The 60,948-nt window shown below is 39.6% G+C and overlaps 3 protein-coding genes across 4 annotated transcripts in view; 1 reads left to right on the top strand and 2 right to left on the bottom strand.

The window, feature by feature from the left end:
* The first annotated feature begins 306 nt into the window (after positions 1-306).
* Positions 307-9,870, top strand: lysmd2 (LysM, putative peptidoglycan-binding, domain containing 2). The gene is made up of 3 exons (XM_042492245.1): positions 307-781; positions 3,697-4,037; positions 9,091-9,870. The coding sequence occupies exons 1-3, from the start codon at positions 536-538 to the stop codon at positions 9,140-9,142; spliced, it is 639 nt and encodes a 212-aa protein (XP_042348179.1). The 5' UTR covers positions 307-535; the 3' UTR covers positions 9,143-9,870.
* Positions 9,871-11,034: 1,164 nt separating this feature from the next.
* On the bottom strand, positions 11,035-29,524 carry scg3 (secretogranin III). Of its 2 annotated transcripts, none has more exons than XM_042492228.1 (12): positions 29,077-29,524; positions 28,143-28,195; positions 27,930-27,972; positions 27,510-27,737; positions 25,650-25,792; positions 25,150-25,308; positions 24,525-24,753; positions 24,027-24,143; positions 18,225-18,308; positions 17,181-17,291; positions 15,993-16,082; positions 11,035-11,927 (listed from the first exon to the last, which is right to left on the bottom strand). In XM_042492228.1, the coding sequence occupies exons 1-12, from the start codon at positions 29,177-29,179 to the stop codon at positions 11,809-11,811; spliced, it is 1,479 nt and encodes a 492-aa protein (XP_042348162.1). In that variant the 5' UTR covers positions 29,180-29,524; the 3' UTR covers positions 11,035-11,808. The 2 variants fall into 2 exon arrangements, with proteins under 2 accessions (XP_042348162.1, XP_042348169.1); XM_042492235.1 differs by having other exon boundaries at positions 27,522-27,737.
* Positions 29,525-38,201: 8,677 nt separating this feature from the next.
* The window catches only part of tnfaip8l3 (tumor necrosis factor, alpha-induced protein 8-like 3), a 30,997-nt gene continuing 8,250 nt past the window's right edge, over positions 38,202-60,948 (bottom strand). The window contains exon 2 of the mRNA XM_042492216.1: positions 38,202-39,311. Coding sequence (XP_042348150.1) covers positions 38,749-39,311 — 563 coding nt within the window. The 3' untranslated portion in view covers positions 38,202-38,748. The remainder of the gene's footprint in view (positions 39,312-60,948) is intronic.

The raw sequence follows: 60,948 nt of genomic DNA, 5'->3' as shown, positions 1-60,948 counted from the left end.
TAAAATTAAAACCAAGGGACAAATAATGCAGCACAATGCATAATGTCAATATACAACAACGACAACAACAGAAACTATAAGAGCAATCAAACCAGAAATAAAATAAAATAAAATTGATAAAACATAAATTAAAAAGGTAAAATAAAAAATAAATCAAAGAAATAAAAAGACATCACAGAAAAGCCTATGAAAAGTCTATGAAATGTTTGTACATATACTTTAATAATTTGTGATTGTGGTTTGTGATTATCGTATTGGTGAAATTATTTTGAAAGTGTAACCGGAAGCGGTATTATTGTTGTTCCTCCTGGACGTTCTGGACGTTTTTACGTCAACGTAACGGATCTATGACAAAGCTACCCGTGAGGTAGTGGTCTCCGAAACATGTCTCTTGTCCCCAGGGCTGACACGGTGAACATGACCGGGGATGGGAACCTCCCTGCCGCCTAAACCAGCGATTTACTTCCCCGCAGCGACTCAACCGGCGCGTTAAAACAGACGGAGGTGACCGGGCTCTTTATTTATTCAAGAGAAGATGGCGGAGTTTTCGCCCGTCCTGCCGATGCGGGATGGAGGAGGACGCTTCGGTCAGCCCATCTTCCCTCGGTCCAGGTCCGGCTCCGAGTCCGAGAGCGAACTGTCCCAGAGCCTGGCCCGGACCAAGATCCGCTCGTACGGAAGCACAGCCAGCGTCACGGCCTCTCTGGGGGAGAAATACATAGAGCATCGGGTTACTGACAGTGATACCCTGCAAGGGATTGCTCTGAAATACGGTGTTACGGTAAGATTACCACACAACCACTGCGACGTTAGTCTGAGCTCCGATGTTCACCTCGACAAGAGGATCTGATGAAATATGAAATCAGTTGTGATGCATCAGATCAGTTTTCACTGTCAGATGAGAGGACCCAAACACAGCATCACGTATTTTCTCTATCATGTGGACTCCAGTGGCGGACGAAGTATTCAGCTCCTCCACTGAAGTAAAAGTACTGATACCACCCTGTGAAACTACTCTGGTAAAAGTAAAAGTCTTGTATTGATCATTATACTTAGTTAGAAGTATGGAAGTATAGTCAAGAAAATACTTATAAAAGGTAAATGTGCCCAATGTCAAAAAAAAAAACCCCAAAAAAGAACCTCAAAATATATATATGTATAAAAAGACAAAACCTACCAAAACCCCCCAAATTATTAAAAACGAAAAAAAATACAAAATTTGAAAAAAGGAAACTACACCCAAAACTCAGAATTGAATAAAAACAGAACACCCCCTGAAAAAAAACCCCAAAACTTAAAAAAAAAGTAGAAAAACATAAAAAACATGAAAAAAAATAAATGGAAAAAAACACTTGAAACATATCACTTATCAAAATACAATGGCAATTAATTTTCTTTGAATCAAAGCAGCAGTACTTGTGTAAATTTTATCATATTTTATAAACAGTTCTTATGTTATTTTTATTTATTCATTTTTCAAAAATCTTAATGTGTAAAGTAACTAAAGCTGTCAAATACATGTAAATTTAAAAGTATAATATTTCCCTCTGAAATGTAACGAGTAAAATTATAAAGGAGCATGAAAATAAAATACTCATATAACGTACAAGTAAATTTATACTTGAATAAATGTACTTAGTCACATTCCACCACTGTGTGGACATCACTGATCTGTCAGGACGCTGTAGTTTGATTTTCCTTTAACGTCAGTTTATGGTGCAAAATAAACTGGACCCAGAAAAATCACATGAAATTCTTTCAACACTCGGTTTCGTACTGACAGTCAGAGCTCTTTAGAAATGTTGCTGCAGCGTCCTTTAAGTCCATTAAACGGGGATGTGAGCCAACACATTAAAACTTTCTCTATTTCACTTCATCTTTTTGGGAAAAGGACTTACTTCTTTATTCTACTTCCATTTTCACAACTATAGCAACACCACTGAGGTGAAACGAGGTTCAGATAGGGCGCAGGTAATGCAATATGATTATTTCACATTAAAAAAGTAAGGAAATAAAGAATTGGGGCGGACCGTGTTCATTTACACCTAATTGAAAGTGAAAGTTTAATCAAGTTTGCATTGACACTCCAGCCACCGTCACATTATTAACCAGGCAGAGTGGAAATCGCCCCGGAGCCCCGACTACCCGGACTTAAAGGCCCCAGAACACCCAAGATTCACAGGGTGTCAATAGTTGTCTGAAATTTGATGTAAGGAAAAGTGTGTAAGATTTAGTGGCATGTAGCAGCGAGGAATGCAAAGCGCAACCAGCTGAAACTTCCTCCAGTTAGAATTCCTTTGTAGCTTCTGGGCTACTGTGGAAACGTGGCGGCGCAAATGGCGAGCTCCGTAAACGAGGACCCACTTCACATGTAGGTGTAAACGGCTCATGCTAAGGTAATGAAAACATAACAATTTTTATCTTCAAGTAATTATACACTAAAGAAAGCATGCTTATTATATTCCATTTCTACTAATATATCTCCCCAAATCCAACACACTGAACCTTTAAATGCAAACTTTTTGCAACAGTGTCTATAATGGGTTCTGTGTTGTCACCTAAACATTAGGGGTCCAGCAATAAAATAATTAGGAACCCCTAACATTTAAGTCTAGCCAATCCTCCAGATACTTTCTGGGTGTCAATTTTAAGAAAATATTCAACCTTCTCCTTTATTGTAATATTTAAGGAAGTCTTGCATATTGTGCGACTATGATTCATGCAATGCTGATTTAACGGGAGAGTCCACCCTGAGCACAGCTGGCTGCATCATCTATGAAATGATGAAATGAGTTTCTGTGCACACTTCACGCTGTACAACGTTATATAAATATTTCATAGAAGCCTACATCTAAATTTCCTATAGCATAGCATTATAATTGATAGTTTGGGTCCAAAGATTGTTTCAGTGCTGTTCAGACGATTTCTCTCCAGTTAAGAATGCACATATAATGTTGTACTTTAGGCTCACGTGCAAGCAATCAAAAGGATTTAAAGACTGACTTTGTAATATACTAACTTTTTTTCTTTCTTTAAACACATAAACAAAATGCCGAAAGATCAAAACGTAAACATGAACACATGCATAGGGTGCATACAAACAAATATATGTAAGTATTTGTCACAGTTGTCTGTAAGTCAGTCTACATGTTATTGTAAGTTGTGTGAGAGAGGCGTCCTGCTTTCACTTCATACGTAAAATGTGTCAAATAATTAAGGAAATAAAGGCATTCATATCTGGAAAGAAGCATGCCCTCTTGCACTACTTCAAAAATTACAATCAAAGAGGAAGGAGTTCATTCAACTGCAAAAGCCACTGAAGATCTATTGAAAATAGATGTCCGACAAAATGAAGTTTTGGACAAGTACGTAAAAAAACGCATGAACGAGGAATCCTGTTGCAGTCCTACTTTTTTTGCAAAGGGGTTTTCCTGTGGATAAATCTTAGCCTGCTTTTGCTTGGATAGATAAAAGCAGAGTAAGAGCTCATGTCCAACACAAATTCAAGAAGAGTGTTCTCTTTGAGGAGCAGCTCCATATATTTATATCACTGACACTACATGTTTATATCGGCTGCTATGAGGTGATTTGGTCCTCAGACGTAAGCTCAATGCAAACGATCAAAACAAGGGACTTTAGTCACGGATATGATACTATTTTCACACTGTCATTTTTGCTGTCACCCTGTTTCACCAGATGGAGCAAATCAAGAGAGCCAACAAGCTGTTCAGCAACGACTGCATTTTTCTGAAGAACAGCCTCAACATCCCCGTGGTGTCGGAGAAGCGCTCCATATTTAACGGACTGTCTCTGGAGTCTCCCGATGGGGACGGCGAAGCAGCGTGCCAGGAGGCAGATACACCTTGTGTTATGTTGCAGGATATCGAGGGACCCTCGCCACCCCCTTCCCCGCCCCCTGAGGACTCCAAACCCCCCCAGCCAGAGGAGCTGTCAGCCAAAGACTTCTTACACAGACTGGACTTGCAAATTAAACAATCAAAGCAGGCGGCACGCAGGCTGAAAGAAGAGGAAGTGAGGTGAGGTGCTGAGCAATCCTATTGACGAGTACACACTTTCAGAGCAGACCGAGAACGCCCGTTGAGTGCGCTTACATGGACATGAATACCCCGTTTACGAGGCTCATCCCAGTTATGATCATATTTGGGATACGGTCTTTACATAAGCACGGAGAAGTCGGGTTATTTATTTCCCCGTATACACCCCGGTTTGTTTTAGACAGGGTTTCCATGGTCATGGAAAACATGAAAAACTCCTGGAATTTCACAATCACATTTTCCAGGCCTGGAGAAGTCATGGAATTAGTGAAAAATATAGAAAGTTTTGGAAAAGTCATGGAATTTTGTTGTGTGTAATGAGGTTTTTTTTTCAGTAATTTTTTTGTACATAACGTAGCTCTAAAATGCGTCATGTGCGACATTTGTTTACCGTCATGTTACCATCATTTCTTCATTCTCTCCTCACGTTTTGTCTTTCCCATCATGCATGCCAGCTCGCTGAAATTATCTTTGAATAGAGTTTGAATCTTAAAGACTCAGTGGGAAAAGAATAAAAACATCTGTACATGAAAAGTCATGAAAGCTTTTTGAATTTTTTCCATGAAAAGTGTGGGAACCTTGTTCATGGAGCATATTTGGTTTCTCATAAATGGAATTTGGCATTTACATGCTCAAACACATAAACGAGGTACTCAGGTTATTCATGTCCATGTAACAGACTCTGAATTTGAATAAGGCTACATCTGCAGTGATATGTTTTTGTTTTAAACGCATAACTTTTGCTATCTTTACGCCGAGCGTCAATATTACTCTGGCGTCCTTGAAACCCCTAAAACAGAATCCTCTGAAAATGTTGCAGACCCTGTTTTAGTTTGAAAACTCCAGGATTGTGTTTTCTGGACTTACAGACACGATGAGGCCCGCTATAGCGACTACCGTCAATGAAACAGCCGCTAAGAGGCTAAGCAGACTCGTTACTGTGACTAGGCTGGCAACTGGAATAACTAAAGCAAACAAAATGAGGTGTGATACTAACCTGACAGTCAACAGAAAATATCAGAGCCAAACTCCCCCTCTTTGTTTAAGTGCCGTCATGCCGTTAAATAAACGGGTAAAAAATGTGAAATCACACACCTCTAAGTGCCAGTTACAACTACAGGAAGTGAAAGTGACAAAAACAACTGTGTCCGGCCTAAACAAATAATAAACAACAGAGGCTTTATACACATTCTGGCTCCAAACACCCACATTCTTATCCTGATTGTTAGTCACAACATGTCGAGCCAAAACATTATACAACCGAAAATTAGACAGATCTGCTTCCACGCATGTCCAGTGTACTTGAATGGTCATGTGATATGCGTTTTTTCGGGTATGTTAGCAAGGATGGAAATGATTTGTGACGCGATGCTAAAACACCAGTGTGTGCAGAGAATGTTTTCATTTTAAATCCCTGTTTTCATGTGTGTGGATTTAGGCTAAATTGAAAGACGTTACCTGGACCAGTTCTTCCTTACTGGTCCAGTCAGGTGAGATGTTTGTGGAGCATGTCAACCAATGAGATGATGTTTGTTGTAGGTGAGAGAGCTGCCTGTTGACTCATGCAAATGATGGACTCCTGTCAACAGCAAGAGGAGCTTCTTTTTCGTCTTAGTTAGGATAATTGCCGCTAAATGAGCATAAAAATGGATTCATGTTTTCTGCCTGCAGAACTGGTAAAGTTGCACATTTATAGGGGATAGTAGATGGGATATTATTGTAAGTTTGCTATGATAAAGTCTAACATGTCGCTGTGAGTCTAAAAAAAGCATGGGTGTTTTGTCACTTTCGTTACTTTTCACAGCCTCTATTCTTTGCAATGGGACTAAATATCATCGTAGATTTGAAATGCTTGTAGGAAATGAGGTCCAGACTCTCATCTCTGACCTTAGCAGGTTACTGTCAGACATCCCAGTCAGCAGGGACAGAGACAGGGAAGTGCAAATGTTCTCAGGATCGAAGGTAGAAATCAGGAATTTGCCGACCTGCTGTGCAAGTCAGATGCCACGTTATGCAACAATCAGGTATTTAGCAGAAGATTTGGCTCACTGACTCAGGCCCGAGCATGTCTTCCTGACACTGCATGTTGAGACAGTGAACACTCTCACGTCTGCTCAGTAGTGAGGTAGTAACGGATGCCTGGCATGTCCCAATTCATAGACAAACAGCCGTTGTTGGTGCTATCAGTTTTGTCAGGACTGAGTCACACTGCAGCAGTTTCCTCTACACACAGAGAGTATAAATTATTTTTCCATTTCAGGCTCTCTAAAAGTGTTTTGCTCATGCTACACTGGATTTAGGCGCTCCTGTAGCAGCTGTTATGTTAATCTACTTCCCGTTGGCCTCAGGTGACATTACGCGACCAACTCTGGCATCAACCGTCGCTTGTGTCGGATTTCTGTCATCACTGGTGGTCTGAAGAGATCACTTATTTCTCCTAAAAGAACAAGGAGATTTTTATAACATCAATCTACTAAATGGTTTATACCTTATCAGATGATAAGTCAACCACAGAATCATTAAAAATATAATAACATTTTGAATTTTCAGTGTTTTCCTGCATCCTGTTGATTTGATTTGGTGTTATATTATAATCTGATATTCAACCTCTTCTTTTTTTTTATGTAAAAGACCCAAAAATCGCCATAAAAATCCACATTGTAATATATTTTTCAGTCTTATTAATAAGTAAAAAATGTCATGGCTGAATTTAACTTTTAACTAGGACTATCTTTATTAATATCACGTGATAAACAGTCATTACTTTCTCCATGTTTGAAATGCTAGTAAATACTATTCATCAGATAATATTGTAGCACATAATTCATTATAAAATGACCTCTGACTGCACAACATTTCCTATAAACTTTGTCGTGATGTGCCAGTAACTTTAAACCTGTGTTTTGTTTTCACATGGCACGAGCCTTGAGTAAATGTACAAGACACGGTTTTTAATTTCTCTTGAAATGTTTACCTACCAGCTGAGGGAAAGCCGAGCTTTGTGTTAGGCTCTGACTCCAGCCACGTCAAAGGGCGGCCGGTGGAGCGGCTATGTGCTCAGACAAACAGAGGCTCGCTCCGTTGTTTCCACACAGTCTCAGAGCAAACACGGGCCGCATGCCTGTTTGGCTTCCTCCCTCTGATGGAACAAACCAAAAAACCTCACAAGCCAAACTGTCGGGCAGAGCTGACTGATAGATACATTTCCTTTAACAGACCATACGATATATCTCCACATATGTCAGTGTGATGTCAGTAACTATGATATCAGGACATGGACTGATATTAAGATTTGAGAAGAAGATAAATTTGCCACATCATTTAAAAAACTTAATCAACACTGCACAATCATGCTCTCACACTCTCTTATTGGAGTTGATGAAAATGAAATGATACAGGAGGATAAAAAGAAAGAGGAAAATTACATGGATAATAGGGTAAAAAACACCTTGTCATTTTTAATGAGTTCAAATTTAATGTATAAGACCGACAACCAAAAAAGCGTAAATGTAACAGAGGATTATGGGAAATCCTTCTGTTTTCAGAGGTGATCTAAATCAAGACTTTGAGTTTGCCAGCTTCACATCATCAAGCAGGTGTTTCCAAAATTCGGAGGCCCTCATACCAAACACCCGTATATAGATTCAAATCACCACCAAAACTCAACTAGTTCCTCCTTGGACCAAATGACGCCTACATTTCGATATAGACAGATGCAGAGATCTTATGTAAGTAAAAAAAGTAAGTAAAAAAACTAAAGGGAGGAGAAAAATGCATACTTAGATCACTATACAATAAGGAGTAAATTTGGAATCTATTGGAACAATTCCCTGTTTGCACAAAAGGTCTCCTTAAGAGCAAACAGCACTGAGCACCTAATATCAGGTTCTTCTTAGTTTGAAAGATTGATCCTGTCATCCTTCAGGATTTTTTCTAGTAAAGAAAATCTATAGCAACATGAGTTTAGCCTCCTAACCTTGCTGTTCTCTCTTCCTCTTCATTTTTTTCTGCAAAGTCATGGTGTAAAACATCCTCTCCCGTCCACCATTGATTTAATCTTTTTGATTTCTTTCCATAAATAACTGTAATCCTTTGCAGCTGCAGGTGTTTTCTACATCTTGTGAATAGTTTGAACATAAACAGTAACTCTAAAGAAGAAAAACAATTTCCTCTGTAGTCCGTAACTTTTTTTTTTTTTATATTTGCTGAAACTGTCACTACATCCAAACAGTGGTACATGACACAGACTGTCTGTGAAAAAAAGAAAATCATGAGTTTTTCTGCGAATCACACTGTCTAACTTGCAAAATAAATAATTGTATAGTGATGTTTCGGTAACTAGACCTTCATCAGGCAAACAGTGTCTTTATCTCTGCTCAGATGTTTGCAGAAACATATTTCAGTGTAACAGTTCAGTAAAATATGTCTCTGAAAACATTTGAAGTGAGAAATCGGCAGAACAGAATCTTGATTCATATTTGATCAGCGCTGCTTAGATAGCAGTGATTGACATGATTGACAGCTGAGTGAGAGACTCCTCGGCTCTAATTGGTAGTTTTCATTCAGCTGCAAATCTCATTAGAAGCACTATGAAGAGGCAACAATTAAGATGAGTTGGGTTTTTTTTTACACATTGTCTGTATCATGTACTACTGTCTGGATATAGTAACAGTTCCATCAAATACAACAAAAACTTAGTCTTTATAAAAGTGACAAAATAAAGATTTAATTAAGGAATTTGTGGCAGCTTGCATTTCTGAAGTAACTTCTTCTAAATTTGCCAGTAAACAGCAAAAATTCAACTTTACTGAGCTCAAGACATCAGTGTACTGTACTGCGAACCTTCAGCTGTGACGGAGAACAATACGGCTGTTTGGTTTGCCTCATCCATTATTCACACACAGTCCACTCACTTAGACGCTGCGGTGACCAGTTAAGCTGGAGAAAAAGAGGAAAGGAGTTAAGGAGACTGTGTTTTCACTGTTGAAAAACTTCCCAAAAAACTGAAGGATGTTTATCTTTCTCTCATCCGCAGGAACAATGAGGAGGACTACACAGCCCCCACAACGTCATATCAGGAGATATAAAGCGCCAGTCTGTTTACTGCACACACACATCCGTGCTCACACACTACCACAACGCTGTCGCTTTTATTTTTTTCTCTTTACCCTTTTGCTTTTACCAAACCCCGTTAAACAAAAGTGTCATGTTTGCCTTTTATTTATTGATATGCAATTACTCCGATGTATATGATTGTCATTGTTTGTAGAGTTTGACTTGGAGACTTCACGGCAGGGGGGAGCATCTGATGTAAATAGCATCCGAGCACACGTGCCCATCCACTCATCATATGCTTCTGAAGCTGCTGTACAGAACCCACCTGCTGCATATGTTCATATACACACACACACACACACACACACACACACACACACACACACACACACACACACACACACACACACATACACAGCGCTCAGCAATTCCAGAAGGATTAGCTTGTTAGACTTGCTAACTGCTTCTGATGTGCTAAATCCCCTCCTAGAATAGTATCATTGGAGAGTATATTCAGGCCTTCCTCATCAGTGTTTACCCTGAATGAGCACACCCCACACACACGCGGTGGATGGACCCAAGCCTTTGAACATTTGCCTCATAGAAGCTTTTTTTCTTTGGGAAAAAGAAGGGACTGCTTTATTTTTGAAGTGTGAATGCATTATTTATGTGTGTGGAGAACTGTTTGTAACTGCTGTTTATTGTGCTTTTAAATTCTGTTGGTTTTATTTGGGGAGAATAAATGTGTAATTAAGCCAGACGTGAGGATTTCATGTTTTCATGACAATGAAGGTTCTGGTGAGCATGTGGCAGATGCGGGACCAAAATCTTTGTTTTGCAAGTCACAAGTAAGTCAAGGCTTTACACTACAGTCCCGAGTCAAATCCCAAATCTGAAAGGGCAAGTCCAGAGTCAAGTTCCGAGTTAAATCCCAAATGTGGACAGGCAAAAGGAGTCAAATCTCAAATCAGCAGGCATGTCTGGAGTCAAGTTCTTAATCAGGACTGGCAAGTCTCAAATCCTAAACTCTGAGTTTCACTTTAGTCATAATGCACTCTTCACCAAATATAACGGCACTTTAACAACAGAGCAATAATGTATTGAATTTACAAAAACCATTAACAGTTTTAAAAAATGTGTACTTATTTGTTAAAGAAATTTGTTTGAAGTTGCTGAGTCGCTAATGTTCAACCTGCAAGTTTTGTATACTGCAGTTCTTTTTGTTGGACCACTGCAGTTTATTTTTTCTTTTCAATGAAATTGGGTGTGCATGCAAATTATTTTTGGTCTCATTTTTTTCAGCTGGCGCTCAGTAACGTGACAGTATTTTTTCATTGTTCTCTGTCAGTGTGACCGGATGCTGTCAGTGGGGTCAGCGGACACACACAAGCTCCTCTCTGTCTTGAGCTATATTTGTCTCAGGCACCTTTTGATTTTTTTTACTTAATTATGTCACTAATTACTTAAAAATGAGAAATGACAATCCCAGGCTTTTTGAGGCCCCTCTTCCCATTTGGGCCCTAGGTAATCCATTTTTCTCCCACTGCGACACCCCTGGCAGTCAGATTGGTTCAAGCAAAGTGAAGTGGGGGAATTAAGTGTGGACTTAAGGGGAATTAATAATGTTTATATCAATTGATTAGTGAAATTAAGAAAAATGAATTCATTTGTGACACACATACATTAATGTTTTGGCTTGGGCAAAGGTATAAAATATAATCAAGTTAAAAGACTAAAATTAATATAAAGTCATGAATCATTGGTGTTAAAGTCCAAGTGAAGTTACTAGTCTTCTTTTTTTTAATTATTATTATTATTTTGTCCAGTTGAGTTGATTTCACGTCACGTGACTCTAGTCCTCACCTCTGGTATGTGGATGTCTGTTATTGGTGCTGCTTCGTGGTCACATTTAAGTACACAGATAAAGAAAAGGCAATGTTTTAATTGCTTTTAAACTTTAGGAAAAAATCACAAATATTTACATTTAAAAATACTTATCTTGAGTCTCTACAGAGATGGAAATGTTGAACTCACAGAGACATGCAGAGAGAATTGATGATACAAACGTGGCCCCCTAGTGGGCCCCCAAAGAATTACAGCAGAACATAGCAGGAGTACAGAGGGCACTGACATGATGCACAACAAATATATTTTTGGTAAAATAAAAAGCAAGAATACATTAAGATCTCACATATACACTGGAAAAAAAGGAATATAATAGGCTAAGACAGGTTACACAGAATGGGTACAGTTTGATATATGTGCATTTTGTTGCAAAAAAAAAAGGAAACAATTGATGACAAAGCTACAGCATCATACTCTCATAACATTCATTTCCCACAGGAGTCAGGTTGGAGTAAATGCTAGCATTTAGTTGGACGTGTGAGTTGGTTACATAAAATACTTTGATTTCTCTCTCTAGTGATTATTACTCTGCGATCCTGGCGTGCAAATGCAATCAGTTAGGTAGCTGTAAAGAATCACTTGACTGTTTTGTTGATAGTATTATGAAATCCCTTATCTTGATACATTTTGGGAATGTCTGGGAGGGTATACAAGTTCCCCTAAGCAGGTAGTTTTGAATACACAGTATATACTTTACCATGCCATGGGAAATAACTTTAAGTCGTCAGGGTTTTGTTTATGTCAGACTCAGTTCTGTTTAGGCCAGAGGTCGGTAGGAGGATGGGCGAGGATGTTACAGGCTGCTGTAGATCCTCTTGATGGTGTCACCCTCGTCTTTGGCAATGATGCCCTTCTCAATGTAGGAGTCCACCTGCTGGTCCATGAAGTCCTTCAGTTTGGACAGGTCGTAATCTGGAAACAGAGATTAAAACAAAGGATTGATTTATGATCTGAGAGGTCGAAGAGGAAACTCTTGAGGCTGAGATGGTCGGCTGAATAGATCAGACATTAAACTTCTTAAGACGGCACACCCAAACAAGACATAAGCTGGTGCGGTGGTTCATTATCAAGGAGGATTAAGGTCAGAGTTAGCATGTTTGTCTGGGTTAAGAAGAAACCACATACATAATAAGAAGGCCAAAAGATCACAGAGAGATACATTAAGTTCTTACAATGAAATGAGTCCTAATTTTCAATTCAATATCAAAGTAATAAAGTCCATGCGTTAATAAAAGATTTTATTGACAATCAAAGTGCCATGGATACTTTTTGGACTGCAAACCCCATGGACTTCAACATTAAGTAAGTATGACAGTCATTGTTTTCTATCCTAATGTGACTACTTGACCTATCCTTGAAGAGCACCTGATTTTTTACTATCACTAGCACCTAGTATCTTGACTCAGTGCAGCACTCCCTATTTTTTTCTTCAGTTTCAAAATATTTTTTTGGGCCCTGACACACCAAGTTGGCAGTTGACCTTTGATCTTGTTTTTGCAGCATGTCCCGCACCATACAGCAGATTCAGTATGTTGAATCAGCATTAGAGGTGGTGAAGCACATCGTTGACTGTTATCTCTCAGATTAGTGGTTCACCTCAGCACACAAAGAGAGAAACTGAAGTGGTGTTGGCAAACAACTAAAGTCAAGAGGGTGTAAGACATAAGATTTTTTTTTTGGTAAACTGAATCTGTTCTTTCAGTATCGGGTTGTGTTGTTAAGCTGCTAACCAAGTCCCCGGGAAAAACAGCTCAGCCTTGCTTCCAGTTTTTCCCAGTGGCCACTCGCAGTATTGCAGCAAAAAATCCATCACAAAAGAGACGTCTCTTGACACATCAAACTGCAAACATGGTCAGTTATGACTCTCTTTATTAAACATTTTATTGATGGAAGTTTTATATTTATATAACTTTCTTTGAGCCGCAAAAGAGGATTTTAAAATCCATGACATCATCTCAAAGTAAAGTTTATGAGATGAGTTGCAACTCGTTGGCGGGGACAGCGGGACAAACACTACTGGGCATATTCAGTGAGCGGCATACCGCGGAAGAAAAACCCGACAGTAAGAAACATTTTTTTAGCGTATGCGCCAGGTGAGCACTTCCACTGGACTCATTAGTCGCCATTTTGGGGTCTAGTATCAAGTTATTATTATACATCTGTGGTGCTAACTGGCTAACTAGCATCTTGAATCCATCCTGTCTGTCTTCTGGTTTCACTTTATTGAATGATGGATACAGACTACCGCTGCTGTCAGTTTGGTGTGTCTGGGCCTTCTCAGGAAATATTTTCCAACAAACCACGTTCCCTCAGATACTAAAAGCGCTTGATGCACCTTTAAAAAATACCTTTTTTGAAGCATCATTTGTATTCACCTTGTTTTTGACAGCTCATTGTCACTTCACAAAGCACCATAAGGCTGCAGCATGATGTGGCTATATTTAGAGATGACCACAACCTGACTCTGTATTATCCATCATGGTAACAAATGACTTTCAGAGAGCAGGCAAACAGCTGCTGCTGCTGCACCTCTTCTCCCTGTTCTGACTGGATAAAGGGAAAAACAGAAGGACAGAGGCAGCAGCCAAGAAGTCATGCAACAACTTCCTAATGACATTTCTAACAGCAGCAATTTGCCTCAGGACACAGTTGCTTTGCAAGATGACACACATGACGTGTGTGAGGGATTAACTGAATGTGATTAGAGACACAGCAAAACTGCTTCCCTCAATCTTGCCTGCAAGGAGCCGAGAGGCGAAACCAGGATGTTGCTTCTACGTCCATCTGCTCCCCCGGCTAATCTGTGTAGTGTGTGGGCGTACACACAAACACACACGTACGCACACATTTAAACACACACAGAGAGTCTGCTGAGATTGTCCTAATGTGTGCTTCTGGTAAACACAATAAATGGCCCGTCGCCCACTCCGTTACTATGACACTGCTTTTTCGTTGAAAAGGCTTTTGTTCTCCTCCAGCTGTACTTTTTTCCGAAGAGAGAAGAAAATAGAGAGCAGTGATGAGGTTTAATGTGGTACAAAGTGCGTGAGAAAAGTATTGTGTCATTTTAGCTTCTGAGAGTGCCACTACGGGAAAATTGGTTGATTTTGGGGGGCGAATTTTGACTCTGTTCAGTCTGAGCTTGTCTATTCTGATACCATTATCTGTCTCTCTCCTCTACCCAGATCACTGACAGGCAGGCGGGGAGGCCTCTGTTGTCCCAGACAACCACTCCACGCACCAGAATGCTAATGAGGTGTCCTATATAGAGCCAGGTCGGAGATGAGCACCGAACAAAACTTCCCTGCTGCTTCACAGCCCCTCAGCTCCTTCTCTGCAGCACTTCAAGCTCCATGTGTCAGCCCTTTTTTTTTCTCCCATGTTTAAGATGCACACAGGAATCTAGGTCAAACTTTGTTTTTTAGTGTCATTTCTGTTGTCTTTTAAGTGTTTCTCTCACTCACCAGTGACTGAGTCACCCATTGATGGGTGGCTCAGATTAGACCAGGCCACTGAACACAAGCAGGAAATATAAATCTCACTGTGCTAGAAGTTTTTTTGTCTGACGTGTCCTGCTGTGATGATCAACAGCTGACGCAGACGGATGGCCTGAATAGTGAGAACTCATTAACATTTCATTCTCTGCTGTTTAATGAAGCACCACTGGGCATTGATTTTACACTGTGGAGAGCCCAACAGCAGGCCTCTCCTGTTCGACGGGTGCACTGTTTTCACAGCTCTGCATGCTGGTGAAGTTTCTGGGTCACATGCTGCTTCTTTATGAATGCTGACAATTACAGTATCACTAAGGCTGTAAATATAAGTGCACACTCTCCGATCTGAGCACTGACAACTAAAATGTGATGGTCTTTTCACAGCTTCTTTTGTTTTTTTTGTGATAGAAGTGCTAATTATGAACCAGGCTCTGTCTCTACGTCTACATCTCCTTTTCACACGATTGCACACAGCCATCCTAAATGCTGAGGAACAGGTAGGAGGGAATACATGAATGGATCTTTGTCTCTGAACAAGGAAGCTGTATCAGGAATAATTAGGACAGACTCGTCAAGAATTATCCATATTCATGAGATGTGGAGTGAAGCATCTATCCCGGTATCCCAGATTCATTTTAATTGCAAATTGATGTTAACAAAAGATGCTTCAAATTTTCTGTTTTTTCAGAGCGTTGCCTCGGACCTGTCTGTGGATCTGGCACATTTGGTGCTAAAAACAAGTTCCCCTGCTGCCCATTCCCCTTAAAAATGATTCTTTTTTTCATAATTATGATTATAATGATCTTTTTAAATATATTGTATTTATTACTAACAAGAACAGGAGCGGCTGTGGTTCAGGAGATCGAGTGGGGTGTCCACTGATCAGAAGGTTGGTGTTTTGATGAGTATCTTTGAGCAAGAAGCTAAACCCCAAACAGCTCCTGATTGCTGTGCCATTGGTGTGTGATCGTGTATGAATGATTAAGAACTGAGTAGCAGGTGTAATATAGCCTCACCCACCACTTTATGGATGTGTGTGTGAATGTGTGAATGTGACTCGTAGTGTGAAAACGCTTTGAGTGGTCAAAAATGACTAGAAAAGCACCATACAAGTGCATATCCATTTACCATCAAAAAGATCTAATGAGAAATGAACAAATACACAACTTAGCTCACAAGCAATAATAAAAAAATAAAAGAACAATAAGAGAATACAGCATATGCAAATTTTCTAATTTCATCCTCTTGTTTTTGTTGTGTGACCCAGAATATATTTGCGTTTTCTTTTTCTCTCTCTCTAATACACTTCTTTTTTTGTTTTTATTTTATTGTTTCTGTTACAGTTTTGGTGCCTGTTTTTCTGCCTATGTCCCCGAAAAGAATATCCTCCACTGCTCTTAAAAGTCAGCAAAGACTGGAGAAAGCAGAGCTGTTTAAACTGACTGGTTGAAATAGAAATCTTCTAATATGGAGTGTGACTCACCATCTTTGCCTTCCTCTTTGTTGTGTTTCTTCAACCACTCGATGTTCTTCCTGATGGCCTCCAGATAAGTCTCTGACTTGCCAGGTTGACCTGGTAAGAGAAAGAGAAAATGAAGAAAAAGAGAGATGAAAATCTTCCTCGTGCTTGTATTGGAAATAAGTGAATTTTCCCTTATTAATCTGCTGTCGTACATTCACTCAGAAGACTAAGACAATGCTATCTTAGACATCAATTATTTACAGCACAAAATTGTCCTAAAGCAAGACTTTATGCTTAAACTTTGAAATTTTGTAGCAACGGGAGCACGCTGACAGCTAGGATTTGTCTTTCATATTAAATAAGGAGCACAATAAGACACTGTTGTCTGGCCCTGGCGTAGAAAGACACACTCAGTGTGGAAAAGTGGCAACTACAGGAAGTATATGGCATCTATAGTTTGAGATTTAGGTTAATATTAACCACCAGTCAATATCAGATCTTTGTATAACCACCGATTCAATCTGATCATAACACATGCCCTGAATTTTTCCATAATATCATATTATGCAACTCAGTGCAGTCTGTTTACAGGCAAATAACACAGAGTTTAGCTGCCATTGCTGAGGATAAATAAAAGTCCTGGTGGTAATCCTGCTTTATGTTTTGTTTTTCCTTTTTCTGAGCGTGCGTGCCTGCTTGTGTGTTTGTGTGGATTAGACTGATGAGTGGGTACAGTGCAGCGTACAGGGACAGAGAATAATGGCAGCTGTGACATGCTCTCCTGTGAATGTTATGGGACTGGCCTACTTCAGGGACAAGCAGGGACTTAACTATTATTGGCCTGGACCACACAGTGTTTTTCCTGAAAGCCTGGCTGAGCGAAAACAAAAGGTCTGAAATGGTTTTGCCCGTTACATTTAAACTCATTTCTTAAAAATCTGTCACTGAGGTAGCATGAATATGATGCTTTGTTTCATTGAAGTGATGTGGTTTGATTTGATGTGGCATTTATTTGGGATGTTTGACACAAAACAAAACAATGAAATCATAATGCAAAAGAAATTAATAAAAACAAGTCATGCAATCTAGGCACACAGTTTAGCATATTTGAGGGGCAAAATGGAAAGAAAAATTATATCAGATTATGAAATCATTAAACAAAAAGCAATTAATGTTTCCTCTGGTCGTCAGGAGTGGGGGTGGACTGACTGGTCTCAGTTGACGGCTGCTCCTCCTTGGTTGAGTCTTTCAGGTTCTCATACTCCTTCTGCATCTTGGCCGCCTCAGCTTTGGTGTTGTCGTCCTCGTCTAAGTTTTTTCCTACAGCAAAGAAACAGCACACAGAGCTTTAAAAACCACTGCTTAGTTGCTGGTGGAGATATTTATAGCAGTAGTAGTACATTTTGGGAAATCTCCAATACTTAAAAAAAAGAAAGAAATTAACACCATGAACATTGTTTTATCTGTACAAAGTGTAAAAATGACAATCTGTTTTTACAGAGAGCTGTGAGCAGTGACTGGGGACTCTGCTGTACATTATGTTTTTTTGTAAAGGTCAAATAAAGAGGACATAATGTATTTTGTTGAGCTTTAAATTTGCTGCTAGGCTGATTGTGGTGTCTTCTGACTGAGCCAGGCTAGCCCTTCCCCCGTGTTTTCGGTCATTGTGCTTCATTAAACCAACTGGCTGTAGCCTTACATTTAACGAACATATTTGAGAGTGGTATTGAGGCTTTTCATTTAACTCTCCACCAAAAAGCATATGAGCATAATGAGCAAAAATGCCAAACTATTCCTTTAAAAATGAAATATGTACCCCCCCCCCAAACCTATATGTACTATATATTGTGTTTTTTGTTCTGGTCAGTGGTGGATGCAGTATTTAGACCCTTTACTAAAGTAAAAGTACTCCTACCACACTGTAAAAATACTCTATTACATATAAAAATACTGCATTGAAAATGTTAGTTAAGTAAAAACACACACACGCACACATACACACACACATATTCAGTAAGTTATATATATTTTACCACTGGTCGTGGTATTGAGGGTTTACTGCTGGTGTATGTGTTGACAAAATTATCCTCATATTTAGAACCGCATACAAGCAATATTTTAAATATACTTGTGTAAGGATATGTATCTCCTCAGAGCCTAATATACTTAATACATCTGACCATGCCAGATAAAATGATATACTTTTATTGATTTTTGACACAGTTTTGTGGGATAACTTGCAAGGCCGTTTACCATTGGGTCCAGTGAAGTCAGGAGGTCCGAGAGACTTGCCCAGCTTGTTCTTAGTCTGCATGGCGATCATAGCGTCCAGGTTCTCTGCAGGTGGGCGACACAGGTCAAACATTTACGTTAGATTTGATCATCACTGTGATGTCAGTTCACTTGGCAGACAATGAATGAAAAACGTTTAACCTTTTGATGATCCCAGGCTGTGCCTGTGTGACTCAGAGGCTGATTATCATGAGAAAAGGGTTTCATCTAATTAACAGAAAAAGGAGGTTCAAGAGTATGATGACGGCAATGAACAAAATCTTTTCCAGAATAATTTTCAATAACTCATGTATGACTGAATGTTAGTGGAAAAAATCAGTATAAAAACAGCTGTTATGGGGATAATTTATCCCCAATTTATCCAAACAGTCAGGCTGTGTTACCACTAATATTGCAGTAGGTTTCACTGTCACAACAAGATTAGAGAACATAAAAGACCCCAAATCAGCTAAATGACACAAACAGATCATATGTCTCAGAGACTGACATTAAGTGACATCTGATCCTCTCCGGATTAACAGAGGGGTAAACATTATGTTCAAAAACAGCGGAGGCAGATGTTCTGGAAAACACACGACCCAGAGATCAGCTGAAATTTCATCCTACATATCAAATGTCAGTAACACTTTACTTTAAGCCCCCATATTCAGCAATTGGATGCACCCTTATAACATTTAAGACATAGTTTTGAACACATTATAATGTAGATATAGGCAGCTATAAGGATATATGTTTATTAAGGTACAGTATTTGTCAGAAATTTATCCTATTAGTTACACAGTCTATGATTGGGTCAAGATCTTATCTAGCAGGCCACCAATGCCATTACTATTTGTTTGAATTCAGGCTGTGACGTCGGGTGACTTAAATTCACTATCAGGACAAGAGAATATTGACGTTGATATTTTGTTGGTTTTAACTTGTGTTAAGCATCAAAAATCTTCCAAAGGTCTCATGCCAATGTCATCTTGATGCAGAATAACTACATTTAGTGGTGAAACATGGAGAACAAAACCCAATATCTGCAAAACCTAAAGACATTTACACGTCTTAATGCTCACATCCACACAATGTGAAACTCTAATATTGTTACACATTTAAAATAAAACGAAATGCCTTTAACGTCCTTAAATTAAATTAATAAAAATGTACATGGTCCAATGTCTTTCTGGCATCATATTGACGTCACATGTCATCGGGGTAAGGGACTTTTTCATGGTGACAGGATATTAGATGTCTGGATGCTGGGACACAAGGTCAACAAAGAGATAAGACAGAACAGAAAGGCTTGATTTCAGCACCGTAACTGAGCATTAAGGGGCCAAAACAATTTCCTCCCTCATCTGTGTTCACCCACTTTCATTTCTTCTTATCTAAGCATCTCACTTGCACTTTCTGTGTATCCGAGCTGCCTCCTCCAACCTGTAGCGCAGTGGAAGCCCATTATTTCACTCTGCCCACACACACATATAAACACCATCTTTCTTCCTCCCCCACTCTCTTCCTCTACATCTCCATCTATCTCGGGGCCTGTATCACCCGATTAGTGTTGACTGACAGCACTGTGTATTCAGTTGTGTACCTGGGTGAGTCATCGGAGCATCACAGCCCAGTTGTAGGGGGGGTAGAGGTGGGGAGGGGGCAATAAGTGGTTGCTAGGCGATGGCGGGATTCCTTTCTATAATCTCCTCTCAACCTAAACGACATTAAGCCAGAGGTGTTGTCTAGGAAACCCATGTCTTTTGTAATGGTACATGCCTGTTTTGTTCTGGTGTGTAACGTCAGCAGTGGTCATTTGTTCCGCTGGGAGAGATAACGAGCTGCTGGAGGTCATCTGGAGGAGGACTAATTAATCCCTATACAGCCTACAGAAGGTCAGCCTTAGTTATAGACTTCAATACGGCTCGTGTAGTGGCATATAACCATTATAAACCGGCTTTAGTTTGTAACAAATTATATTTCAGAGCTGTTTAGTTAACCCTTTGAAACCTGGATCGACATCAGTCTTCTTTTGATGAGCTCATCTGCCTTTCACAAGCTATTTGACCCTTTGATATTTTTAAAAGCAAATTCAGGATCTACCTTTTTCAATTTGGCACTGACTGACACTCACTTGTGAGGATTCTGTTTGATTTTGGTTTTGTTGTATGTTTTCGTGTGTGTTTTCTCTCTCCCTCCCCCTCCCCTGTCTCCTGTAAGGCGTGTGTGTGTGGCGGGGTGTGTGGCTGGCCCCTCCAGCAGCAGCAGATGAGGCACACCTGTCCCCACTCAGCTCATCAACCTGCCCATATGAGCCTTGTCTTCACACCACCACTGTGCCGGATAATTCTGTGCAGTTTGGTTGTGCTCTCTGTTCTTTCAAGTGTTCTCTCAGTGATTTTTTTGAGTAGCTTATTTTCTGGTGGCTTTTATGCTGCCAGTTGCAGTGTTTCTTCTTTGCCTGTGATTTTTTTTTTGTATTTCACAGTGTTTCTTCTGTGTGCTCAGGTACACCTGTGTGTCTCGCTATTTCACCAGCCTTTGTGTCTTTGAGTTTTTTCCGTCTGCTCAGCCTTCAACAGAGATTTTTATACGAGTCAGCCAGCTCCCTGCCTCCACTGCCTTTTTTTGTTGTTTGGTTTTTTTCTTGTTGTGCAATAAACTCTTTTTATACATACCTACCAGAATCAGTCTCTGCTTTGGAGTCCAACAAAACCAGAAACCTAACACTTGGCAACACATGTCCCAAAAATTGCAGGAAATTTTTAAATGTAAAAAGAAAATGATCTAAAAAATAGTTTTAAAAAAGAGAGGATTGCTAGAAAATGATCCATAAAATAGGTAAAAGTTTCCCCAAAACTATATTTAAAATTATGTTAAAGAAAAAAATGGATAATTATACATAAAAAATTAAAGTTTTCTTTAATTTTCAGGCCTTTTTAAGGTCATTTTTGTTTTTTTTACTTTATGGTTTTTCTTTTTATTTGAAAACCTTATACTTTTAAAAACAAAACAACCTTAGAGGTATTATTGTCATTTTAGGTCTTTGAAATTATTTTTGCTTACTATTTTACTGATCTATGAGTCTCTTTTTAAAGTAAATGAACAATACGTCTATGTATTATGTATATTTCATACTAATAACTTAAATTTGCAAATAGGTTATAATATATTCTTGTAGGTACCCACCCAACAGTATATAGAGCAATTTAAATTAACTCCACTTTTACCAGCTACACTGAAGGGATGAACACATTACCAATAATTCAACAATATAATGAATATGATTCTGAGATGGGGCTTTCCACATAATGAGTACTTTTGATATAGTGCTTTAATTTTAAATTCTGTAATTTTGTGTAATGCTGTTTTTAATCTCTCTGCACAGCACCTTGAACCTACCCCGGTGTACGAAATGTGTGTTACAAATGAAACTGCCTTGTCTTTCTTTGTTTATAGCTTCTCATATGTGAGCATTAGCTGCTTTCCTATGTTCTGTATCACTGTTTAATATATTTTATCTTTAATTTAATACATTTCCCTTTTTGTACTGTTCGATTGAGAAAGCAAGCAATTAGAACACATCATAAAGGGCTCTGGAAATTAAGGATGGTGATTTTTCACCATTTTAGCATTAAGTTGTTGGAGAATAATTGGCACATAACGCTATAATGGCAATAAGCTTGTTGTCCTAGATGAGACTCCATCTACCAAACTGATTTTAAAGCACAATTATACCCCATCCCATGTTATTAAAGCACATCACTTCTGTTTTTCTGTCTGGGATTGATTTAAAGAGAGAGAGAGAGACGTTTGGGTTTGCCGAGGCTTGCACTCAGAGATGACAGCTGTCCCTTACAGGTGGCTGACCTTTCCACTGGCCGTTGATGTGATGGCCAGCCATAAAAACCAGCCTGGTTATACAGGGTGCCCCTGACACTAATCTGTCTATGCAGGCTTCACACTCCACTGCACAAGCTGATAGGGAACATTAGCTCGGTTGAACACACAGAACGCGAGAAAAAAGCACATACGTAAAACACAAAGGTGGATAAATGCATGTACACTGGCGGCTAATGCAATGGACGGATTGAAATGTAAATTTAAAATCTTTTATCCACATGTAAACCACACATCCTGTTGTTTAATCTGCAATTCATGGCCAAAGATATCTTTCTTAGGGGTGGCCACTGAAAATCTTGGGGTGGCACACCAAAAGCAAAAGTCATAACTGAATTTCAGGAATTTGCTTATGTTGTTGAAGTGTATAGGCCAGTGGAAAACTATACGAGTTAAGGAATCACATACTGATCTACTTTTGTTTCTTAATTTATAGTTTATGTCAATAATTATCTGATGTAACATGTTGCAGTTAACATTTTGAGTTCCACACTAAACCTGTTTTAATATGTTTTGTATCTGTTTGAACATGTTCGGCAATTCATTGTTCTTGGCTGGTTGTCCTTTTTCTTAAAGAGACAAAGCTTTACTTTGAACGAGCAAGTAACAAAACATTTACTGAGAACAAGCCCTCTCAGGTTTAGGGGAGATTCGTGTGTACCCATTGAGCCAATTTTCATTTAGATGTCCTAAGGTGAGAATTCAAGGGACCCCCTTGAAAATGGTCATGCCAGTTGTTCCCTTGCAAAAATTCCCCCTAACTCTGAAGCACGATTTAGACATTTCCCAACAAGCTATGTTGATCAGGGTGTTACCAATGCAGCCTCAGGTTGTCTAGTTTTACAAGATACCACTACCTTAGCTTATAAAATGAGTGCACCACGGCTTCTTAAAGCCGCTTACATCAGGTCAGGTCATGGCCTCCCCGGCCCCAGCTGTGTTACATCAGCAAAACTCTTATCAAGTTAAATACAAAATCATCCTTTTTGTTAGTTAAGTAAACATTTGCTAGGAAATATTACTCTAGATAACATTATTTTGTAAAAAACTAACATAGGGTTAGTTTACATGGCAACACTTCTTGCATGAAACATTGAGTTTTTATTGTGGTTTGGCCTTTCGTTCACATGACAACAGGTTTTTGGGGGCCTGAAAAGGCAAACTTTTGAAACTGGGTTCAAGAGTGTAATCTTTTGAAAACGCAACCCGTTCAGTCGCTGTTTAAACTGGTAATGTGCAGATCCTGTGAGACCAGTAACATCAGGGCCGCACCTGGTGTTCTTCTATGGTGTGTCATTATAAAGTCACATTGACAACTACTGGCCTGGCATGCATACTACAACAGTTTTGGTTGTTTTTGCGGATCAGTGTACTCAAGGATCATTCTAACAATGTTATCATACGAACGCAGATTTAAAAAAAAAAAACAAAAAACAAAGGAAAGACTTTTTCGTTTTCAGTAAGGCCGTTGTCGTCTAAAAGTGGCCATAATATAATCATGTAATCATAATTCTGCAAAGAGTAGGTGTACAATAATTTGATAAAATAATCTTAAATCAAGCTCTACTATATCGACTTATGGGACGTTTTCCTGCACCTTTCAACCACATCATGACTGCAAACTGAAAAGTTCAAAAAAAGCTAATAAATGGAGCGTTAATCAAGAACAGTTTGTCAAACGACTATTTGCAAGGTCAAAAACGAACACTAAAAAATATACAATTTCATGAAATTATTACCCTGCCCTAAGTAAACACTACATTATATTATTTTCCATAAATGCAGCAAGGTCATCAATAAACTGCAGCACTCTACGCCTCCCTTTTCGGGTGCTGAATGTACGAGATTACAGATACACAGTGCTCGTGCTGTGTTATGTCTTACCTAGATAGGACACTCCCTCCTCTGGCGTGATGGTGCCATACTTCACCATCATCTTCACAAAGTCAATCAAAGTCTTCATGATGGTGATCAGTGTCTCTCTCTCCTGAGTGTCTTGATCTGCAGCACAAACCAGAGAGCAAATTCTAGCATCCATGTTTAGCTAATGGTAATTGGCTTCCATGGTGTTAATGTTACCACATGGTGCTTGACTGTGGGGGTCATGATGATGGGATTATAAATAATTAGTGATGTGTGTGTGTGTGTGTGTACGTGTGCTCTTCATCCGCACTTCCTAAGATGTGTCAGGGAAACAAAGGCAACCAAAACAAGCACTGACTCATCCTTGAGAACAACATCGCCATGACAACAACGGCTCTCTAGTCCTGTTCTTGATGTGGAGAACTTCTATCTTTGGATGAAGGATGCTGTGAAGCGCTGATGTTTTTTCGCCTCTGATCTAAACTGCCATAGTGACCTTGTCGGGTGGGTTGTTTTTACCTGAGTCAAGGCTCCTGAGCAGGCGGTAGAAGTTGGGGAAGTACTGCAGGTCCTGGAGCCCGTCTTCAGGGCTCACCTCATTGCCCTCGTCTTTGTCCCAGGTGTTGTCGGCTGTGTCACTCCCGTCTTCCTCTACATCCCTGTCCACCTCATCCTCAATCTCTTCATCGTTTTCTTCCTCATCATCCTCGTCTTCATTGTACCGGCGCCTTGGTGGCTCCCACGTGTCCTGAAGATGAGTTTTTTGTTTTATTTTAGTCATTATTATTGTTATCATAAGTGTAGATTTCGGGGTGGACACATGGAGACACATCCCTCAATATTTAGAAAAAAGGGAAATTTGTCCACCATAATGAAAAACATAAAAGTTGCAGAGGAATAATAGTAAAAGAGGAATAATAATAATGTAGAAAATTTTGTTAAAGCTTTTTCTTAACTGACTAACTGTTATAAAAGGTAATAAATCAGAATGTATCATGTTATCACAATACTTAGTATATTGCAAAACATTTAAAATTGCAATATATTGTATCATGACTTTAGTGTCATGATAATATTATTTGGGGGATATTGAGATGAAAACTGTGCTATTGATTGTTATGGTGACTTCTTTGCGGGTTTTTACCTTGTTTGCGTCTGAACCCTGGTTGTCCTGCTCTCCCCTGGTCTCTTGGTCGTTGCTCTCAACGTCTTCGATCTCGTTGTTCTTTGCATTTTCGGTAATGAGATCCTGGAGAGCCTCGGCCACCTGGTACTCCAGAGTATCCGCCTGGCTGTCTGTGATCTACACAAAGACAAAGAAACAAACTGAGAACAATTGTCCGTAAAATAACAAATGTGCAGCGGGACGTGTTAGAACAGAACAGCACGTCTCGACAATAAACCTCTTTGTATCACATATCGATCACTGTCACTGAGAAAACCATCTCAGGGAGCAATTTGGACGCCGCCAAATTACTTATTGAGTGTCAAAAAAGTAATTCACAGCCAAAATCATGGAACAAAGCAATTCACACATCTCTTCCCCAGCTGGTGAGGAGACAGGGGGTGCAGAGAGAGAAGAGTTCCTGTTGAGTAAATGTCATGTTACACGCTGCGTCGAATCGAGTGGCGCACATAACCTACCAGCCCCAGTTTGAGCAGTTTTGAGACGATTCTGTCGAAAACCCCTCTGTCGTCCTCTTCGTAGATCTTGTTTGCGATCTTCTGGACAATGTCCTCTGCAGTTAGTGGAGTGCCGTCAACCTGGCGGAAACTTTCCGGGTCATCTGAGAACAGAAAACACATATGTTAACAATTCTAAATGTCCTTATAAGCTGTTAAAAGAAGGTGTTTCTGCTTTAATTCTTAATCTGTTTACTCTCTTCTTTACTCCGTCCGTCACTCATACTTCCTCTTTTTCTCTCTATTGTGAAAAAAAATGTGTTAAACCTGGATCTAGAAATACAGTTTCTCTCACAATAAGTGGAAAAAGATCATTTTGTCCTCGCCCCCTCATACTCAACATATCTATATCCACATTACTGACTAAGAAATGTGCAGTTGTTACAGTTTGATTCTTACATAACAGTCCCAGGGCCACGCACAATAAAAATAAGCAGTGCCGGAATACTTTTGCCCGAATTGGCATGTTGAATCATCACTGATGTACTTTACCTTCAAACGGGGGCATATTTCTGTGTCACTAAAGGAAATAAGAAATTAAATCCAGACTGTGGTTGCCAAATTTAGATGTAGCGTAACCTGACGAGCAGCTTGTCATTGCCGGGGCTGACCACACAAATCGATGAAGTGTAGCACTCAGCGCTTTGTGCCTGAGTCACCTCACCTCAGAGACTCTGCTTTATGCTGATGATTGGACCTGATATCAAATTACATGCATGTGCAGTGAAAAGTGTGCTGAGCTGATGAAATCTATTGAAGTTCAAAATCTAAGTCAGCATGATCGGATTTGGAGTGAACTTACAAATATAATAATAATAATCAAATGAATGGTCGGTGTCTGTCCAAAAAATAACCCATGCATCAAAAACTCTCCTGTGAAGAGAGGGAGCTGGTACAGGTTTCACAACTGCAGTGTCTGACGGTGACGGGATAATCTTTCTCTCTTGCATGCACGTGTCCTCTCTTTGATTCTTTCTATCTGTCCCTGCTTATCCCCATCACATGCACGTGTTTCTTCTGCCTACTCTTTCTTAAATGTCTGCCTGGTGGCCTGCCAGTGACAGAGACAAAAGCACGCAGCATGAGGCCTGCCCTTGGCCATGGGGGCAAAGGTCACACAAGCAGAAGGAGTCAGACACAAACAATGCCAGGACGTGGCCTGTTAGGCATGGGCGGATTATGGGACAATGGGCCCCTGGGCACAGACATGCAAAGGGCCCCACTCCCTCTCCTACATAAGATCAAAACATAAACTTTGTTGTTTTACACCTTTTTGGGGCAACTTTGTGTCCCCTTATGGTTGTTTTGTGTTTTTTGTGGAAGTTTGGGTACCTTTGTGATAATTCAAAGAGTGCCTTATTAAGGTAATTTTTTGTCTCTTTGAGGTAATTTTATGTCTTCTTTAGTCATTTTGTGTTGCTTTGTAGTCATTTTTGTGTCTCTTTGTGGTCATTTTGACTTGCTACCTGGTCTGTACACGTTAATTTGAGTGACCTTTTGTCATTTTGTGTCTCCTTGTGGTTGATTTGTGTCTTTTTGTAGTAGTGTGGATCTCTTTGTGATCATTTTGTGTCTCTGAGGTATTTTTTTTGTATGTGTTTTTTTGGTCATTTTGTTTCGCCTTGTAGTCATCTTTCGTCTCCTTGTGGTTGTGTTTTGATTTATTGTAGTAAGTTGAGTGTCTTTGCAGTTCCTTTGTATCTCATTGTGGTCATTTGTGGACATTTTGTAAGTGAAGGCCCCTGGACCTGTACCCTGCAGGCCCGTTAAGTAATGGATCCCTGCTGTCAGGACAATGTGCATGGTGACAGGTGTGCGTACCCTGGTACTTGCCGTAGTCCATCCCATTCTTGGTGGAGTCGTAGTCCTCGGCCAAACGCCGGCTCTTGGTTGAGTCTGACTCATCAGGGACGTACTGGTCCTCCTTCTTGAGCGGCACCTCAGTGGTTTCCTTTGATTTCTGGCTGTCAGCCAGTGACTTCAGCACAGTGAAGTCATCAAGGTCCTGCTCTGACTCTGCGTCCTTGGAGGCAGAGGGACGCTTGCTCTCTGAAACGAAGCAGAGACAAAATGATCAAACTGGAAAAATGCAAGTGGTAAAAATGAACACATTGTGACGGTTCTTCTAATAATTGTTATCAGTGCAGATGAAGCCTGTTTTACTGGAAGAGCTGCAACATGAACCCACTCAGCAGACGGAAATAAAGTCATTAATTGATTGGCAGTAAAGTTTCCTCTTACCAGCTGACTGCACCGCAGCCTTCACGCTGTCCGCCTCAGCAATCTGGGGGAAATGACGAACATTAAATAAATAATTTCCACTCAGGATATAAGCTCTGATTAATAATGTTTGCTGGGCTAATACCAAGGTTGTTTGACAAGTGACCATGAAGCCCGTTTGGCCGGATATTGGATGAGGAAATTAGATATGGGACATGGAGAAAGAAAGCTTACCTGCTCTTGTAGTGGCCTTTCTTCTGTCAACTGTCTATTGTACACAGTTTTATCTGCAACAGAAACAAATGCATAAAATCATGGCTAAAAGTAGACTTTATCATGAATGGGTAGACTCATATTTTGCAGGTTACAATGTAAAAAGCACATAAATAAATTATTTTTTTTAAAAATTAAACAAATTTTTAATAAGATAATTTACTTCTGTTACAAGTGTCAAAAAATATTTTAACGCTAGAATATTTTTTCTTGTTATTTTAATATATTTGTATCTGTCACATTTGTGTGACCGTTTCTGCTCTCCCAACTCACCATGAACCGCAGAGGCAGAGCATAATCGGATTATCAAACAAAAGATTAAACTGCGGCGAAAATAGACCACAAGCGGCCATAACATGCGACCAGGCGTCGTTAAAAACCCCGCCAGTCACTGCTGAGCTGGGACTGAACTTTAAGGGCACTGCTTTGTGAAACATTTTTATTCAACAGGTTTATAGACGAATAAAACAACTAAGCTCCTGAAACACACAAAACATTACAAAATCTATATAAAATATATGAAAATTACTAAAAAAATCTAATAATATCCCCTCAGCTGCCCTTATGATCTGTGCAAGGTGAACACAACGCGTAATAGTCACACTTAGCCTCGTTACTCTGCAGATACGCGTTTTCAAATGCTTTTTTAAGCATCGGATTGTCAATAATTAGTTTTTAGTGTCTTTTTTATTTCATTTCGGGCACCATGTGTGCTTAGCAGAGTGTTGTGACCTTATTGCACTTTGTGGCGTTTTTAAAATCCTCCTTAATAATCACTGACTGCCTCCAATAACAGCTTTTACATATCTGTACAATTAAACATATTATTGCATAAATGCTTAACGCTGCAAGACTACGACAATGCATGTTTATCTTATGGTTAAAAGCGACTCACCATCCGTTGAGGCTGTAGGTGTGGGGAAGGCAGATATCTGGCTCACTACATTCAGGGCTAGAAGCTGGAAAAGGAAGAAAAGGCCGATGTTTTTTGTCGCCATCCTGAAATAAGCTGTCTCGGAGTGTCCAGGGGCGAAGATGGGTCCTGGCTGCCTTGCTGTCCGTGGTTTTGGTTCCCTCCGCCAAAGTGCTGAATGTGTGGACAGCTCCGCTCCGCTTCGGCCGGCCGCTGGTGCTGAAAGTGCCGCGGAGGCTGCGCCCTGGAGTAGCCGCTCTGTGGACGCACCGGGCGGGGAGGGGCTGGCCAAATCTCCGCCGTGCACTGGAGCTGTTGAAGAGCAGCGGTGCTGAAACCAGGTCACCTCGCGTTAATTATAACCAGATAAGCAGGGAGGCTCTTCAAGCCCCGTGTGAGCTCCTGCATCACCTGCCAAGGCTGTAAAGAGCCCACTACAACAAGACCTGCCCCCTCTGTGTTCACAGAGGAGGAGGAGGAGAGGGAGGAGGAAGAGGAGGTGAACACTGCAAAAAGTGTCAATCTTATCAAGACATTTCAGCATGGAGTTTAGCTCTAAGATGTTTTTTTTCCTCCTTTTATTTATCAGTAGAAACAATATAGGAAAGCAATTTGACTATTTTAAATATTTCTATCGCCGAAAGAATTGAGAATTAATGAAGAATTTTACGTAAATACACAAAAATATATTGATACTTTTGGAATAAATGTCTGCAACCATCAGTTTTTTTGCAGCAGCAGTCTCCTAAACACACAAGTGAAACGGCAACGGAAATAAGCAACCTTAATGTCAAATCATTTGCATAATCGTGAATTTATAACATCTCTGAGTGTGCAGGAACAAAACGCTGAGATGCTTATTTTTCGCAGCGTTTGATCAGGAAATCCGCCCCACGCCGTGCGTCACACGCGACCTGCGTCACGGTTGTAGATCTTCCACTGGCCCGGTCAATAGCAACCGTTATTAAAACGGCAAACAATTAGGCACGTAAACAAAGGGCGAGATATACTGGTCCAGTTTTATGACCGCCTTGTTTTCACAAGATCAAAGTATTGCTAATTAGATGCGGCTGACGTCCCTCATGGATGATTCAGGTGTTATTGGGTTCAGTTTCCAGCGGCCGATTCAGTTCCCAAAGTGAGGCTCCGAATAAAACGAAGTGCTTTAATTTCCCACTTCTTTTATTAGACTTTAGTACAAGGAGGGCAAAAGGATAATTTGTTTGATGAAAGGTCTTAACTGAAGACACTGCACTTAGCAATAAAATGTCTTCATCGGGGCTCCTTTAAAAAACTGTAAAATCATGAAAAAGCTTGTGATTTACACATTTTATATCTCAGGGTGAAAGGGAGTGTGGGACTCGTTCACAGCAGGCTGCATGGATGCAAAGAGAAGGTCATTAGTAGCATTAGGACATATGATTTGGATGATGTGGTGTGTCACTGTTAATCCCCTGGTTTATGAAAGCCTCTGAGATTAAAATACATCTGTGATCTGACGACTCTTCTCTCCGAGCTTTCATTTCACTTCACACCACATTTGCTTGTTGTAATGTCAAGTGAAATTGGTCTTCAGTAACTTTCCCTTTGTTTGGAATAACTCAGGTATTGTCCTTAAGTACAGGTTTGACCCAGGGTACTTGTACTCATGGGCGGATATGAGATAAGGGGTCCATGGGCACAGATATCCAAAAGGCCCCACCATCTCTCCAACATAGGAGCAAGACTCAAAGACTTTGTGGTGGTTTTACTCTTTTGTTGTTGTTGTTGTTGATGACTTTTTTGTTGTAATACATCTTTTTTATTGTTATTGTTTAGTGCCTCTTTGAGATCTCTTTAAGTTAATTTTGTAGTGCTTTTTTTAAATCTTTTTTTTATCTCTTATGTTTATTTTGCCCCTATATGTGGTCTTTTTGTGTCTCCTCGTGGTTCTGTTTGTCTTTGTTGTCATTTTGCATCTCTTTGTGGTTGTTTTGGCCCATGAGTTTTGTTTTTTTATTTTTATTTTTAATTTCAGGACTTTCACTTGTATTGGAATATTTTTAGCCTGTTACTGAAGTAAAGGATCTAAGTACTTCTGAACAGAGTGACTGTAGCTGTGATTTAATAATGTTTTCCATCAGCTGCTCTTTTCTCCACACAGTATGTAGGAGGTTTGTTAGCTTTCACCATGTTAAGATTTAGTATCATTGTTGGCTGGCTGTGCGTGTGTGTGTGTGTGTGTGTCTGTGTGTGTGTGGTGTGCATGCATGTGTGTGTGTCCTATCTGTCACTGCTTGCTTTTAGGTAAATTCAATAGAATACAATGTAACACGATGATTCCAAGTTATACCGTGTGATACGATGCAATTGTCCCTTTTCACAGCAGCAGACAGATAAGCTTGTCACAGTAGCAAAAGCACAAGTGTTACTAACAACCTGACAGATGGCTCCATTCTACTCAAGCAGCAAGCACAATACCAGGAAACGGAAATCTTATTATTTACACCTATGCTTTTCATACCATAAAAAATGACTGGAAGGCTGATTAGCCGAGAATGAGGTCCCGCTAAACCTCTGTCTTTGTTGTAATCAGAGCTTCTCTGTTTTTTGTTGCGGTGTCCGGCCATGCGTGTATGTTTGTGAATGTGAGTCCCTGTGTGTGTGTGGGTGTGGGTGTCCCACTAATTAGAGAATCAATGCTACTCTGCACTGTGCTCTTATGGTTGTTACTGCTGACAACGCTGTTCTTAGGGATGCAAATCTTCACTTGATCGCTTAAATTTCACACATTCGATTAAATTCTCAATGACCGATTAATAGATTAACGCACACCCTCCAGTTTCCTAACACATTAACCCTGTCCGCTCTGTCTGTTCTGTTTCTGTTGATAGTACTGTTCTCGCTGTGAACCGTGTGCAGGCAATCCAGGCTGGAGGTGTAGTGCTATTTGTGTTAGTACTGCAGCATGCCTACAACCCGCGCACATGCATGGTTAAGTTGTGGCTTTTTTTTTTTTTTTTTTAAATTTTATTAACAGTTTCTAAATGAAAAGAATTACACAAGTAGGTACAAGCCAGACAGACAAAAATAAAATAAAATAAAATAAAATAAACAATGAAGAAATTAATAATATCATAATATGATCAATAAAGCTAGTCTCTTGGAGATGCAACTGAAAATCAGTCCAGAAGATCGTATTAAGTACACACTGACAAAATAAATTTTCTAATGTTTCTACCATACTGGGACAGAAGGTGCATTTGTCATTCATATGAGGAATGTATTTATGATCTATGTATCTGTTTGTTTGTACAGTGGCAAGTTTACTTCCCCTACCTTAATCGACTTTAACTATAAAATGAAAGGATTTGCTGCCTCACAATAATTTATCACTGGCAATTTTAAGATATAAAGTTTTTTGCATGTTACTCAGTGCATTAGTTAATGTCATGATATAATCAACACACTCTGAATGTCAATATGACAAATATGACCATTCCTTTTGTTATTATTGTCTCTTAATGACCTATGCTTTAGAGATGACTCAGTGCAGATTAGATCGTAGAGCTCATTCTGCCCTATCACTGCACCCTGTTATTTGACTTCTTTTGCAATCAGTCCATCATAATTTGATCTTTTCTGACAGTCTTAGCTTAGTCTGTTGCCATGCGCAAAATGCTCTACACTACTGACATCTTGTGTGTATGAGCTGTTATTACACCCACTCCCCTGTTTTTGTTTTCTCCAAAAGCACCTTGACAAAATGCCAAGATGTAAACACCCCCCCAAAAAACAAACACTATTTATCTGTCAGCCTCAACCCCTGAGAGAGAGCATATTCACAAGGACTTCCTGACCTCTCATACCAAAAAAACTCCATCTCTTGTAAACTACTGGTTGGCTGTAATTGCTCTCGGCCTATTCACATGTTTTATTTTCTCTGTAAATGCTTCACTCCCTTTCTGTCTTTCTCTTTTTACAAAAAAGTTGTTCCAAACTGTGAGACAGCCTCTGTCTCACAGATGGTTTCTTTCACCAGTTTTTAAAAACGTTTAAACATGACGCCGTTTTTCTGTTAAGATTTGTTAATGAATGAAGGATTACTCCTGCACTTGCCTCTGTATTAAAATTAGACCAGCTCATCAAAAATTAAACAATTCGCATTACTTTTTTTATATAAAAGCTCTATATTGGAGATGTAGCCTAAGTGTTGAGTTATACCAAACAAACTATCACATATATAATCATGAATTTGATCTTCAAACTCATGATTTTGGTGATGCAAAGTGATGTTGCTCTTGGTCAAGTTTAGGTATCTCTACTCTCTGTGTATAAATGAAATTGTTATTTCAATTTGATGCTCATTCTGTGAATTCACAATTCGTTCATCGTATCTTATGTAAAATGTTGCTGTTGGTAAATACTTCTGGGCACAACAAAACAAAATAACACACAACAAAATACTCAGATATCAAAACTGCTTTAGCTCAGATCCTTTTATCTGGCCCGCCTCCCACGTAAAGAGATGGGACTTGGGGGTCTGCTCCTGGTGCCAGATCTGGGCCATGCACAAGTCACAGCAGCCACATCAACCAAGAATGATCCAGATAAACCAGAACAGGCCCTTACCAGGGTAAGATTTAATTTTTATTCTGGCCCACAGTGACATTCAGTATCCTAAATCGCTCCAAATGCCGCATTGAATTATGGCACTCGCCTGTATCAACTAAAGGAGATTATTCCTAGATCAAGACTGCATTATGTAGTGATTATACTGCCATCATGTGTTCACTAGACTTCAGTTTGTGCTGAAATGGCTGGTAAGCTTTTAATAAAGCTATATCATCAGGAATGGAAGAGCTATAGAATACTACTTTTTAGTAAAATAACTCTTGAAATTTGAATTAAATGTCAATGTATACACTTGCGGAACAACATGAGTATGACCACTTAGGACCAACAATAAACTTTATTTATCATACAACCAATTATCCATTATAAATATATAATTTCCTTAGTGCAGCCTCACTAGAATTACCAACAAAGAGATATTAAAATGAAAATAACCAACCAAATAACCAAAAGGTTTTGGACACCGCAGCAGGTGCAACAAGCACACTTCCTATAGATTTAAGAGCAGAATAAATCTCTACCAAAGCAGACTATACAGAGATGTCTGAACATTTTAAACTCCTGCACAGTTTTACTCACTGAATAGTGCACACTCACAATACTATGTTGCTAGGCAACGCAGTGGTTCCTGACATTCTCAGGTTACATTTTGTCGGTTTGTCGTTGTACTCACCTTTCTGAATGTCATTCTGTGAGTCTTGTGGACTGCAAAGTCCTCCTCGATCTGCTCCACGTTCAGTTTCTCTGCTCATCCATTATTATTCTAATATATAAACAGTCTCAGTCTCAGTATCTATGACACACTGCTCTCCTCAAAGATTGCAAACACTTTGAGCTGACTGTTGCTCTGCAGTCACATCAGGAATGAAAAGTCACAAACAGCAGAAATACTTCGAACACTTCACTGAAGGGTCCTCAGTGAATGCCAAAATTAGCGTGCTGGCTGGGTGGTACATTCAATCAGTGATAAATTATTATATATATCCTTTTTCTATTATGCACCTGCACAGTTGTAACTATACTCCAAGGATATAATCCAAACTTTGATTGCATTGTTGGGCATTTTTTGTACTCTTTACTAAGTGCTACGTCTTTGAAACTCCACAACCCCAACAGATGCTGACTCAAGTGACATCACGAGAGGCAATTTATCTCAGCCTCAAACTGTTTTATACAACTTTTTTTCCCTAAAATATCCAGTCTCATTCTCGAGGACGTGCAAACAGACGACAATGTGTAAAATCAGCATATCATTAAGACATTGCTTAACATTTCTGTTGATGATTGAGGTTTCTCAGTGTTTGTGACGAACAGCTGTGAATCTGCGCACTAGACTGTGCTCCCGTAGATATTTAATTCAGTCACTGAATTAATTCAAATGAATCAATTATTGATAATTATCTCTTGTGCATTTTTGTTGTGCGAAAGTGCGTGCTTTTATGAACTTTTTGTGCGACAAACACTGGCCCTGACATATAATAAATTGAAAAAAAAACAAAACATGAAAATGTGAGAATCACTGAATGTGTGTTTGGGGCAAGATGTAACGTGATGCACTGCTGACATGTTATTTATTGTCTTTTTCTGTTGTTTGTTTATGCCCCTTGACTCTCTTTTGGGAGGGTCTAAACAAAGGCTGTCCCCTGAGAACAAGGCAAGGAACGAGGACAAGAATTCCCTCTTTATATCAGACCGAGGGACAAACTGTTTGTAGGACTTCAAAGACTGGAGTGGTGACTTTTATGGAGCGGGGAAGCTTTGATATGTCATCTATTTACAGCCATTTTCAGGCACTATGCAGAGGACACCTCATTTGTTCAGTGTTTTCCAAGAAACCCTGTGGTTATCTGGGACAAACAACCCTTTGTTTGATTCATTTTTTAAAAATTCAGATTGCCATCTGTGGTCACCAGGTTTGTACAAAAAAGTCCCATTCGAAGTGTGCTCTGTGATCCATTTGAGCAGCAGTTTTCACAAAAGAAAGACTGCTGCACCATAGCAAAAACCTTATAAAAAACACTGAAATTATGTTATTTTTAATATGTGACCCCGGTTTTTTTGTCACTGAGGCTTGAGATAATCACTCTCAGTGAAGAGAGTAATTTGTGTGAGGAGTCACTTGACCACTAGAGGTCTATGCTTTCCTCTTGAACACATTGTGGGGCAAAGATACACTGAATCAGAAAAGGGGAATGAGTTCAAAAATGTACAAAACGACATAAAAAGCAAAACTCTTAAATATACTCGTATTTATTTTCGAGCATATTGGTTTAATGAAACTTACTGTGGGTAAATGCAACTGGACATCTATCACACTGCTTCCTGATTTATACTTACCTATTTTTTCAGTTTTATTAACTGTGCTGTTTTACCAGCTTCAGGCAGGTTACAGTGAATGGGCCAGTATGTTCTCTGTGTTCCTCAAGGACACTTCAACAGGTCACATGTCCTGCAGTAGGGATCAAACATGTGACCTTGCAGCGCTGTTATCAACAGTCAAGCCTCTCTTTTACCAGCTGTGTGTGTGTGTGTGTGTGTGTGTGTGTGTGTGTGGTCCCGTTAAACTGCACCTCTGAGATCTAGTTTGAGTTTTACATCTTATAGCAGGCAAATATTTAATGTTGTGGGTTTTGTTGATGTTTGAAGGAGGATTCCACTGATTTTACTCTTAATAGGTCACTTTACGAGTCATGAGTACGACTCAGCCTGTGAAAACAGTTGTATAATGTCATCATTAGAGGGTCATTTTCTCAGACTTGATGTCTTTAGAGTTATTTTTACTTGGGCTTGGGGACTGTGTTACAAACTTGGGGCATGGCGAGTGAAAGATGTGGGTTTATGACAGGCAGTTTAAAGACAAGATGCTATGGATGCATTTTGGGAATTATAGTATTCAGGGTTATTAGAGTGTGCTCCACTGTAGAGACAAAAGTTAAAAGTTAAGTTAAAAGTATATCTTGGGCCACTCGTTTTCATCTTTTTTTTAGTCTGTCTCTTGTGAATCCCCTAATTTTTGGGTAATGTGGTGAAATACCCTTTTAAAGGTCCAGTGTGTAGGATTTAGGGGCAGAAATGGAATAAAAAATTATAACAAATATATTTTCTTTATCTCAGAATCACCTGAAAAAAGGATTATTGTGCCTTTATTACCTAACATTACTTTACCTTACTACCATTTTTGCATCAATAATCATAGTTGGCGGCCCCCAAACACTGATTATTCTTATGTGAAACTGTTTTTTCTGTGTTTTTTTGTCAGTTTAAATCACCTGGTCTATTTGTTTTGGAGAGGAAGACACCTCTGCAGATAATTCAGCTCACAATAAAAACCTCCTGAATAGTGAAGGAAAACTTAAAAAGTTTCAGATGTTTTTAATCTACAATCTTTACTGTGAGACCCCCATAAATCTAAGATTTTGTTTTAGGGTGTGGCGAAATCAGTGTTAAAGGAGAAGTTTGACATGATACTTCTATGTGCACCAATGTACTTACAGAATTACTCCCTGATCGAACTACATGTGACCGGCTGCTGCTTTATTCACTTATGTTTTTAAATGTGCATGTGCTTTACCAAACTACTAGTTCTGCGTTTCATTCTGGAGGTTAGATAATGGGAGAAAAAAAATCATAGTCAAATCTATTGAAAGATGTATGTGTGTGTGCATGTCATCTTATCTACTTTGTCATTTATGTGTTTGACACACTTATCGAGATCTTTTCCAACAGCAGAAGACAAAATAATAAAGGGCCATAGAAGTAAATAAAATTAATGGTTAATGACATGAATGCAATTTATCTCTAAATGTCCAATAACATTTAATAGACTACGACTACACAGTTTATGTGTGTCTGCCTGACAGCAAATACAAGAGTGCAAAAGGAGGTTCAGTGGGTGGGTGGTCTGTCTGTTTTGTATTTCTACAAAGAGACAGAGGCATAAAACTGGACTTCTTCTCTACTGGCTGCCAAAATAATTCAGCTGGAGTCACACCAAGCCACCAGTAAAATGTTTTCCTGGACTGCAGAGCAGAGTAGACCAGAGGGCATCTAATGAACCAGAAATGACAAATCACTGATTTTCCTGCTCATTTCTAAATGAGTGTTGGCGAATTTATGCCTGGCGTGCATGTGGGTGAAATGGACGGGAAAGTAGTAGCTTAATGCACCATTTGTGGCTTAGTTTCCAGATCTATTCCACCCGTGCATTTTGTGTCACGGTGGCTGTTTCCCCACAAAAATAGGCAGCAAAACTTTTGTTATTTTATTAAATTTGAGGCATTATTCTGAGAGGAGCTAGTTAGCAGGCAAGCAAATCATTTATTTTTCTCCACATGCTCTCTAAGAAATGAAGCAAAGGGGGAAATTATCATTATGACTGCCAACATGAAGGAACAAACCCATCTTTCCTAAAAAAAAATTCTCCTGGTTCAAAGTGAGGTATTGTTGTCAGAAGAACTACAACATAATGTTTACAAGAAATCTTTAATAAAAGACAAGTGTTACATCCTTGTAGAGAAGATTGACACAGATACATAATACACACGCCATGTCATAGTTGGTCTTATGTACAAACATATTATTCAAGCAAGTCCCATACAAACACATGTGTGCACACACACACACACACACAAACACACACACACAAAAAGAGAGAGAGAGACTGATTACTACTGATTATCTTCCATATCCAACTATACCTATTTTTTGGCCATTGGTACAGTACACTTTTGCACACAGAGAGGATGACTGGGAATGCTATAATGCATACAACATGATACAGGCTGTCCCATTGTGCAGCAATGATCCACAGAGTGGAAAGACAGTCTAAAAAATTCCCTCATTGAACCATAGCAGCGGGACGTTACAGCGAGCTTCATGGAAATGGATAAAGAAGAAGAAACAGGAAGACGAGAGCAAAAAGGAGAAGAGAAAGTGAGCAGTCAGGGGTGAGCGGGTGAAAAGGAGATAGAAGGAGGCAGGAGAGACCAGCAAGAGAAGGAGGCAGGAGGAGAAAGAGCTAGAGGTGAGAGGTGTGTGAGGTTAAAGCGTTCCTTCATCCAGCAGTTTGTTGATGCCATTGCAGATCTTCCTCAGGGAGAGTCTGTACTCCTCTCTGTCCCCGTACAGCTCGGCCAGGAACTCCCCGTGGGCAAAATGGTTGAAAACGTGATCGATGCGTGCATGTGAGCGCGCCGTCAGGTGCTGCTCAACCAGGGCGTGAAGCAGGTCCCTGCACTCCAGCAGGAGCTCCGACAGAATATTCCTGTCAAAGGTGTACTCCACCTCGTAGAACGACACTGCCGTCATGGCCGCCTGGTTCATCTTCTTCTTGAAGCGCTCCACTGTGTCCAGCTCGTCGGGGCTGAACTGGTGGTTGCGGTACAAGATACCGATCTTCAGGGCAATCTTGATGACGTCCTTGATGATCTTGTGGGCCTCCTTCTTGCTCTTAGTGTACTCCCGGCTCGTCTTGTAGAGCTCGTCCAGGATCTCGCTGCTGGTGTCGTCTGTCAGCATGTTGGCCACCACCATGGTCGCCATCTTGCTCAGGATCTTCTTCTGGGCCTGCAGGGCCAGGGAGCGAGAGTTGAAGCTCTCCTGTCCTGTGAGGATAGAAAAGAGAAAGACAAGTGGTTTAAGGTTAGTCCTAGGGTCAAAAATGTTCACTCCAAAGTTACCTTTTTAAAGGAACAGTGAATAGACCCCAAAAAAACAAAAACAAAAAACAGCAAAATAATGATCCTGCTGAAGAGGCTTGTCCCCCCCGACACATTGAAATAGTGTTCATAGATTGTTGTGGTCACTTGGGGGCAGCAGAACAAGCTGGAGACAAAAAACATACAACATATCCTCATACATGGGTCTTGTGTGATGTTTTAAATATTCAATAGTTATGCATATACAACATGATATTTTACAAATTAGCAACCCTACTGGTTAGATTATAGGTTTAGGAAAAGAATCACGATTGGGCGTCATCACATTACATACCTAACATAAAATGACGACATAATATGATGATGTGGAATATGTATGTAACTTCTAATAACTAAACTTTGACTTTTGGTTTCACGCTGGGCACAAATAGCGGCCTCCTGGGTCAAAGTCATGTGTTTGTTTGACCCATCCACCACCCTGACCGCCTCCCTATGTGGACTGTGTCATTTTTTAAACTACGTCACCTTCCTGCTTTGCTCCCAACAGCCCAAAGCACAAAGGTCATGTGATCACAGCATCCTGGCTCATGATTATGTTGGTTTTATACGAATTATTGTGGATTACTTTTCATAGGTACAGGTAAGAACAGTGAAGAGCATGCATATTATTACCTTATTTTATATGGCATATAAACACCACATGTTTGTGTTCGGGTTAACATTATCAATTTGGAGTCTAATTCATGTACTTGATGAATAAAGGTCCAATAGTCATCCTCCTTTTAGCTTTTTTTTTGTTTCAGCCAACTCCTGAAGTAAATATCTGGCTATTTAAAGAAACAGTTCAAACAAAATCAAAAATATACATTTTTCCTCTTACCCATAGTGCTATTTATCAGTCTAGATTGTTTTGGTGTGAGTTGCCCAGTGGAGAATTTGGCCGTAGAGATGTCTGCCTTCTCTTGAGTATAATTGACCTAGAGGGCACTCGGCTTGTGATGCTTAAAGCCAAAACAATGCATCTGAGCAGTTTCATGTGGGAACTATTTTCTGTTTATGAAACTACACCCACAAATCGTGACAATGTGCAGAAGTAAGCATGCAGCTCATGGACCAGAGGCTCGTGGTTGTGTTAGATGTTAACATTATTGGCGTCTTCCATGGCTGAGCTGTAACGTCAGCTGGCTCAGTGGTTCTAGGTGAGCTAGCAGTAGGTGCAGGCTGCCCTCTGCGCTGTGACATGGTTGGCAGATGTAGTTTGGTAGAGATAAAATAGTTCTTCCATGAAAGTGCTCAAAACAAGGTCTGCAGATCATCTTGAGTAACTGGGTGGTGATTTTTGGAAAGAGACATTACTGTTGAGCTTTTCTAATTTTCTGGGCGCTTTGAGCACCACAAGTACAGCGCCATCTAGTTCCATTTTATTCAAGAAAAAGCAGACATTTCTACAACCGATACCTCCAACACTCTCACACCAGAACAGTCTAGACTGATAAGTAGCACTTAAGTTAAGAGGAAAATATTTATTTTTGATTTTGGGGTTGATTGTCTCTTTAACAGCTACATTCTCCAGTATGATCATTTACTAGTGGCAGAGTTTGTCTCTAAGATTTTGCACAAGTAAATCCCGGTTTTGCGTGCATTTCACAGTTTGGTAAAGCAGATCCAAAACTACAAGTGAAAAAAACTGAAATCTAGAAGCTAATTTGTAATTCTGATCCTCTAGGACACTGGGTAAATTAACAGACCAGCAGACAGTGTGTACCTTTAAGAGATATTAGATGGATACATTCAGGTATTTCTTCATAAACACAGTAGATTGAGCATTAAAGATCACTAATTACAGTACATGTTATTATGGACTTTATCCACCACCCTTAAATTTTAGTATGTTTACTTATAACAGCTGACTTCCATCTGGATAAACAGGCTTTTGCAACTCATCATCTATTGTAATAAAAATATTGATCCTTCCTTTCTCCTGTTTTCACTTACATTATTTTGTCCTTGCAGAAAGAACTCGATGTGCTGAAAAAAGTTTGATTCTAAGTACAGATTTCTTACTTATTCTGAGGGAAAAAAATGACTTTTCCTGTTTTTGTTACACAACTTGCTGTTGTGTAACAAGCTAATTGGTAGCAGTATTTAATGTGATCTCACTATGAAGGCACAGCACTGTAAACTGCTCTTGGATGATTCAGTTTTTTTGGCACAAACAGAGGCTCATCCTCCAATCCGTTTCAAACTTGGATACACAGAGTTGCTGCTCACTAAAAGTTCATTTTCAAAAACAAAATTGTAGGCTGCTTTGATTTTTAAAAAGTTACACAAGAAACTCAGAACACAGTTGGAACAAGTGAGAGTTTAGGAGTAGATGAAAGGAGGTGCGGCCACATTCAATGCAGGGCGGCGTCCTTCCTGGAGCTGCCTGTGGTGTGGTGGGCCGACTATGGGAGGAACGATTATCTGCCCTGGATAACATCAAACAGCTGTGCAACCGATAAGAACCTCTTTGCACACTGTGTCTCCTTAGAATGATCACAGTTTTACACTGTGTCCCACTGCAGTGGCAATTTATCATAGAGAAAAAAATCAGAAGGCTGCCTGTGTCATCATACAACGATTCCAGCAGCTTAACATGTCTGTGTGAATGTGAGGAGTGGGAGGATGGAGAGGGGTTTTATTTAGGTGCCACCCAGCTACAAATTACACACCAGATAACTCCTATTATGATTAAAGCTAGGAAAAAGGCCTCACTTTTTTCCTTCTGTTCCCTGGGCACATTGTCAGCCTCATCCTCCTCCACATGTATGTCCAAAGAGAGAGAGAGAAAGAGAGACAGAGAGAGAGAGTGGACGGGGGCGTCATTGCCCAGTAAGCTCAGCACAAAACAGCAGATGAGCCCAAATTCAAAGACACCTGCTTTTTTGCAATTATAATTTTCATCAAAACAGACAGCTCTGCAGAACTCACACCATCAGAGCATCATCTGCATGTGTTTTTGTATATGTGTGTTATTTAAACACACATACACAAGAAGTTGAACACTGCACAGCTATTGGGAGAAATGTGATTCGCGGCATTTCATGTGAACGTACAGAAGTGACATTTCACGTGTTGGTCTGAAGCTAAATGACATTTCATGTACATAAAATTAGCCCACTGTGACATTTACAGCTAATAAGGCAAATGTCTTTGTCCACAGTTATTTCCCAATACATGAGATTTGATGTACTGCTCTCTTGTGCATCTTCATGAGAGTGAGGGTGAGACTTTTTATATGTTAGACAAAAGTGGAGTGGGTGAGTATTAAATTGCTAGATCTAAAAAAAAAAATTTTGTATCAGAGTCTTTGTTTTGTGGAAAACAAACATGGAATTGACATCCTCGCCCTTATAAAGTTATTGTTATTGCCTTCATGTTAACTAACAATTGCCAATTCATACACTGCAGACACAGATTAACATTACTCTCTCTTCACTGATGACCTAGTAAATGGAAGTCAAATATTCTATTCTTCTAGCTCTGTTTTGGTCTCTACTGGCTTAAAACACTGTGTTAGCACAAAAGACATTGGAAAAGCAGGGACAAGTTCATGAAAATGCACCAATCTTTATGGTTCAAACATCACTGAGAAACCCTGCAATGTGTCTGTCAAAATTGCCCAGGTTGGGTGGCTCAGACATTGCTGGGAAATGCCTCAGTGTGTCACAACAGTCTCGGGTTTGTTGATTTAAATGCTTCTAGGGACCATCTCGAACTGGTGCCTCAAACACTAGAGGAAATGCCAAGAAGGATCTCCAAAAACCAGCAAATGTTGTTGTCTGTTGGTCTCGAACAGGGGTCTGCAGCTTGGCAGCTGTATTGCTTTGGTATCACACCATTCTCTTCAACTTCCAATGACAAAATCAGCTCATATCAAATGTCACTTTACCAGTCGCGTTTGCACGTTTATATGCTACATGTGAAATGCCCGTAACGTATGAGTGGACTGCATAAATGTACAATGCGCACATTTTCTTCTAGCAACTGGCCTGGTTTATTACGATGAAAACAGCTGCCCGCAGCAAATGGGAACAAGGTTGATGAGAGTGGTGAGACGGAACTAAAACTTTATAATAGCCTGCCATAAAATCAAAACAATAAGCTGAAAGACACTAAAACTCAGATACCAAAACTCTGTGGAGCAGAGTAAACTCTCTGAGTTTTTGTCAGAATGGGCGACTCCTGTAGTCATATGCTTTATTGGTTCTATGAAAATGTGGAGCTTAAAGTGCATCAGAATCATTTATCTAAGAAAGTGATGAAAAAGTTCATTCATTTATTCGCTGTAATGGCTTATCTTTTTAAGAATCCTGGGTCAAAAAGTTGATGTACAAACAAGGTGTAAAAACAAGTACAGTGGTTAACAGTTTAAGAGTTCTGTGCTATTTGTTGTATGAAAGGATGCACTTTATACTGTGACCGCAACATACTGATCTAAGAAGCGTCTTCAATGACTCTACAGAAAACCTGAACTTCCTACAGGCAACATCAGTCAGTCAGAAATGAGATAGCGTCTCTTCCCTGCAGGCTGCTGGTCACACACTGCTCTGAAATGTAAACTATAAGGCCCGAAGTGATGGATGGATGCATAAAAGCGTCATGACAGCAACACGGTAGTTTCCATGATGTTTAAATAGCACCACCAGGACATATAACTGTGGCTCTCATTAGGCAGATCTGTGCCTCTCATCAACAGGCTCTCTTTGTCACTGTTATTTCCTGTTTCTCTGAAGCAGCTCTTTGTTCCAGTGTGCCTCTGATATTCAGAAACCCAACTGGATAGATTTCTGAAACCCTGGCACACTGATAAAGGTGACAGCTTGCTCCATATAAAGCCGGCCTTGTCAGACCATTGGTCGTGTGGTCGATTTGGATTTGGACGTGTGTGACCAGTCGCTTTCAAAGTGACTTTCTCTTCTGTGCAAGAGACGATTTGCGGTTCACAATGGAAAGATTGCTTAAATATGTAACTTAAATAAGTGTTGCATGAAAAGAAAGCGATTTATTCTTTTCTGTCTTTAGTGTGGAGCTAAAAGTAGACTAATTATTCTCCTGCTACCCCCCCACCCCCATCACATAGCCTGGAGCCTGTTTCTGAGGACCAGCAGGTGGCCATCGACTCACTTGCCTTGACCCCTGTCTCAAGTCTGTTTGCACATCCCGGAGTGGCGAAGAATGTAAGCAAAAATGAAGGAGTGTGAGGGGAAAAAACACAGTGAAGAATGGACACGAGGCTGCTTGAGGTGTGAGTCAGAGTGCCGGGGAAGGAGGTGGGTGATTCAGAGTCTGGCTGGAGATTTTTAGCACATACAGTAAGTGAGCGTAGATGATTATAAGAGTGCACATGGAGACTCTGAGAAGTCCACTCTCTCACATACAGCCTGTCACCCAGAGGCTGAGATGAGTGACATGCATGAGCCAGAGTGTCAGGACGAGTTAGAGAAGAGAAGAAGCTGACAGCAGAGAGATGGCCAGAATACTGTCTATCCTGAATCTCTCTCCTTCTCTCACACTTCCTCTCCTGCCTGCTCATTATTTTCTCACCCGTCCCCAAGTGTAAAGTTTTCGCCAAATAAAGTGAGTATTCTGCATAGCATGTGGGAAAACATACCAGGAGCAGTCTTCCGCCGATGCAGGGCCAGTTGTAGGAGCCATCGGCTCATCAAAGTGGTTACATAAGAGTGTTTTGGGAGTTGGTGGAGTTTACTTTTAACATCAGATTAGTAAGGTGCTTGCTGCTCTCTGGACGCGGCTGTTGACTAGACAGTCTCTCTTTGTTCCGCCTGATGTTTTTAGAGCGCTGAGTCAACAGTTTCTGCTGCGATGCATCAGAACATACAGTGTGGAACATGGAGAGCAGCCAAACCTGCCCAGCTAAAGGTGGTACCCTGCAAAAAGTGTCCATCTGGACTCATTTATTTTCATTTCAGCCAGAGACACTTACATCAATGAAGTGGCCATTTATAGCAAGTACAGCACAGCAATCAAAAAGCAACAACAAGTTTTCTGTCAGAAAACCTACTCCGCTCTTAAAGTAATAATTTGACATTTTGGTAAATGTGCTTATTTGCTTTCTTGTGGAGAATTATGGCATATTTACACAAAACACAGAAAAATAGCTTTAGCCCGCACCTAGAAACTAAGTGTTTTTTGTTGCATATTCACCTGATCAAGAACTTCCCATTGTTCAGACAACCCAAAATTTCAAAGCCCCATTAGTCTAAAAATCTGTCTGATTGAACTGAAAGACCATTTCTAAAAAATAAACAATCCCTGCAATAAGACAAACCAATCGCATTAGTACACTGTTTTGAAACTTCATGTGTGTCAACAACGCTGTATGTGTGGTTAGGTTCAGGTACAAAAATCACTTGGTTATGGTTAGGAAAAGATCATGTTTCTGCTTAAAACATCAATGTTTGGTAGCACAAAATCTGCTTGGAAAGCAGGGATGGGCCCCTGAAAAACACCTGGGCTCAGTGGCTGAAAAGCTGCTTGCAAAGGCCACGAAGGGTTGATAAAATCAGCCTTGATTGGTGGCTCAAATGCTGCTTGGAAACTGAAAATAACTGCAGGGAGTGTGTGTTTTCAGAGAAACAGGACTTTGTAACAAAAAGCATTTGTTTTGGGGCTGTTGGAGAAATGGGTTTTAGGTACAACATTTTTAGGACTAATGGGGCTTTGGAATTTAATTTGTTGTCAGAACAATGGCATGGCACCATCCCAAGCGCCACTGATATTTGTGTGTGCAGCTCCTTGCTGTGATGACTATTTCTTGAACTGAAAGATAAATGAAAAAGGTATTAGTTTTGTTGTTTGGTAAAATAAAGTGTGAGATGGATAAGTGGTTTGGTATGGCATTTGAACTTTGGACTGTTGTGGTGAAGAGGGAGCTGAGCTGAAAGACAAAGCTTTCGATTTACCAGATCCTCAACTATGGTCATGAACTTTGGGTAGCGACTGAAAGAATGAGCTCACAGATACAAGTGGCCAATATGAGTTTCCTCTTCAGGGTGTCTGGGCTCAGCCTTAGAGACAGAGTGAGGAGCTCAGACATCCAAGGGGAGCTCTGAGTAGAGACGCTGCTCCTTGGCGTCAAAAGGGGCCAGATGAGATAGTTCAGGCATCTGATCAGGATGCCTCCTGGGCGCCTCCCTTTAGAGGCTTTACAGGCATGTCCAACTGGCAGGAGGCACCAAGGCAGACCCAGAACATGCTGGGAGGATTGTATATGTCATCTGGCCTGGAACGCCTCAGGTTTCCCCAAGAGGAGCTAAAAAGTGTTGTGGGGAGAGGGACGTCTGGAGTGCTTTGCTCAGCCTGCTGCCCCTGCAAATGGGCCCAAGATGTAAGCAGATGACACTGGTTGGATGGCTGGATTTCTGATTCTGATGGATGGATTTCCAGAACTGCCCAGCAACAAACTAGTTTGAGATTGAAAAAAAACCCCAAACATCTGCTTCATAGAGTATAAGCATGTAGATTTGTCACAAAATTTCAGTTTGAGCCTTAACATTGTAGCTAAGGCTTATGTGGCACACGGGAATCACATTATATAATCAGTTCTGTTTAATATGTATGGTTTGCATGTGTATATTATTTGGAGAAGAGCCTGCCTTAATCATTTAATTAAACGGACATGTATGTTGGGAGCTGTAACTCTATGTGGCCACAAGGGGGCGTCACCTCCACAGTGAGACGGGCCTGGTGTCGCTGGTATCCGCGTCAGAGAAGAAGAAAAGCCGTCGCTCAGCTGCTTCAGTTATTTCTCTGTCCTTCACAGGTGAGTGACTTTAAAAACAAAACACATGCGACCCCTAAACCATTTACCTGTGGCGTAAAGGCAGTGTGCTTTTTCTGTTAGGACTGTCACTTTGTTTATGTTAAGGCTCCTAAAATAACGCAATTAGCACGGGACCATTACGTTAGCGTGAGCTAGCTTAACTGCTATACAAACTGTATTGAACTTGATGTTAACATGTCTGATTTAAAGGCTCGTCGCTGTATTTAGTTAGACTTATTGTGCATGTAGAGAATTGGTTCTACAGGACAATTTCGTGTGTTTCTTTTATGTTTTTTAGTAAGTTTGGTAACTTGGTCAAACCTCTTGCTAACTGTTGTCTCTTTATGGGAGTTGCTGTTATATTTTGTTAGCACTATGCTAAGTGTAAGGCGGTACAGGTGTGAATCTATCGACTAGTCAAACTGTAAACATCTTTGCATATATCAATGCAGTTATTAAAGCTAAAATCTGTCTAATGCAATGCCAGGGACCTTGAATGAGTTTGCAAAAGTATGGTCCCCTTTCAGTGAGTATATCGGTAGTGAATAGTCAGCCATAAGAAGATTAACTATAATATGCTTGTTAACATTATATTTATTTTCATGCTGCAAATTGCTCCTCCTTTGTGTGTATTTGTCACTTTGTTGTTTGTGGTTTGTTTTGATTGTTTATGTGTCTGTGTTTTGTGTATGTGTACCTGCTGGGTGTTTAAATGATTTGACTATAAATGCTGTGTTACTGTTGTGCTCTTAAACAATTAAAAGGACAGTATAAAAAAAGATAAAAGCTGTGGACCAAAGAAATGTTACTATTGTACTTACTTTCATGTAACAACACATAGACTGTGGAGATTTCTGTTGATGTTTTTGTTACAGAAACAGAGTATCATGTGTTGGGTTATTTTAATTATACAGTAAGTAATTCCGACCAAGCAATGTGATTTGTCAATTAGACATTTAAAATGTGCTCAAATCACGACAGCAACATGACAGCACACCTTGCTCATCACTAAAAATATTACTTTCTTGTCCACTGTACTTGCAGAAATTCAGCAGTGGAGGCGATGTCAATCAGGTGGTGGAAAAGGGGGCATTTCAAAACAGTATCAATGAAGGTAAGCTATACAATGTCAAAGAATGGAAAGCATGTATCTGTGAAATACATCTGAAATGATAAAAAGTAAAACTATGAACTAACATAGAGATGACAGTTACCAGGATAAACCAACATGTTCTGAACAGGCACATTAAAAACTGACATTTGTGTATATGAAGGTAAAACTGCAAACTTAACTGCAAAATGACCACTACTTATGATGAGGAATATAGATGAAGGGATTCACAATCCATATTTAATGGCATTAAGCAGAATATTTAGTTAGAAAACAGCATTTTGTGAATTTGGAAATCTTTATTTGTCTTCTATTTTTTTTAAACTTTACCATGCTCAGAAATGTTGGGCATCCTTTATCAGCGGTGCCGTTGACATGGAGCAACTAGCTCAAAAATGTAGGTAAAGTATAAAAGGATGTATAGCTAAATCTGTGTACAGAAAAATAGATTTTTTTCAGCAGATATCTTACTCTTAACAAGATTGAACAAGCTTAGCTATTTTGTGTTTATATCTGGGGTATTTATTTATTTGAGAAAACCCCACAATTTATAGAAACTATCAGCTCAAGTTCAACAGGGACTAGATGTTTTCTGTTGCCAGGTCGTTGCTAAGGTTCGACCTACTTGCATTACATATCATTACATAAAGGATTCAATGGACATGACTGATTCTTTTCCAGTTATTAGTCAGACTCAGTGTGTTTCCATAGAAACAGAGATAACGGTTGCAAAAAGCTTTTTATTTTGATAGCTTATTGCCTCAAAACCTGAATAAATTTTGATTGTACATTTTATTTTGTTGGTATTAGTTGAATAATCCCTCTTGTGCAATATTTCTTAATTGTGACCTGATAATAGATTGATGGAAAAATATTTGAAATAGAAAATGTGGTTAAAGGACAAATATGTGTAGAAATAAAAAGAGCAACATAATAGTTATCTGCATAATTACCTCTCTGTTCTTTACAGGACAACATTACTATCTGTCTTCTGAACTCATGTCTGAGCCCTATTACACTTAGTCATTTTAAGGCACCACTGGGAGTTTTGCAGCGGTAAATTTTTTGGTGACTCATGCAGAACATGCAAGACCCTTGTTTTTCTGCTATAATGTGATACACATTTAGATAAAAAGATTGATACAAATACGATAAATATACAGTAAGGCTACGGCCAGCACATGTTTAGCTAAGCTTTAATGTCGAGACTGGAAACAAGTGGAAGCAGCTAATCTCTTTAGCTCTTTACTAAAGTGACAAAATCCAAAGATTAAAAAAAATATATTTCCTTTAAAGTTAGGTGAGCTGACCCTGGCCCGTCAACACATTTGTTATTTGTATAAAGGGATAAAACTCCACACTAAATTAAATGACTTGCCAATCAAAACATTTTCTGCAGCGTGCTGCAGCTGGGCTGTGAGACGTGGTCCTGAGGCTTGTGTTGGTCTTGTTCCAGAATAACCAGAGGAATGAGCCGTTAGCAGGACCAGCAGCTAACACTGATGAGGGCCGACTGGCCTTTACTGAGTCAACGCTGGAGGCACTTGTGGGCTTATCAGCTGGGCTGCTGCAGAACACACGTCTGACTGAGGTGACTGTCTGTATGAGTGAATCTGTGTGTGTCTTTCAGTGGTACTTTTTGTGTCTTCATGTCAAAAAAGCAACTTCATGGTAAATAAGGTGCAGTCATCACAGTTTAGAAGAAAATCTTTGCATTTACAGTGATGATCAAATATATTAATAGTAATAACTCAGTTGATCTGTACTCAGCCACAAAACTGCCAAGGAAATTATTGAAACTAAGATGAAAGCCAAAAAAAAAATAAAAAAATAAGTAAATCCCATAGAATAAATCAATAAATAGACTAATGTTCATCAGCAGAAATGTACCCATTTCTTGTTGTGATAAGGAAACATATATACATGTAAATGGATGTGCATTTATGCATATACATGTGTAAACAAAGCATTGGATAGCATAACTGTTTCTGTTTATTTACAGTGACTATTCAGACATTTGGTTCGCTGGAATTTGAATGTTAGATGATAATTTTTTGCTATATTGTTTTTTATTTCTTTGTATTTTATTATCTGGAAATGAAGTGAACTTGGAATAGATAATTAAAATAGATATACTAAAAAAATGAACAGCAATTTATTCACCAAAATATCAAACTATAATGTGTTATATAATAAAGTATATAGTAATGGTAATTTATTTGGAGGTCTGTCGACAGATTTCAGTTTATAGAGGATTTCAAACATTTAAAGAGCTTTTTAGTTGAGATTCAACAATTTAACTTTTATTTTTTCTGTGGATATTGAACAGATGATATTGAATATGAGTATATGTGAGAGTTCATAAACATAAGTACATAATCTCCTATGCTGCATAGGTTGCATGAATCAAGTAATATCTGCAGCCAAAGCAAAATAGTTGAATTGTTGAATCTCAACTAATAAGCTCTTGAAAGTAACAAATACTATAAAACATATGTAGGCGGAATATCTAAATAAGGTGTAATATAACAACATAAACAAAGGCATTTTCATCCATATTTGTTGGGAAATCGAAAGTTAACTACCACAAACACGGAAATCGACAAAGAAAATAGGGAACTACAGTTTCTAAAGTTATATAGTAATGGAAATGCAAAACCAAAATAACCCTGAAATGTAAAAAAATAACCCTTTAGCTGACTGTAACTGTCTTTTTTTAAGTGTTCAAATTATTTTCTGCCCCAAGCTGTGAGTCATTTACTTCTGCAAGCACTAATAACGTAATGTTTTTGCTTTGAACCATTCAGGTCTTCTGCAACGCTCGAGATCCTGACAGTATCAGGTATCTGATGCACACACGCACACACACAAGGAAACACAAAGCCCGATCAGTGTTTCCCTGTTTGGGGTTGCTAATGACAACATGCTCATGTTTAGTATTGGGAAAAAAAACAGGTCACACTCTGTGCAGGTGCATGTGATTTCTTTTTTTCTTTTGCCAAATAGATACGGATACGTACGTTCATCACACCTGCTCATATGTGCTCATACAACAGAAAAAGGTGTTCACACACAATCATTCTATTAGAGTTGGGTATTAGCACAGGATGGACATGTGGCATGTGATAAGAAGAGAGAAAAGGAAAAAGGAAAAACATCTAATTATCGCTCTTGACTGCTTAGCAGCAGACATTCCCTCCTCTAAACATTATTAGTTGAAACATTAAAGGTTGCTGACAGACAGCGTGACTCAGAGATGCAGAAAGGTAAGCGAGGTTAGGAGTATTTTCGGTGAGAGACAAATAAAAAGAGCCATTCAGCTCTGCAAAACTTCCTTGTTGCCCAGTTGAGCCACCAGTTGTAACCAAATCCCCTGTTATACATTTAATTTCCATGTGCAACCTATTTTCCATTCAGGGACAGTAACGTATTTTATAAGCAAATAGCCAACACATGCCTCTCTGAAGTGAGTGGTTGCCAGGTCATTTTTTGCACCCCGTAAATGCTAAAACAGAAATAATTTTCCAGACATTTTCCTTTCCAGATATTTTGTTTTATAAGGGAAACAGCAGCTCTGTGTTAATACCCGTTTGCTTCATTTGTTCTGGACTTCTGCAGTTGTTGTATACTTTCATATTTGACATATAAAAGACAAATTTACAGTTTGTCAGCTTGTGTGCTCGTGCTGTTCCAGGAGGTCCAGGAAAAGTCTTAAGTAATAAAGTGTGTCATCCATCAGTACCACCATTTTAGAGTACAAACACAACATTAACAACATATCAATACCAAGAAAATGTCAGGGAAAAGAGAAGCAAGAGACATAAACAAGGGTGACAGCTTGACTTCCTCTTCTTTTGCCTTAGCCTTTTCACCTACTTTTGGTTTCCAATGAGGATTTGATGCAGACCCTCTCTGGCTGCATTTTCAAGGCTTGGGGAAAACAATGGAGCAGGTCATTCAGCAGCAGTAAAGAGGTTTTAATAGCCTGCAGGGTTAGTGTTAAGCAAGCCTGAGAGGCCAGTGGACAGGAGTGGGGAGCAGAGGGACGGTTTGTCGTGCCAGCTGGTACCAGAGCTCCACTAGCAGTGTTGGAAGAAGTACTTAGTTATTCTACTTCAGTAAAAGACGCAACTTTTACACTGTAAAAACTACTCTACTTGGGAATACTTCACCTACAAAATGACCATTTGTGTATCAATCCCTCACTGCATGGCACATTGAATCTGGGAAGAAAACATTGTTTTTCTGGCATGTCTGGCAATGGAGAATTCAGAAAAAGCAAACATTCTCCATGAATTGAAGGGGGGCACGTTTAACAATAGCAAAACTATATCAAAACATTCTTATGCAAACTTTCACACAACTCCTGCAGTATAATCCAACTCTCATTTATCCAGTCGTATGCTCAGTACTTCCCACACATGCATTTTTGCTAAAATATTATGATTTAAAACACTTCCACCTACGAGTGGCATGCCCTGATGCTGCGCGGCTGTGTTCTGTACTGAGCATAATTAGCATATCTTGGATTATATTTCTACTGCAGTTTTGTTAGATTTTGTAAACAGATGGGTTTTTTAAAAAAAATTGTCGTTATTAAATCAGTTCCCTTTTACTTCACTTCATGAAGAATGTTCACCATGGATGGTGAACATGCGGTAAAAGTAAAGTTTTCTTTACGTATTTAATGTAACAGGGGTGTGTGATTGATATATTAACGGGTCACTGTGCAGGTGAAGTATTCCTCCTCCAGTAAAGGTCCTGCATTCACAAATTTTACTTGTGTAAAAGTATAAAAGCATTAGGGACAAAAAGTGTTTAAATTATTGAAATTAAAGTACCCATTTCATACCCACATTTGTATTTGGTACTTAAACCATCAATACCTGGATCGATATCAGTTGTTTTGTGCTGCGTTCAGATGCCTTTTACTAGCATTTTAATGTCCAAACCGCAAGAAAATTTGTTTGATTTCTTTCTTTGATTTTCAGGTAATTTTTATGTAATTCTAACTAATTTCTTGCTATTTTTTGGGTCAGTTGCTCATTTCCTTTTTCCCATATTTTCTTAGAAAGTCAAGCCAATTTGCTCAAGTTTCAAAGGGTTGTACCCTAATATATCATTTTCAAATTAAAAGTTACAGTAAAAGCTTAATCTGAAGCTGTCTGATGAATGGTACAAGTACAGTATTTCCCTCTGACTTTTAGTGGAGTAGAAGTCGGCTATAAAGTGATTTAAAATGGAAATACTCAATAACAAGTACATCAAAATTGTGCTTATGTACAGTGCTTGTGTAAATTAGTTACTTGGTTACTTTCCTCCACTGTTGACTAGTGGAGCTGCAGAAGAGACACATTTATTTTCCATTGTCACTCTTCGGGCTGCATTCTTTGTGTTTTTTCAGTTCACTCCGCACTCACACATGCAAACAGCGTATTGAATAGTGTGTGTAAAGCTACATCACGGTGCAGGCCTTCTTACACAAGGAAAGAGCTGGAGAAGCATCCAGGCAGTGGAGCAAATTGAAGCTTTTTTGTCTTTTCACGTCTCTCCTCCACTTACTCTGGACCTGCAAAGGCTCCGTTCTGGTGTATTTTTGACTCCCACAGTGCTCTAATCAGAAGATGACTCAAACACACCATCTCTGCTCACTCTCTGTTGTAAATGTATGTGTGTGCTTCTACTGAGAGAAGGAGAGTGAGACACAGTACGGTAATGCATTGATGTGCATTATTCATGACATGTAAAATCTGACTTCGAGCCAGTTTCCAAAGGGCATTCTGGTGCTCAAAGAGGTTATTCAGTGTGCCATTAACAGCTGCTCGGGATGTAGAGGGGCATTCGCACCTTTAGGGTTAATAAATAACTCGCTTTTAATACCTTAATGACTCTCATTTTGTGTGAAGAGGGGTTACAGAGTTTAAAGTTCATTCCCTTTTGTACATGTGGGTCATTTAGTGTCTTTGGCTGAAACTGGAAAGCATACTTTACAGCCAAGTGGTACTTTACTGGAAGAGAGAAATACAGTTTTATCTTCCTCACAGATCCCCGAGGCTTGTAAAAGGCCCACTGCCAGCTTTGTGTAAAACGTATGACAAATGGATGTAACAGTTTTTTTTTGTGCTGCAATGGCTTGTGCAGGTGTTACCTGTCTGCTCGAACCTGGTTTGTATTTTTCCCAAAAGGGGGACACGGAGGAGGTGAGGCACAAAAGAAGCTTCATCCTCACAAAAAAACCTATGGGAGACCTAAAGATAAAGGAAATAGATACATGTAAAGGGAAAATTGAAGTGCAAAAACAACCAAGAAAGTAAACTATCAGATGTGAGTAAAATCATAATGTTGGTAAAGTGCTTATAAATTTTCTCTTGGCCAGATCCCATGAGTTACTTTTTATGATCTTCTGTTGGAGGAGGCTGTAAATTTTATCCTGATAAGAGAATAATAAAAAGTAAATGTGCTGCAGTGGTTTCCTTTGAAAGCTTCACCACCAGCACAGTATTTTAACACAATGTTATACTTGATGTGATTAATCTGTTAGGCTGGTATATCAGCCAGTACTAGCTCTTTGTAGATATATTGGCATCATGATAGTGTTGCATTTTAGCTGAGCTGAGTTTAACTGTAGCACAGAAATGCTAAAGGTACAGTATACTTCAGGAAGGTTAAAAATATTGACAGCTTTATATAGTTTTTCAACTTTATAAGTACTTATGAGTTTTATCTTAAAAACATCCCAGTTAGTGTCAAAGTCAAAGTCAGCTTTATTGTCAATTCTGACATGTTTGTTAGACATACAGGAATTTAAATTGTGTTTGGTAATACATTTGTGACAATTTGATTACCAACATTCTTGGATTTTTATCAAAAACCGCTTTTATGTGTTTATGAACACTTATATATTGATATTGGTATAGGCCTTAATTATCCATTATTAGTCAGGTATTAATTGTTTATATTAATGTTATATGACATAAATTGTACAATATGATACAATAGCTGCATATATGGTGATAGTATATTATAGGTGAATTACTCTAGATTATGTGTTCCTTGTGTGCTAAAAAACCAAATATATTTCATATGTTGAGGTCAGTGGCATAGACCATATAGTAAGATTTTTCTTTATGTACTGTCGGGTGTTCTGATGTTTTCAGTTTAAATCTATAAGAGGACAACTAACTTAAAACAAACACAGTGCTTGCTGGATGGTTGAACAGCATCTGGATCTCTCTTAAGCCTGAATATATGCTCTCTGCATGAACATAAGCACAGACATGAGCTGACTCAGACTTGTAACTATGACACTTTTTTTAAACTCTTGTACTTTGTTCTAGTTTTTTGTTGGAGAAAACAGATATTCTGCAGAACTGTAGAGGGCATTTCATTGAAAAATCATTTCTACTGCATGGTTCTCTATTTTCTCTGAAATGCTAGATGTGCATGGACATGCAAAAACCTGTTGCATGGGACCCCATTATCTGACGGTCATCCTTTGGCTGTGTGGACACTCGCGACCCTCATAGATGCCTCATGCATAAATGAAGCATTACCCCACAACTTTCTAATGTTGGAATTGTAGGTGCTGTGTCTGACTATATCGGAAACAAACCATCTAACAATTGCTGCCACTTCACACAGGTGAGTTCAGGTGTGCAGTGTTGTTAAGTAGTAGTAGAAGATGGACACAGTAGGATGTATTGGTCAGACTACATGCCAATGGGCAGCCAAACAAGATTTGACTCAGCTTTACTTTCAAGTGCATTATGTATGAAAATCACATAACCTGTTGGGAGTATTTCTCAATAAAGGCTAATTGATGTACGTTAATGTATCTGTAATGAAGAGGTCTTTTACGTAGTCAGAGACAGTGTTTGAACCTACAAGTGTGTTTATCCTGGGACTGGTCTAAGTGTCTCTACTGTGACTAACAGTCCAGGGAAAAGCACTTAAGAGCCTCTCTGAGTCAGGAGGGACACAAGAACAGATTGCCTTTGGCCGCAGCACAGCCTTATTTAATGCTCCATCCCTCATCTCTTTCTTTGCCTCTCTCTGTCTCTTAGTTTTAATGGCCATGTCCCTGTAGAGCTGAACTAGAGAGATGAGGCGAAATGAGGCAGTGGCAGGAGACGTCTGATTGATTAATGTGCCACTGGCTTGATCGCCTGTCACATGGAGAAGGGGAAAGGGTGAGAGAGAAAAAGAGATTGAGAGAGAGAGATATCAGCGATTTGACCTCCACCTTTAGCACTGGTCATGGCTTTCATCACAGTCACTTCTTGTTATGAAGACCAGAGAAGCAGCTGGTCCACAGAGACTGAGAAGTGGTATCCAGGACATCCTGTTAGGACACAGTGTGGACTGCGAGGGCCCTGTGAGATCCCTGCCCTTTGACCTATCCTCTGCTGTAAAGCTAATGTCTTCACCAGCTGTGGTTTGCTGATGTCTGCCATTGTTTAGCTAGTGAAAAACCAGACCACAGTTAGCTGGTTAGCCGGGCATGGGAACTGGCTGCAGGCTGTCTCCCTCTCTGCTTCCCTCCTCTGGGAGCCTCTCTGGAAAACCATTCTGCCACGATCACTGTTGTCAGGTGGAGGTTGATTGAGGGCAAAAATGCTGAACACTTTTACATGAATAGATGCATGTTGACTGTTAATTTGTACCATACAATAATTATTTATATTACATCCAAGGTGCATTTACAGCTTTAAACATCCACTGTTGGGTGATGCTTTTTACATTTGCTTGTTTTTGTAAGCGACAGCGGCAGTTTGCTCGAAAGATACTGAAGAAAGCATAAGCTCATAATCACAGTGACTGGACAAACAAAAAAAAAATGTCACTGAAAGTACAACCTAAGAATCATGGTTGTGGTTGTCATGCTGCATATTTATGATAAAGTTATGTACTTAACATAAGTGACAAAGGTTAGGTTCAGAAAAGTTAAGTTAGCTTTGAGGAAAGAATCACAGTTGGGCGTTGCCATGTTACATTCTGAATGTTAAGTACTTCACATGAAGCTTCATAAGCAAGTAAAGTTAAGGAGGTTATGTTTAGGAAAGAATCATCTCATTATGTACTTAATGTAAAATAACAAAGGTTATCTTTAGTCAAGTAGAGTCATGTTGGTTAGGTTCAGGCAAGTAAAGTTCATCGGTTGAATTAGGTTAGGTCAAGTTCACTTTTTTTACTGGACACAAACGCTGGCCTCTATTGGGAAAATCCTGTGTTTGTTTGACCCCTCCACCACCGCAACGTGTGGTATGTGGTATTTCACTCTTTATGCTACTTAACTTTTTTACTCCGTCACTGCATTGGTCACTTGATCACAGGCTTCTTTTTTATGTGAGTTAAATTACTAGCTCATGATTACATGGATTATGTACAAATTGTTGAGCACAACTTTTTGTAGGTGTACAAAGACAACTTTGTGTGCGAACAGCCGGAAAAATAGATATAACTAAAGATTCAAGGAAATATGAGTCAGCAAAAAAAGTGCTGTTGAGTTGATTTGATCACAAGGAAATGCAGCCGAGCAGGAAAATATCTGTGTATATAACCACCTCAAAAAAAAAAAAAAAAAAATTGAGTCATAGAATAGTGGCACTCTATTTATAGAAAGTTGGGTACAAATGTGTGGGTGTGTGTGTTTGTGTGTGAACCATAATGACAGACTGTGTGACTGACGCCTAATAAAAGACAGAGGTGGATAAAATATTGGGGCTTTCCTCAATTTATCTGGCTTGGAACGCAGTCAGAAAGTTCCCTTTAACTTTTTCCATCCGAAATAAAGAAACTAAGTTATTTACAGAGAAAGGAAGAGGGCGAGAGGAAGAGGCAGGGGGTGGGCAGAACTGGCAGTGTGTACATTTTCATTTCACACCATTCAGTCAAGATTAATAGAAGTGAGCAGGAGAAAGTAGGAAGAGGAAGGAGGACATGTTTGCTTGGAAATACTTTGAAATAGCACAGAGGAAGAAAATAAAAATATACAATCATAGCATTCTGAAATGTGTCACTTCATTTAGAGGGAGCGTGGAGGAGTGATGGAAAGAAGTATGGAGGAGGTGGAGGTGTTAAAGAGAGAGAGGTTAAATCATATGACCATATTTTGATTGTTCTGCTCCTGTCAAAATGCTTTACATCAGACACAGACCCACACAACATCATGAACATCCCCTCATTCCTGTTCCCTTTTACATCATCTGCAGCTGTTGTATCAGAATCAGAAATATCATTTATCTTAGTCTTCACGAAGCTCTCGACTCTCTTTGTTTATCTCCTCCTCTATTCATTTCTCACCAGATCTACACTGAGACAAGCGTGAGTGGCAAGGAAGTAAGTGTTTTCCGGCCCGGGGTGAGTTGCTCCTCTCATAGACCTCAGCCAAGTCTCAGCATGCCGTGGCATCGCTTACAAAGAGACACACACAATCACAAACACACACACACATGCGTGCACACACACGTGCGCACACACACACGTGCACAAATCCTCGCATGCACAATCATCCAGGCCTTGCCAGCTTTCCCCATAACTCTGGCCCCCTCGTTTGTTTACTAGTTCACCCACTATAACTGAGTGTACGTAAAAGTAAGACACTAGGAAGCTTCAAATCTTCAGAGGCCCAGTCTGTTATTGTCCTTATATAGAGCTGAAGCTCCGCCCCCTGCCCTAGCAAACCCCTTTACCGCTTGCATCAATAGCTCGGTGGGTTCTTGGTCCTTAATTGATGCTAGGGTATTTACATTATTGGACGGTAAGATTGGAAGACTCTTCCACATTTCTAAAGATAAAATAATTTTTTTTTTTTAGCAATGTGCTATTATAATTCCCATGACAGCAACTGACAGCAATTCAATGATTAGTGAAACACTCCAGGTATTACAAGGACGTTTGTTACAACCAGTGGTGGAAAAAACTTTCAGAACTTTTACAAACTTTTATTTTAAGTTATATTTATGCCATTAAGAACATTAATAAATAATGTAAACAACTATTTGCTATGTAAAAAAATAGTAGATTAATGGCATTTTTGGGTCACGCTCCCTCTGTATGTGTTATCATCTGAACTTCTCTGTTTTTTGTTTTGGTAGCTGGGCTGGCTGTGCATGCAAATTAGTGCATGTGAGTCTCTCTTATCGTGACTCACAGGCTGGCTTATTGGTGCCACTCTGCACTGTGTTCATACAGTGGTTACTGTCACAGTCTGTGCTCTGGTGCATTCAGACTTATGGAAAGACTGGACTGATTGTCTGTGTGTCTGTAATAGACCTATTTAAGCTGACTATATTAGTTTGGCTTTCTTTGTTTTTACACGGTTGGTTTATTATTAACAGGATTGTGTTGTTTGGCTTCTGGTTTCTTCGTTCTTCCTCTTCTGTGTTCCTGTGCTGCCTCTCCTTTATTTGCCTATCTACTCTGCCTAATCACCTTATTCCCCTCACCTTAGCTTCTCTGCCCATCACTTCACCTGCACTTCCTCCTCTTGCTAGACTAGTTTGTATTTAAGTCCTGGTATTCAGTTCATTCTTTGTTGGATCCTTGATTTTTATTGTGTGATCTCCAGTTTTCTTTTTCCCTACACCAACCTTGAATAAAGATAGATCTATTAGAATTCCCATTGCCTGCAGTCCCCTGCGTTTGAGCCCACCTGCTCCACACCACATGACAGCTACAGCTGACCAATGATGACGGGAAAGCGTTGTCGCGGAAACGCAACGCCATGGGCGGATTATGAAACAATTGTCCCCCTGGGAACAGATATGCAAAAGGGCCCCACCAACTCTCCTACATATGAGCAAGACAGACTTTGTGGTGGTTTTGCCTCTCTTTGTAGTTCTGCATCTTTTTGTGGTTTTGTGCCTCTTTGTAGTCATTTTGCATCTTTCTGTGGTCATTATGGGTCTCTCCCTCGTCAGTACGTAGTAGCTTGCGTGACATTTTGCAGGTGAAAGCCAGGTTGGCAGAAAAGCACATGAATTTGCATTTATCTTTTGCCAACTTTCTGAATTGCATTACATTTGGATGGAAAAACCCAACTATAACATACTGCTATACTGTCTTCAAAAACAATGGCACTTGTTAAAAGACAAAAAAACAAGCCATTGTTGAAATTATTTTGTGATTTAATGATTCATGCATGAAAGGGTTGACAACTGCAGTTCACAGGAGTGTGGCAAATATAACATCCCAGCATCATATGTCATCTTTTTATTTTCAGATGATGAGGTGTTAGAATTCGACCTGTCAGTGCTGCAGTGGATGTCACAGCTTTTCAAAAATACAAATGACATAAACCCTCAAATAGAAAGTAGCATGGAGTTAACCAGGAGAAGGGGCGGGGCTTCAGATGTCTATCCTGCCTCAATTAAAAGGTTGCTCTCACTTTGATAGGAGTGATAAAACTAAATATAATTTGAGCCTCGGAGGCCCTGACTTTGCATGACATGCTTTAGTGTAAAGCCAGAGTGCTGCAGCTCTCTTGGCTGCCAACCCACCACTAACTAATGACCGGGAAATAACTGTGGTTCACACACACTCACATCAACACACACACACATTTGTAGATTTCTGACTTCTTGTGACTACATTCCTTCTTTCAACTTAACCCTCTCCACTACCAGCCGAAACCAAATCCTTCC

This window comes from Plectropomus leopardus, chromosome 1 (assembly GCF_008729295.1).
Source record: "Plectropomus leopardus isolate mb chromosome 1, YSFRI_Pleo_2.0, whole genome shotgun sequence".
NCBI classification, from domain to species: domain Eukaryota; kingdom Metazoa; phylum Chordata; class Actinopteri; order Perciformes; family Serranidae; genus Plectropomus; species Plectropomus leopardus.
The sequence above is the reverse complement of the archived record's forward strand: the minus strand, read 5'-3'. Positions and strand labels throughout refer to the sequence as shown.

Bases quoted from the DNA above. Each gene is read 5' to 3' on its own strand.
- lysmd2 (XM_042492245.1), top strand. From the start codon at position 536: ATGGCGGAGTTTTCGCCCGTCCTGCCGATGCGGGATGGAGGAGGACGC. The intron at 782-3,696 runs GTAAGATTACCA...CTGTTTCACCAG, and splicing joins CTCTGAAATACGGTGTTACG to ATGGAGCAAATCAAGAGAGC. The intron at 4,038-9,090 runs GTGAGGTGCTGA...TCTCATCCGCAG, and splicing joins CTGAAAGAAGAGGAAGTGAG to GAACAATGAGGAGGACTACA.
- scg3 (XM_042492228.1), bottom strand. From the start codon at position 29,179: ATGGCGACAAAAAACATCGGCCTTTTCTTCCTTTTCCAGCTTCTAGCC. The intron at 25,309-25,649 runs GTAGGTTATGTG...GTCTTTGTGTAG, and splicing joins AACTGCTCAAACTGGGGCTG to ATCACAGACAGCCAGGCGGA. The intron at 24,754-25,149 runs GTAAAAACCCGC...ACTCATCTTCAG, and splicing joins AGGGTTCAGACGCAAACAAG to GACACGTGGGAGCCACCAAG.